General features: G+C 37.6%; 5 protein-coding genes and 2 pseudogenes across 6 annotated transcripts; 5 read left to right on the top strand and 2 right to left on the bottom strand.

Moving 5' to 3' along the window:
- The first annotated feature begins 28,379 nt into the window (after window positions 1–28,379).
- On the top strand, window positions 28,380–30,101 carry LOC143566898 (large ribosomal subunit protein eL38z/eL38y-like). The gene is made up of 3 exons (XM_077053460.1): window positions 28,380–28,443; window positions 28,983–29,166; window positions 30,038–30,101. The coding sequence occupies exons 1-3, from the start codon at window positions 28,441–28,443 to the stop codon at window positions 30,058–30,060; spliced, it is 210 nt and encodes a 69-aa protein (XP_076909575.1). The 5' UTR covers window positions 28,380–28,440; the 3' UTR covers window positions 30,061–30,101.
- An 817-nt stretch (window positions 30,102–30,918) lies between these two features.
- On the top strand, window positions 30,919–34,021 carry LOC143566904 (protein TIC 55, chloroplastic-like; annotated as a pseudogene). The gene is made up of 4 exons (XR_013141310.1): window positions 30,919–30,987; window positions 31,322–31,431; window positions 32,639–32,741; window positions 32,821–34,021. The product of XR_013141310.1 is annotated as a protein TIC 55, chloroplastic-like (transcript).
- A 1,718-nt stretch (window positions 34,022–35,739) lies between these two features.
- On the top strand, window positions 35,740–37,650 carry LOC143566897 (uncharacterized). Its single transcript, XM_077053458.1, has 5 exons — window positions 35,740–35,894; window positions 35,978–36,073; window positions 36,784–36,909; window positions 37,365–37,404; window positions 37,485–37,650. The coding sequence occupies exons 1-5, from the start codon at window positions 35,751–35,753 to the stop codon at window positions 37,559–37,561; spliced, it is 483 nt and encodes a 160-aa protein (XP_076909573.1). The 5' UTR covers window positions 35,740–35,750; the 3' UTR covers window positions 37,562–37,650.
- A 3,234-nt stretch (window positions 37,651–40,884) lies between these two features.
- LOC143566901 (ubiquitin C-terminal hydrolase 22-like) lies at window positions 40,885–43,391 on the top strand. The gene is made up of 3 exons (XM_077053463.1): window positions 40,885–41,782; window positions 42,214–42,332; window positions 42,413–43,391. Exons 1-3 carry the CDS (start codon window positions 40,998–41,000, stop codon window positions 43,177–43,179), a joined length of 1,671 nt encoding a protein of 556 aa, XP_076909578.1. The 5' UTR covers window positions 40,885–40,997; the 3' UTR covers window positions 43,180–43,391.
- A 745-nt stretch (window positions 43,392–44,136) lies between these two features.
- On the bottom strand, window positions 44,137–46,367 carry LOC143566900 (uncharacterized). Its single transcript, XM_077053462.1, has one exon. It carries the CDS (start codon window positions 46,347–46,349, stop codon window positions 44,472–44,474), a length of 1,878 nt encoding a protein of 625 aa, XP_076909577.1. The 5' UTR covers window positions 46,350–46,367; the 3' UTR covers window positions 44,137–44,471.
- A 2,966-nt stretch (window positions 46,368–49,333) lies between these two features.
- On the bottom strand, window positions 49,334–57,623 carry LOC143566899 (putative folate-biopterin transporter 2). Its single transcript, XM_077053461.1, has 5 exons — window positions 56,976–57,623; window positions 55,996–56,255; window positions 55,812–55,907; window positions 55,525–55,695; window positions 49,334–50,170 (listed from the first exon to the last, which is right to left on the bottom strand). Exons 1-5 carry the CDS (start codon window positions 57,376–57,378, stop codon window positions 49,544–49,546), a joined length of 1,557 nt encoding a protein of 518 aa, XP_076909576.1. The 5' UTR covers window positions 57,379–57,623; the 3' UTR covers window positions 49,334–49,543.
- Window positions 57,624–67,883: 10,260 nt separating this feature from the next.
- On the top strand, window positions 67,884–68,194 carry LOC143566905 (18S ribosomal RNA; annotated as a pseudogene).
- The last annotated feature ends 3,895 nt before the right edge of the window (window positions 68,195–72,089 follow it).

The raw sequence follows: 72,089 nt of genomic DNA, 5'->3' as shown, positions 1-72,089 counted from the left end.
GTTTTCGCCGAAAAATCAAAGTTCATAACAAGTATTGCCACAACACTCTTTCCTGTTAATGCTAAAATACCTACATCGGTGGGTAAATATAACGGTATGACTGATCCGAGTGATCATCTAAAACTTTATTGCGGTCGGAGGTGTTAGTGGTTGGACGCTTCCCTATTGGTATCACATGTTCACATTGACACTAACAGGGGCAACGAGAGAGTGGTTTGAAAAGTTACCTAACGGTGAAATTTTCAGTTGGGACGATCTGGTGAAAAATTTTTCCCAACACTTCAGCCAGTAGAAAAAACATACGCGAGACCAATCAGAAATTTTGGATGTTGTCCGCCGCGACAACGAGTCCATAGAAGATTTTATCACCAGGTTCAATGACGAGAGCTTGAACATCGGTGGAATCAGTAAAGACATGCTTCGTGGTTCCTTTCGCAAAAACGTCAAATGTGACGATTTAGTCTACACGCTTACGGGCAGAGATGGAACGCCAAAAGAGTGGGACGACCTTATGACTGTGGCAAAAGTGTATGCTAACATTGAGAAGACATTGAGGAATGGTAACCTGAAGCAAAAATTTAAAGTTGAATTTCAGAACCCAAGACCTAATAGACAGGCGAAAGGCCCTATCTGGTCAAGGCTTCAGCCAAGTGCGGAAGTATCCAAACCATTTGATGCAAGATCCCTTATAGGCAACAAGAACAAAGCGAGGACCAGCAAGAAGAGGTCCCAACAATTGGACTCCTCTTTCAAAAACTCCCGCTGAAATCTCACTACAGAGAATATAAAATTCAGAAAACCACAACCACTAACAAGAAGATCGTTCTTGGATGCTACCAAACACTGTTCGTATCATGACGACATTGGTCATAATACGAATGAATGTAGATCATTAAAAACGAAATAGAGACGGCTGTGAAATCCGAAAAGCTCAGGCACTTGGTAAAAAATGGAAAACCGGACGATGGAAAAGCACCCGTTCGAGACATCCACGGCCCGAGTAAGAAGCAAATTAAAGATTTGAACGTTCATATGATACAAGGCGAGTCCCATACAGGGAATAAGAGAAAAGAATCTGATGATGAGCCAATGATCTTCCCTCGAATTAAAGGGGGTCCGAATAGTAAGAATCCCCTAATCATCACGGCCCTCTTCGGGCACTATCGTTCTCAGTACGTCTTCTTCGACACGGCAGCACATCAGATATCATGTATGAACAATGCTTTGATCAGCTTGACGAAGAGGATAAGGAAAGATTGAAACCCATTCACGCTCCAGTATCGGGATTTGGAGGGGAAATAATGCATCCGCGAGGGGTAATTTCATTCCCTGTTACCTTGAGCGACAGAATTCATTCGAGGACCGAGGAGGTTGAATTTTTGGTTTTGCCAGCAATATCGAAATATGACATCATTCTCGGATGAGAAGCAATTGGTGACTTCAATGCTCATCCGTCCACAGCACACGGTGCAGTAGGAGTTCCGACCTGCACTGGTATAGCAATAATTCACGTCAATCGACATTGCTTGCAACCGAGAGCTCAAAACCCAGCAAGATCCCAAAACTGTCACACCCTCAAAATCCACTAACGGAGTTTTACCGTTAGAGGGTGTGAACTAACAGGATCGGAATCATTAGTTATAATCAAACCATAAAAACGTTTAAATGAAATTAAGTGCGGAAGCGTAAAAACCAAAAGACAAAAGTTGCGTCACGCAGGACGACTTAAAAACCCAAGTAATAATAGTTAAAAACATGTTTGCATATCAGAATGTTCAAAAACCATGCATGATCCTATACCGCGCGCCCGCCTCGGCTACCTGAGAATAACATACTAAAAGTGTCAACACGAGGTTGGTGAGTTCACAAGTTTATATAAAATAAAGCGTTTAGCGTTTTGCGTTCAGCGTTTTGCGTTACCAGATAGTGTTAAATCAATTATATATCTATAGGTAGCTAGCCTATAAAACAAGTATTACTAAGTGTTCGACACCGAAGCTGACTGTTTATCATTTGCCTTGCCACCAGGTCTATCCCGACCATGGTATGTGTTTAGCCAAGATTACACCCACTCAACCTCCAGTCGAGTTTAGCGTTGGGTGGGGTTTGTCAAACCCAGTAGTACTACTCAACAATGACTCGCTATTATCCAATATTAAACGGTTCGATGTGAATGAAGGACTTTAGTTATTGCGTTTGACACTTAGTCTTTTCAAGTGATATATAATTTATGCTAACAAAATCTTAAATGAGTTTTCGGAGTATGTTATCTCCCCAAGTGAAAAGCGTTTGAAAACAGTTTAGAGGGGTAAGTGAACTCACTGTTTGCGAAGAATTCCCAAAATAATCACCAAAGGATGCGCGTCACAGAAAAACTCTCTCTAGCGTTCTAAAACAACAAAGAAATTTTTTTCTAAGTGTCGGAACTATTATCGAGTCTCTAGACTCGGCACATAATACCTATGCACACAATGTGTTTCGTGTTTAGTTTGTGAATCGTGTGTGACTTTAACAAGTACATTCATGATACATTACATGTGTGAGCAATTATTTACGTGTCATGTATTAATAACGTACATCACTAGCAATTACTCCCCGTAAGGGCAATTTGGTCACACATAACAATTAACTAGCAATTATTCCCCGCAAGGGCAATTTGGTCAAAACACGACAATCAATTAGCAATTACCATGTTTCATGCAACTTTTACAAAATTCAGCAACTAATTTTCTTATTGACAGAATTTTACTTGAAAAACTAGTCTATTCCACCGATCATATCATCTCAATTAATTTACCAAAAATCATCACAAAAGCATGTATGTCTTAGGTTTCCAGAACATATTTTATTATATTTTTATTCCACATAGGTTTCTCACAATAATCAAATCGTTACAGCAAACTCATAACAGTCAAATTTATGCACAACAGAATATTATTTGAAATTCCCGTTAAATGAAAAATACAATAAATGCAAGACCACTTGGATTAGGTTCCTAACTCAACAAGTCAACTTCCAGAAGTGGAACCAACCCAATTGGTCTCGTAGTTCATGAGATATAACATTTACAAAACAACCTAACAGCAGGTCTAACAACTCAGCTTTGCACAACGTTTTTGTAAAATCATAAAGGTTAACTTTTACACGTCCAAAAATTGCAAATTTATATTATTTAGAAACTAGACTCAACCTAGTTTACTGTAGTATCTATAATCTCAACCAATTTTCACATTTACACCCAGATACAGTCAATTGAATATCAACAACACAATCTGTCCAGAAACTGTTTGCAACAAAATTCAACATATTAATCATCTATAGACCATAATCCTTTCATATGACATTCTAGACACCATAACCACTATCCATGCACATCAATTACACCATACATACATGGTTAGGGTTTTATTTGATCTCAAAATCAAAGACACAACAATTAACATGTAACAATATCAATTCTAGTTATCAATCATCATCAATACATCATCAAATCAAACAAAAATCATATGAACACAATATATGAAATTTTCGGAATCTAGGATTTGTAATTAACCCATTAAAAATCGAAATTAAGTATAAAGGCTGCATAGGATAATCGTTTATACCTTCCTAGCACCTTAATCTTCAATCAAACTTGAACAATCTTGATTGTATGTGTGTGTATGAGGGCCGATCGCAAGGAGGGGGGCAAGGGGGCTGCCGATCGGGTTTTGGGAATGGGGTAGAGGTTAGGGTTTTGTGATTATTATTAATAATAATAATATAATACACTTTGGTCCCTTAACTTTCAAATGTTACTTTTCTAGCTTAATTAACTAGTTCTAGCACATTAAGTTAATGTTTATAAGAATGTTATCACATAACATATAAGTCTAACACATAATTATCACATAATTATTATTTTGATGTTTTTCGTTTATTCACCAATTGTTTGCGTCAACTCATTTGCGTTTCGGTGCAATTCCCGAAAGACTACACATGTAGTAAGTGTCAAGCGTCATTTAAACCCTAGTTTAAATGTAATGAGGTGTGCGTTATAGATTCAGAAATCTTTAAGTTTGAATTGACGGAGTTGAGTTAACGGAGTTAACCTGAAATTGACGATTGTCACAAAAACAAACTTTGAGAACCGAACCAGAAAAGTGGGTCTTGAACAAAGATTTCCCCGATCAAACTGTAACAATTGGACCTGCTATTTCCGAGATAGTACGGACTTTTTTGAAACAGTTATTATCAAAATATGTTGACGTATTCGCATGGCAGCTCGCGGACATGACTGGTGTCCCGCGGAATATTGCGGAACATAAATTAAGGGTAAATCCGTTGTTTACGCCGATTGTTCAGAAACAACGTAAGATGGGTCCGGAACAGACAAAAGCAATGAACGAGCAAGTCCAGGACCTCTTATAGGCTGGGATCATCCGTCCAATCCGCTATCAGACATGGGTTGCTAACCCAGTCATAGTCCCCAAGAGCAACGGGGCGTGGCGGATGTGCATTGATTTCAAAGATCTAAATAAAGCATGTCCGAAGGATTGTTACCCTTTACCCGAAATAGATCTCAAGGTTGATGCTGTAGCACCATTCAAATTTAAGTGCTTCCTGGATGCCTACAAAGGTTATCACCAGATCCGTATGGCAGCGGGCGATGAGGACAAAACAACATTTTGTACCGATCAGGGCACCTTTTGTTACAAAATGATGCCTTTCGGACTGAAAAATGCGGGGGGGGGGGGGGGGGCACATATCAACGATTGATAGACATAGCGTTTAAAAGTTAAATCGGTCGAAATCTAGAGGTGTATATGGATGATCTCGTAATCAAAAGTGTTGAGGAAGATCAAATGTTGAGAGATATCGAAGAGACATTCGACACTTTGAAGAGTATCAACATGAAGTTGAATCCAGCCAAGTGTTCATTTGGAATGGAAGAAGGAAAGTTTCTGGGTGTGATTGTCACGGATGCGGGCTTCAAAGCTAATACAGATAAAGTTCAAGCTATAGCCCGCATGCCTTCCCCGTCCTCCTCAAAGAAGTACAGACACTCAATGGGCGTTTGGTTGCTTTGAATCGATTCTTGGCAAACCATACAGCCAAATCTCACCCATTTATTTCAACACTAAGAAATTGCCTTAAAAAAGCACATTTCAATTGGACTGCGGAAGCAGAAGAAGCTTTTTTAGAGGTTAAAAAATGTTTGATGAAGCTGCCCACGTTAACAGCACCCTGCGCGGGGGAACCTTTAATGTTATACCTATCAGCCTCAGACATTTCCATCGGGGCCGTCCTTCTGACAGATCGAAAGAATGTTCAAACACCAATCTACTACGTTAGCAGAACACTATCGGACCCGGAAACAAGGTACTCCATGCTTGAAAAACTTGTTTTGGCACTGGTCTATGCTGCCTGACGCCTCCACAGGTACTTTGAAGGGCACCCCATCAATGTTTTACTGGATACAAGCTCAAAAACGTTCTCAGTAAGCCTGAATTGTCTGGGCGACTGGCCAAATGGGCCATCGAGCTAGGTGAACACGCAATAGAATACAAACCTAGGCCAGCAATCAAAGGGCAGGTGTTGGCGGACTTCGTGACAGAGGTCCCGCATCACAAAGAACAAGAATGTTTGATTGAGCAACAACCCCAAGCACCTCCGGAAGCAGGACAAATTTGGTCTTTATTTACGGACGGAGCTTCCAGTAACGAGGGATTTGGTGCAGGCCTCAGGATAGTCAATCCCGAAGGCCATGAGTTCACATATGCCATAAAGCTGGACTTCAAAAGTACCAACAATGAGGCAGAGTATGAAGCTTTCTTGGCGGGTTTGCGGATAGCCAAAAAGCTTGGGGTTAAATATTTGGAAGCCCGGGTAGATTTCATGTTGATTGCGGGACAGATCAATGGCACATACGAAGCAAAAAACGATATCATGGCTTCGTATGTGTCACAGGCAAAGGATTTGATGCTCCAGTTCTCTTCTTGCAAAGTCATTCATATAAAGAGAAGTGAAAACAAATCGGCAGATGCTCTCAGTAAATTGGCTTCAACAAACGTCAAACATTTTGCCAAAGACATCCGCATCGAAGTATTAGATCGCCCGTCTGTTCCGCAACATCAGGTTTTAGTGATCCAAACGGGAGTAGAATCCTGGATGACACCCATTGTAGCATACTTGTCATCCGTAGCACTTCCGGAAGGAAAAGAAGCGGCCCGGAAGATAAAGCACAAAGCCTTGAACTACCAGATACTTGACGGTATTTTATACCGGCGTTCCTTCCTTGGCCCACTACTTCGATGTGTAGATGCCGAGGACACTATTTAATCAGAGAGGTTCATGAAGGCATTTGTGGTCTTCACGCGGGTCCGCGGATGGTCGTAGCCAAGGTAATGAATACTGGATATTACTGGCCTGTAGGTTCCCAGCCGGATCTACACGGAATATCTCGTTCTACGTAGGTGCGGAATCCCTACGTAAGACGTTACGAGCGTAGAAGACGATACGAGCTAACACGATTAAACACACGTTACAATAAACAAAGACACGTTGTATTGCAACTTTAAACACGTGATATCAATCACCGATTACAGAACTCGTAAACTCGATACAATGAATAACTCTTCTAAACAAGCCGTAACCTAATGTTTATATAACACGACAACTTCGCCTGGCATGTTCAGGCGAAGTTGTCCCTAACTTCGCTTATTCTACAAGTTCGCCTATATCAGCGAACTTGTGAGCTAACTTCGCTTATTACAAAATACTAAACCAACTAACTCGATTATAGACACTATATACTGAACTACTGACATCATGTACCAACAGACTCCCCCTTGGCAGTAGCTTCATATCTCTATCTTCAAGCACGTGTCTTGTAATCTTCAACAATCTTGTATCTTCATCTTTAAGCATGAACTCCTTCTCGTACACATACCGAAACAACTCTTTGATATTTCTTCGCTTCGTCTTTCCAAGCAGGAATATAAAATATCTTCTTCTCATTCAGCACCTGTAGATCAGCTTGAGACAAGTTCACTAGATGCATCGGATCATATACTCTCAGCAGCTCTTGTTCATCTTCGTCCTCCATTACTGCTTCAGCTGTTTCACAATCTACATACCACCACTTCAGATCTTTCAGCACATCCTTGGGCATTTGTTTCATCGGCACTTCTTTTAAACACCGGATCGGCTTATACTTCATGATCATCCAAGGCTTGCCATCTGCTCTCAATCCTCTATCTTTGTCTTCGATAAGTTTTCCCTTTTGTGGTTTCAACAGCTCGAACTTCTTTTCTTTTATACTTTCCTTCCAAACAATCTTCCCAATGACTCTAGCCATATTATCATCACTCTTGTTTATTAACCCCAATCTGGCTAAGTCTTTCACTTCACACTCTGGCAATGTATTCAATGATCTCAACAGCCTCTTGAAGTACTGAACACCATCATATCTTTTAATCACAAAGAGCCTCAACTGCTCATCATATATCCAGCAAATAATCCCCTTTCTCGATTCAGCATAACCTCTAATGTTGTAACTCTTCTTGAACATAGTAGGGACCGCCGGTTTCTTCGTTTTTACGAACCACTGAGTATAGCCTTCTTTCCATCTTGGCTGCTCTTCCCATTCCGTCTCATCACTTCCAATCTCTTGACTCATATCTGCCTTATCAACATCCGGAATCTCATGCTCCACATTCTCCTCCACAATCTCTCCCTCTTCTATCTCATTATCAATAACAATCTCTGCACCAATCTTCTCTATCTCTTCAACTGGTAATACATCATCATCACCTATAAACTCATCATCCATCTCCTCAACATCCACGATCACCACCTCATCACCTGTACCGCCCGCTGCACTTGTTGACTCCCCCTGAGATGTGGAAGTCCCAAGAGCTTGTTCAGTTCTTGGCAACTCTCCACCTGCACCTTTCGATGCATTGGGATCATCGTCTCGATCATTTCGCTTCTTAGTCCTCAGCTCATCGCCTTTACAGCTCGTCTCCCCCTGAGATGCCAAGAACTCCTTCAAAGCATCAATGATTTTGCCATGTTCTATCAGCAGGGACGACTGTATCTGATTCTCTGCAACAAGGCGCTGAATAGCATGGGTCTGGATAAGATTTACCCTTGATTGTTCTGCCACGACCCTTTCAAGCGCTGCTATTCGTTCCGAGTCGGATAAGGTTGCATCGAAATCAAACCTCAGATGTGATATATCTTGAGTGTACTGAGGAGGGATTTCCAATGTAACCGGGACCTCAGAAGTAGGCGTAAACGTAACCGCAGGTGGTATCGTAGCTGACAACCCTGCAGTAGCTACAACTGTCGACTCAATAAATCTTGCCACAACCTCCGTTGGAGTAAGAGTTGGAGGTGGCAAGGAAACAATCTCCGGAGTCGATAGCTGGAATGTAGTGGGTGGGAGGCCGAATACAGATGAGGTAGCCACCACGGGAACATCCGTGGCGCTTGGCCTTGTAACTTGTAATGATGAAGGGACCATTGTCATACCGGACAGTGCGGGTGGAGTGAGACGTACCACCCTTGAGCTCTCACCAGCTCCCGAACCTGCACCTGCCCGTTCCCTTCTTGATCTACGAATCAGCTGATGTACTTCTTCCTCAAAATCTGACTCACTGTCATCATCAGCTCTCTTTCTTTTCCCATGAATTCGTTCTTGAGTTACCAAACTTCGTCTTGCTTCAGCCACATCATCATCAGAATCAGAATCAGCCACCGTTGTAGCTGCCCGAGTCACATTCACACTCGAAACCCTTTCAACTGAGACCTGTACATTTTCTTCAGGATCAACCCGATCCATATCAAAGAAGCCTTGACCACCAAATGCTGCATCAAGGTCTACATTCTCCTCCGGTGACACAACAGGAGCAGCAGGTATAGCTTGAGGTGCTCCAGCCTATTGTGGTTGAGGATCCCGAAACTCGTCCCCACGAGCTGGCACATACTCTGGGTTGATCAAGTACCCGAATAATGGAGTATGTCGAGGACAGAGCTCAGGTTTACTCCTCGCACTGGAAGATCTGCACTGGGCGAAGATTCTTTTGCTGACACTTTCTACATATCTGATCGGGCGGCGCTGAGGTAACGTTGGAGCAACGTGATTCAAGATCATCTGAATGAATCTTGGATACATAAGAAATTTCTCACGCGCTACCGCTCTTCTCTGACGATCTATCTCGTAGAAGACCATCTGACTAAAGCTGTAACGCTTATTGTAAGTCAGAGCAGTCATCGCCGACTGCATGGTCGCGCCCATCCCATCAGTACCAGCCTTTCTCCCTGACATGCACACTATCATCACATGCATGAGAAAGCGCCACTGGTCTAGCAAGAACCCCTTGCGTCTCTGAGTATCCCCCAAGGGACCAGAATATCCCATCCTCAGAAACGCACCATCTCGGAATGGAGCCACGAAATCTGTCGGATCGTCTCTCGTCTTATCTCCAAACCGCAAAGCCGCCCGGATCTGTTCAGATGAGAACTGAACAATCTGATTGTTGACCGTTGCTCGCATAACCGGGGGCTCGACACGACAGTCATATTCCACGGTCTGCCAGAAATCTTCGATGTTTGGCAAAGATATCGGCAGTGTTGTGGTAATCGCGTGGAATATACGCGAGCGGAGTAAGAACGTGATGATCTCGCGGAAATCATCAACACCGCTCGCATCCAGGTCTAATGTCATGTACATGTTATGACCCGGGAAGAACTGTCGTTGGTTGTCTCCTCCATCATCACCACCTGCGCCGCCTGCTCCAGCTACAGCAGCCATTTCTGCAACAAACAGGCTAAGTTAGATAAAAGTCAAGGCAAATCACAAGTTCGCCTGTTACCATGAGCGAAGTTGTGATTTATTCTGTATAGGCGAAGTTAGAGGTGGGGCGAAGTTGGGAACAACTTCGCCTCAACTTGAACTTCGCCAGATAACAGTTAAGTAAAAAGGGCCAGACGAAGTTAATCGTAACTTCGCCTAACCACAACATCGCCTCATATACTGTTACATAATTAATTATCAGGCGAAGTTACGGATAACTTTGCCTAAACTGTAACTTCGCCGAATATGAATCGGCAACAGTTTAGTCTGTTCAATCGACCTGTAGTTGGTGAATTTGGAGATTGCGGATCTCGTAACACATGATTTTAAGACGATTTAGACGATTAAGTCGATTACGACCACATAATAACAAGTTTAAAATCGGATGTTAAGGTTTCGAAGGTCCGAGGTCACGAAACGGGTCGATACTACCTCTGAATAACATCAATTGTTAGTGAATATACAATCTATCAACACTACACACCTTTAATCGGATTGAAATCAAGAATGAAAACACAGATGAATCGAATTGTAACTTCGCTTAGGGTTTCAGTGATTAAGTTCGCCGGTTTATGAAAATAATGAACAGTTTGACCTTAAAGCTTCTTTATATAGGGTCAGAGTTATACCGGCGAAGTTATGGATAACTTCGCCTATTGCAGGCGAAGTTATGCACAAGTTCGCAGATATTAAACTTTACAAAACAAACCCCTATAATTAGAACAATTTGCAATTAAGTTATAAAACATCCTTTAAAGAATTAAATGATACGATCAAGACCAAGTAACCAGGTATAACATCAAACAACTACATAAGTAGAAAAATAGTTTAATTATAAAGTACACGGGATCAAATTTCAGTCTCGACAGGGACTACCATGTTTTAGAAAAGATCCGGACAGGAATCATACTAATTAAGTGATTGTCACACAGATCCGTGTTCAGCTGTATTATGACATAAAGAAACAGGTTGTAAGCAGGTAAATAACTTAAAATAGTTTTCATCGTTTCTGTGATACAGGTTAGGTTCAATTAAGCTCAAAACTTAAGTGGGCAACAACTCAGAGATTATGATGCCTCCTATCTATTCTCAAAGCGTATTTGGCTTTCCCCAAGTCACCCCGAGTTGACCTCGACCTGTAGTGTCTGATTAACTAGTAAGTACACAACTCTGTAGACTCTTCTTCCCTTTCTCTTTCTTACACCTTGATTGAGAAGTATTAATTTATGAACTCTAGAATGTCTCAATAACTCACACATTTTTTTTTAAGTATTTACACAACTTCAGAGTAGTAAACAACTGCAAGTCCCGAATCTGGATCACTGCAGTTTCTTGACACGCTATCTTCACGGGAATCAGAACACTCACGGGCTCGTGTATGACTGGGTAATCGCTTTTCTGCCTATCATTCGGAAAGATATATATGGAGACATGCACAACTCTTAAGGAATTTCCACGTAAAATCGAGTAGATTTAGTTAGTATCACTTCTACTTTTACGCACCATAAAAAGCTACCATGACATACAATGACTGTTCTAAAGTCTTTTAGGCCTAATAACTTCACTAGTTAAGCACACAGAATCAGTATATCTATCACTTTCCAAGGTTGGATCAATTTTCTGTTAAACATAGTAACGGAACTTCTTACGAAGTAGTAGACTTGAAAAATAATTTCATCTCCCGAAAAAATTTTAACGTCAATCGCCCCGATCAAATTGAAGTTTTCAGGTAAACGGCTATCCTGAAGATCCAATGGATCAGCTGGACCGACCACATACAAGTATGTGTCCCTCTAACTAAGTATGAACGACTAATTTTCAGCGAAAGAATAAAAACACATCATAAACCGCCCCGGTCACTTTCAGTCATCTGGTTAATGGCTATCCTCATATTCTACAAGTAGAAATGAGGACCAAACATATCCGAAGACATGTCCTTCAAACTGAGGCAACCGACATAATTCTAAGCGATAGTAACGTTTTTTTTTTTAAACAAAAACACAAAACACGGATACTCGGGATTGATCATCCCATTCAGCTCAACAAGGTTTTGAAAACGATTTTTGTCAAACGCTTTAGTAAACAAGTCAGCGAAATTATCTAACGTATCAACCTTTTCGAGCACAATCAGTTTCTTCTCAGCACAATCCCGTATAAAATGATGACGGATGTCAATATGTTTAGTTTTGCTATGCTTTAAGGGATTGTTAGTTACTGAGATAGCAGCAGTGTTATCAATGCAAATAGGAGTATGAGTGAAATTCAGACCATAATCGCGCAATTGTTGTTGTATCCAAAGAACCTGGGAGCAGCAGTACGATGCTGCCATGTATTCTGCTTCACAGGTGGAAATGGCGACTGAGGTCTGCTTCTTGCATTGCCATGACACTAATCTGCCTCCAAGAAACTGACATCCACCTGTTGTTGACTTCCGATTCTGATTGCACCCTCCATAATCAGAATCCGTGTAGGCGACCAACTCCAAGTCTCCTCCTTTCGTGTACCACAACCCCAGCTTAGGTTTGCCTTTGAGATAGCGCAATATCCTCTTCGCACCCTTCAAGTGAGATTCCTTTGGGTTTGCCTGAAAGCGTGCACAAAGACAAACTGCAAACATAATATCAGGTCTAGAAGCAGTTAAGTACATTAAAGAACCTATTATTGCCCGATATTGGGTTGGGTCCACGTCTGCATCGTTGTCTGAATTAGCACCCAATTTATGGTTGACGCAGAATGGAGTATCAAATGGAGCGCTGTCCTCCATCTTGAAGCGTTTGAGAACATCATGGACATACTTAGTCTGATGAATGAACATCCCATCTTTCTTCTGATCAACCTGCAGTCCTAAAAAGAAAGTTAGTTCACCCATAGCACTCATTTCAAACCTCTTTTTCATGACGGCCTCAAACTCCTGACACATGGCGACTTTTGATGCAGCAAAGATGATGTCGTCCACGTAGACTTGCACCAGAAGAAAGTCGCTTCCTTTTCTCTTAAAGAACAGTGTGCTATCAATCTTTCCCCTTTCAAACTCATTCTCAAGCAAGTAATCGGATAAAGTTGAGTACCAGGCACGAGGGGCCTGATGTAGCCCATACAGTGCTTTACTTAGCTTGTACACGTGATCAGGAAAGTCTGGGTCAGGAAAACCCAGAGGTTGCTCAACGTACACAACCTCATCGACTTTACCATTAAGAAACGCACTCTTCACGTCTAACTGGAACACTTTCATCTCCTTGTGTGTAGCAAATGCCAAAAACAATCGAATGGCTTCCAATCTCGCCACAGGAGCAAACACCTCATTATAATCGATCCCCTCTTATTGATTAAAACCTTTTACAACCAGCCTTGCCTTGTTCCTGATAATTATCCCTTTCTCATCTCTCTTGCATTTGAAAACCCATTTGGTGCCAATCGCATGCACATTCTTCGGTTTTGCAACCAAGTTCCATACCTCCATCTTCTTAAACTGGGCTAATTCTTCTTGCATGGCTTCGACCCACGAGCTGTCCTTGAGAGCCATTTGATAGTTCTTTGGTTCAATCTGGCTGATGAAGCAGGAGTACAAGCATTCGTTAATTATGCCCGTATCTTTAATGCTTGTGTAAACACAGGTGTGCTCATTCAAGCTTTCTCCAAAGGGTGATTTTTGTGAACTCTCGTAGTCGGAACCGAACTGACTTGCAGATTGTCTTCCAGGTTCGAAGGTAGCTCATCAATGGGTGATTGTTGTTGAGAGTGAAACGGATTGAAGAATTCCTCTTCTGTAGAGGCAGCAGGGGTATCGACAGCATTTGACGAGGAAGGCTAACATTCATCGTACAGCGGTCTTTGCACAACATTGTCTTCCTCATCGTAAAGCATCTTCGTAGCTATTCTTTCATCAACTTCTACACAATCCAAGTAAGGTATGTTAAAAGATTTAAAAAGCCTATCATAGTCGAAAACCCCAGCGGGTCCCGTGCTTGGTTTTGGTGACTTGTAACTTGTGATATCAGTGTTACACACCACCTCAACCTTGCTGGTCGATGTATTAAAGACTCGTCTGTTGGGAGTCCCAACAACATATCTGACTAAAATACCTTCGTCGGCTATTTCACCAAATTTAGAATTTGTCTTTAATATCGAACACGGGGATCCGAATGGTTCGAGACCACTCAAGTTGGGCTTTCTCCCATGCATAAGTTCATAACATGTTTTATTCAATCTTTTAACAGTTAACACTCTATTAAGGATATAACAGGCTGTTGCAACAACTTCAGCCCAGAACACCACAGGAAGTTTCGAATCAGCCAGCATGGTTCTGGCTCCTTCAATTAACGTTCTGTTCTTCCTCTCAGCCACCCCATTTTGTTGCGGAGTATACGGAGCGCTGTACTGGTGTTCTATCCCTTTCTGTAAGCAGAAGATCTCCATCTGATAGTTTTTGAACTCTGTCCCATTGTCACTCCTGATGTATTTAACTCTTTTCTCCATAATATTCTCAACTTTGGTAATCAAATTTATTACCATCTGAACCATTTCATCCTTTGACTTCAGGAAATATACCCAAGAGTATCGAGAGAAATCATCAGTGATCACCAAGCAGTATGATGTTCCACCTAGGCTTTTTACATTCACGGAACCGAAGAGATCCATGTGAAGTAGGTCTAGGGTACTGACGATTGAATTAACCTTCTTGGTGTGATGGGATTTCTTGTGTTGCTTTCCCTTTTTGCACGATAAGCATTGGTCTTCAAAGTTGAAATTCTTCAAGGGAACACCCAGCACCAGCCCATTGTTGACAATGTAGTTCATTTTCCGAAGATGAATATGCCCCATTCTTCTATGCCATAATTCGGACTCCGATTCAGTTGCTTTTGACAGAAGACACGATTCTTCTGTTGCCATCTCAGTCGACCTCATGTCCACAATATACGTATTCTTTTCTCTTGGAGCCTTCATTACTATCCAATCCTCTGGTATCTTGAAACCAGGATACAGCACGATCGCTTCATTCTTGGTAAAGTGTATGGCGTAATCTTTGTCACAGATCTGCGAAACACTCAGCAGATTATGCTTCAGTTCTTCAACGAAATTCACTTTCTCTAACGTCATTTTTCCATTTGTCACCGTCCCAATTCCTGTGATCCTTCCACCACTCTCTCCAGCAAAACTCACTCTTCCTCCCTGAACAGGTTTCCATTCGTTTAACAAACTCTTGTTACCCGTCATGTGCCGGGAACAGCCGCTATCCACAACCCATAGATTGTTTGCAGCCCTGTTCAACTGTTCCTGCACGATTAAAGCAGAGGATTAAAATCTGGGGACCCAAGACCTATTGGTCTTGGGTCGATACATCCCGTACTTTGGCTGTCCAAAGTTAGTATCAGAATAATTTCTGTAAGTCCTAAAAGGATACCTTCTTGTAGATTGACTATGAGGCCATCCAAACCTTCGTGAATTAAATGAATTATTACTTATGGTTTGGTTGTTAGCAGTGAAAAACTGAGATCGTTTTCTTTGAAAACCTGGATTAGTCCAATGTCTGAACTTTGATGAGTTTTCATTTTTACCATTATAGTGATTACCGTTAGTTCTATTCTCAGTTTTTGAAGACCTCATACCTCTGAATCTCTGCTTCAGAGGGCAATCAGCAATCAGGTGTCCTAATTGATTGCATCTGAAACAACTCCTGTGTTCAACTTTCTTTTCAATAGTTGTTTTAGATGTTGAGGCTGCATTACTGGCCGTTTGTCTCACATATGGTGGGACATACGGGTTTAGTGGAGAATTCTTTTCATATGATTTATGTTTCTCTCCACTTTTTGGTAACACTGCCTCTTCTTTTGTCTCACTAGACTCGGATGTCTTGTCCGAATTTGATGAGACAGGACTAGGAGTAGAAATCTTAACATTAGAAACAGGCTTACATGTTTCGCCTTTACTAACTTCTGGTTCTTTAATAGTAACCTTAACCGGAACTGTCTGACCAAAATCAACATCAACAGATTTCTGATTACTAGGATCATAAGTATAGTTATGATTGTAAGGTGGTGGAACTTCATGATATCCAATTCCTCCCCTTTTAACTGGGGAACCTTGATCACTAACGAGGTGATCAAGTATAGCGGAGGAATTTCTAAATTGCTCAAGTTTCCTGTTTAGTTCCACCACTTTCACCTGGTGATCAGCTATCTGTTTATCCCTTTCAGCTATTAGTTTGGTTTTCTCTTCTAACACTTCATAGCTAAGATCAATTACTTGTATTTTCTCAGATAGACTGGCTTTAAGACTTCTAATATCTTTCTCACTAGCTTTTATTTTTACCTTATAACTGTTTTCTCTAGCTTTAGTGAAATGATGATCTTCTTTTAATGTTTTAAATTGAGCATCCAAACAAACAAACTGATCAGTTATAGTTGTCAATTGTTCAGACAGATTTTCACATGTACAAGGGAGTTTGGTACTTACCTCGGAGAGCTGGTCTGTCACTTCTGCCATGTAAGCTTCATTTTCTCCAGTTACTTTCTCACTTCCTGCAGTTTCGATGTTCGCTAAATTGGCCTGTTCGAACACTTCCTCAACATGCAGATTCCAGTTGTACTCCCCGTCTTGTCTGGATATCATAGCCCTATTCTCACTACCACCCCCACTCTGTTGTGTAGACTTGTTCTGACTGCGTTCTACACGTTCATTTGTGCACTCCTTCGCAAAGTGGTCATTCTGTTGACAGTTATAACATCGCACCTTTGACTTGTCAAAACCTGGTCTTTCACCAACAAACTTTCTACCTGTCTTCTTCATAAACCTCTTAACCCTTCTCACAATCATCGCCATCTGCCACTGCAGATCCATCTCTTCCAGATCATCAGCATCGATCTGATCATAGTCTTCGTCCAAAGTTGCAGGATCAACAATCTTACCCTTAATATAATTTTCATACGAGGCAATGAAAGATGCATAGAGAGCAAACTGTTGTTCAGCAGATTTAACACTCATGGGCATCTTTGAGTAGTTGTTGTTAGGAACACTTGAAGCGAAACTACCCTTGGTTGCTTGAGGTTTAGAAGCATTTGATCCACCAGCTACAAAACACACATCACCATTCATGTTGAGAGATACATGACCTTCATATGTTGAGTTAGCGCCCGAGTCTCCCTTTGAGTAGTAAGCAGATGATTCAGACTTCGAACTTGAACTTGAGTTAACTTTTGCACCATACATTCCTGGATCTTGAACCTGATCAGTTGGTGTCTCTTTTCCAACCATGTTAAGTTCAAACGTTCGTAGTTTGTTGACTGCTGTTTCCAAGTCATAGTCGGCAAACTCTTTGTCTTCTCTCATCAAGACAGTGTACATCTCCCATTTCGGTGAGAGAGCATCAAGAAGCTTTTCAACGATCTCATCTTCTTTGTAAGCAATGGAATAATTGCTGAGTTCGGTCATCAGATGATAATATCTCGTGATGATATCATCAAGTGATTCATTCTTCAAGTACTTGAACACCGAGAATTGGGTTTTAAGTAGTTTAATCTTTGATGCACGAATCCCCACATTACCCTCAAATCGGTTTTCAAGCGCTTCCCAAAGTTCTCTAGCAGTTTTATACTTCCTGAAGGTGTGAAGAATCTCTTGTGGAAGAGCCATTGTTATCGCTGCATGAGCTTTGCTTTCAGCCTCATACATTTTCTTTTCTTCTTCTTCCATCTTATTGTATTTCTTAATCTGATCACGACCCTCATACTCAGCAGTTGGTGGAATGTATCCATCTTGAATGCATACCCACATCTTAGCATCTTGGTATTTGACATATTGTTAAAACCGATCCTTCCACGCCACGAAATCGGTTCCCTTAAGCATCTTCGGTGCCTTAGTAGCTGAACCCGCTTCCACTTCCATCTTCACCAGTTCCGTAATGTTTATAGAAGTCATCTTTCACGAAACACAAAGAAACCCGAAAAATAAAAATTTTATTCTTAACAGTACTGTAGGCGAAGTTGAAGTTAACTTCGCTTAAGTCTGAACTTCGCTTGAATTCGTAACTTCGCTCTCTTTTCTAAATTCGCCTGATTTGGCGAAGTTGTGGATAACTTCGCTTAAGTTAAGCGAACTTGTGAGGTAGGCGAAGTTGTGGGTAACTTCGCTTGAGATAAGCGAACTTGTGAGGAAGGCGAAGTTGTGGATAACTTCGCTTAACCTTATATCTTCGCCTAAACCCTACAAACAGTAGCGGCAACTTCGCCTGATGAACACGATGATTTTGCAGGTTTGATTTCTGGATTTTGCGAGGTATGCGAAGGTGTTATGGGTTGTTTTTGATGGTGGGAGGTGAGTAGGACACAAAAACTCGGTAAACTCGTCCCGCGAATAGTCTAACGGAACGATTTCTGCACCCGCGTGATAATCCCGAACCACACAATCACGAGCAAAAGCTCTGATACCAATTGTAGGTTCCCAGCCGGATCTACACGGAATATCTCGTTCTACGTAGGTGCGGAATCCCTACGTAAGACGTTACGAGCGTAGAAGACGATACGAGCTAACACGATTAAACACACGTTACAATAAACAAAGACACGTTGTATTGCAACTGGAAACACGTGATATCAATCACCGATTACAGAACTCGTAAACTCGATACAATGAATAACTCTTCTAAACAAGCCGTAACCTAATGTTTATATAACACGACAACTTCGCCTGGCATATTCAGGCGAAGTTGTCCCTAACTTCGCTTACTCTACAAGTTCGCCTATATCAGCGAACTTGTGAGCTAACTTCGCTTATTACAAAATACTAAACCAACTAACTCGATTACAGACACTATATACTGAACTACTGACATCATGTACCAACATGGCCGGGGATGCATATGGATGCTGTACGTGAAATCAGGAAGTGTGATTCATGTCAACGCCATGCTCCTAACACGCTTCGACCAAAGAACGAGTTAGTCCCAGTCACTTCAGCTTGGCCGTTCCAGAAATGGGCAGTGGACATAATGGGACCTTTCCCTGAAGCCCCCGGACGCGTCAAATTCCTGATAGTAGCCATTGACTACTTTACAAAATGGGTGGAGGCCAAACAGTTGCTTCTATAACAGCAGCAAGCGTTAAGAAATTCTTATGGGAGTTCATAATATGCCAGTTTGGTCTTCCTTAGGAACTCGTTAGTGATAACAGAACTCAGTTCGCGGACAGTGGGCTACAAGAATGGTTAAAAGAATTACACATTTCTCAAGTCTTCACCTCAGTAGCTCACCCGCAGGCGAATGGCCAGGTCGAACGAACCAATCGAACCATCAAAGAAGGAATTAAGGCCAGGTTAGGAATTAAAAGGACGGGTTGAGTCGATGAATTGCCCCATGTGTTATGGGCTTTCCGCACTCAAAAGAATTCCAGTAATTCCGAAACCCCCTTTAGTTTAATTTATGGCACAAAGGCCATGATTCCGGTCTAAATCGGAATACCATCCGCAAGAGTCCTCTTGATCGACGATAATGATCATGAACTCTGGATGAACCTTAACCTCCTCGAGGAAAGAAGAGAAATGGCATCGATCCGCGAACATAATTACAAACGACAGTTGCAAAAATATTATGACTCGCGGGTCCAAAGATGTGAATTCGACGCGGGAGACTTTGTCTTCCGCAATAATGAAGCCTCCGGGCAAGTTGGCCCCTACATGGGAAGGACCTTATAGAATCCAGAAAGTTCTATCTAAAGGTGCCTACAAACTAGAAAGGTTGGACGGGACAGAGGTCCTTAGAACTTGGAATGGGGCCCAACTGAGGAAATGCTACATTTAGTAGGTTTGTCTTTAGGCCTGCGTCCCTAACTAGATGTTAAAAACCTTTGTAATTTTGTTTCGGCTTATGCCTCAGTTATGAAAAATTTCTTTTTAGCCATTTGAGACTTGTATTATTATATAATCCTTTATTTGTACACAAAGAAGATCCTTTAAAAACACTTATATTATATAAATATATATATATATATATATAAACAAAGTGTGCCGGATGCAATAAAAAACCTTCTTTATTCATACAAAAGGGGATTACAAAATATGGAGGAGCCTAGTTAAAAAGAAAAAAGAAAAATCTATCTATGGCGCGGCATCTTCATGTTCCACATTATTGCCTCCCGCATCTTCTTCTTCCTTGTCTTCTTCATCAAGTTCATGAAGAGTCTTTAATTGCTGGATACTGTATTCCTTACCAGCGAGCTCGGATATCTAATCCGTCAAAGAGAATTTCAACGAATCGAAATCCTTTGATTTCTGCTTAAGGATGGCAACAGTATCCTGACTAGTTAAGACATACTCCTCTGGAAGCCTGGAAGTTGAGCAAAATTGGTAACCTTCCTGAAAACCCAGTTGGCGACCAGCTTGTTTGGAAGCTTTCAGAAGGATAGCAACACAATTCCCAAGCTCATTACTTGCTCGAACATCAGCAATGACCTGTTGAAATAACCATGTATAAATAACTCTAAAACACATAGATTATTTGTAGCAAGTAAAAGGTACTTACCTTGGGAATAGCTTCCGCCAATAGCCATTTTTGGTCCGCATTGGTCCGGACAAGTTCCATCTTGTGTTTGGCACATTCCAAGGCTTGATCACGGCTCTGGGCGTTAAGACCGGATAAACTCTTGTCCTTGGCCGCTGATTCAGCTTGAAGGGCTTCCACCAATTTGACTTGTTCCTCCAATTGTTTCTGGAGAACAGCCTTGGCTTCATCAGCAGTGGACCGAGCAACATTCTCCGCCTCCAAGGCCTGGCTAGCTTCCCTAGTTTCATTAATAGCCTTAAGGGCTTCATCTTTGGCGTTGGAAGCAAAGGCTGGCAGTTCATCCCATTGTTCATTCATCGCCAACCAGTCCCTGGTTATTTCATGGGTAGTGGACATAGTATTCGCCAAGTAATAAGAATGGGAGTTCAGCAATTCTTGGCGGATACTAAGGCGGCGTCTCTCCTTTTCACCATGAGGAAGACATTCCCCCAGGAACTCAAAACATGTGTTCACGTCACGGAATGTCGAGTCCCGACGTAAAGACCAATTAGGTTGATGCGGGGTAGGGTCTTCCTCCTCAGGAGTGGGAGAGGTTTGGGAAGCATAAGGGAACGTGCTTATGCCCCCTTGATCCCTGAAGTGGTAAACATTATGAGCAGGCGACACCTTGGTATGAACAGTAGTGTCGGCCTCTTTCTTCTTTAATGGGGAGTCGTCCGCCACAATAACCGGATCCGTAGCGGTGTTAGGTGGTGGTGGCGGACGAACAGGTGAATCCTTTAAACCGGAAATACCCTCAAAAAGGTTATCCAGGTCCACTGTAAAAACATTTATGAAAGGTTAGGAATATTCCAATACAAATAAGATAACAAAATAAAGTAAACTTTACATACCCAGCGAAGGGTCATCTGCATCAAGATGTTCCAAACGAGCCTCCAAGGCGGAAGAAGTTGTTTTCTTGGGTTTTTTCTTCTTTAAGGTAATCTTCACAGGATTAACCTTACGCTTACCCACCACCTTGGAAACACCCGCGTCAATGACCGGACGTTGGCCTTCAGCAGTAACATCATCGGGTCCTGGACCCTCAACTTCCACAGTGGAGGCAGCGTCATCTTGGCTCGTTGATTGAATAATCGCGGCTCGTTGACGGGTGAGACCTGCAGTTGAGCCCATAATTTTGTTAACATCAATCGAACATATTTCTCCAGACAGTGACGACTCCTTGCTAGACGAGAAGAGCACAATCACTCCGCTGGAACTAATAGCAGTCACAGGTTTGGGTTTCAAAGCGCCCTCACCTTTCTGGATGCATTCTTTAACATACGCCTCACCTTTGGCATACATCGCCTCGGAAACTTTGGGTTCCGGGCGGAGAGCAGCGGGAAACACGAAATTAGAACGGGTGCGCTCAAGTAAGGACGCATCCCTTTTATCGATTCGGCGGCGCACCATCATTCCCCCTTGCGATCCAACAAAGTGCTAAAGGCGGAGCCTTCACCTACAAAAAGCAAGAAAACAAATTAGAAAATTCTTAATGACAAAACAGAGATAACAACAAACTTACTCTTGTTGGTCTCCTCGTAGTACAGTTCCAGGTTGGGAAACAGCCACATGCGGCTCATCTTTGCACACACCATCGCTCCTTCGTGAATTGGGCGCAGAAGAGTTGGCGTGGAGATAAGCGTTTTATACCACGCCTGACCCTCATGAGCGTTGGCAAGAACCACGGGCATGGGAGCGTCCGCCTTACATTTTGTCATCTTGAAAGGAATGACGTCTTCTCGGATCCAGAAGAATTTTGGCTTCCAGCCATGAAGGCTACGGAGCCACTCCGTGCCGATAATCCTCTTTTCGATGGATGCAAAACTGTACCATCCATCACGAAAGGTCATCTTATAAAAGACGGCGAACATACCAACAGTCGGATCAAGGTTGCGAGATTGGCAACATAATTCGAAATGTCGAATCCTCAACATTCCAAAAGAGTGGATCTGGGAGAGATGAATCCCATAAGTGGTCAAGATCGATTCGACAAACTTGGTCACCGGAATCCGGAAGTTCCCTGTTGTAAAGTGGTCTATGTGTACAGCCATTTTCTTCGGAGGCGGACTAGTAGCAATAGAACCACTAGCAGGAATTTCCGGTTCCCACTCTGTCGTCAATCCATAAACATTAACAACATCATTATAGCCTTCTTCTTTAAGGCAGACGATAACTTCGTGGATAGTGGGGGAACGCTTCTTTTCTTTAGCCATCGGAATTTCAGAAAAGATTAAGAACTCTTAGAACGGTGAAGCAACCACAGAGAAGATTCAGAAGTCTCAAGTGTTTGAATGAAATTTGAAAGCGATAAAAGTTGAATAAAATCCACAAGTGGTTATATTTATACTCATCGCAATTAATGTGATCCATAAAGGGCCAGATGAGAGAGAAACCGCGGACCACCAGATGGTTGACACGTCAGGCGGGAAATTCAAGATAATGAAAACAGGCTGTCAAAAGTGTCACACACGTCTTATCGGTTGTCCTCAACGAACTTATCTCTCCGCCACGTCACCATAGTTATCCAAACTTTCAAACATCTCAGAAAGTCGAAGATTTCAGAAAAATCTTCTCAGAAGATATTAAAAACAGTAAAAAGATCACAAGAGTCAAAGAAAGATTCTTCATTAATTATCAAAAAAGTAATTACAAGAAGGAAAAGAAAAAATTTACAAGTGATAGAAGTGGTAAACCTATCCTAAGGGTTTGAGGTGGATGGGCCTTCCAGACCCTTTAACGACGTGTCCTCCGAAGAGTCATCCTCAGAGTCTTCCCCAAGATAAGTCTTCAAAAGTTGTAAGCCGTCATATGCGGAAGCAAATTCTGGAAGCACATCTTGTAGAGGGAAGACTAAAGCGTCATGTTCCTTAACCCGGTTGACACGATCTTGTTTGACGTTTATGCCATAGAGCGGATGATCTTTAAATATGCGGTTACCTCGCGCGTAGTTCACTCCCTCATGGAAACCCGTAACACGCCCGAGGGATGAAGAAGCAGCCATCACATTGGCGAGGCTGTCATTCAGCTCTTTACTTCCTTTGATATGGCGGACGACCTGTTAAGACAAAAACCTAAGTCCCCAATACCAAAGGTAAGAATAAAACAACAAATGATAAAGTTTAACTTACAGCATCAACTCCCCGAGCAAGGAACCACTGACGATCCTGCTCCGCACGCTCTGCCCGCGCTCGGAACTCATTGGCTTCCGCAGTAGTTTCCTCATGAGCTTGAAGGAGAGAGTCATAGGCAGCCTGAATTTCAGTAGCACTTTGATCCTTAAGTTCGGCCCGCTCCTTCTGCAGCTTTAGCTCCGCTTCAAGATCGTGAATCCGTGCACCTTGAAAAGTTACTTGAGTCTCTAATGAAGAGCTAGCCTCTTGAGCACGAGTTAACTCGTCTCTTTCCCACTGAGCCTTAGCTCGAGCAGCTTCAAGAACGGAATTTTGCTTTTCACAGGCTTCCTTCCATCGGCGAGCAGCCTCTGCATTGCGATCCTGCTCGTTTTTAAGGGAGATCTCCGCATCAGATTGTTTCCATTTAGCGGTTTGGGCAGAAATACGATGCTCCTCAGCCTCCTTCTTGGCAACCTCAGTCGCCCGACGAGCCTCTCCCACCTTCCCGCTCAAAGTACGCCATTCGCTTAACACTTCCTGGCTACCAGCCAAAGCATTAGCTAAATGATAAGCCACATTCGTGTGAAGATCATGGCGGGAAAGGTCGCGTTGATATGCCATCTCAGCAGGTGGTGTACAATGCTCAACGAAATCCATACAAGTTCTAGCTTGGGAGAACCGGGATCCGTTAGTAATACCCCATGGAGGAACAAACAACTCATGTTTGTCTCCCAAGCCTGTATCACCGTAATAACGGGAACCCGAAGGTTTAAGGCGAGATGGGGTAGAAAAAGGTTGTTGCGTAGGAGAAGACTCCACATTTCTAACATCTTCTTCGTTTACAACAGGATTGTCCTGCTGATCACCAGTGCCACCCCCACCCTGAAACAAGTAATCAAAACGGGTATCACGACCAGACTGGTTGTCTGGACCTTCTGTTGAAACACCAGTTGGAGGGGTTGGCCGGTCCTCCATACCAGTAACATTAGGCGGAGTAGAAAGTCTATCCTCCGCCTCTCCCCTTGAATAAGGGGATGATGGCTTGTCAATATGTGGAGTTGGCGTGGATAGATTCTCTGATATTTCCTCACTGAAGATTAACAGATCTACATAACAAAGTTACACTTAGCCAAACACTTATAAAAAAGAACACAATAAAAGATGACACACACCTTCAACAGTGTCAAGACGGTCAGCAAGGCTATACTGTGGCTTCTTGGGACGGTGAATTTTTCGTTTTTTCTTTGATGGTCCCGCCTCAGTATCCGTAGCTTTTACGTTTGTATGACTCGTCTGAGAAGCTACAAAAGCTCTTTTTCTCTCCAATTCTGCTAACAAAGACGAGACAGAGGAAAATTCAGAAGTACCCTCATCAGAGTCTTCTTCTTCTTCCGAAGTTGAAAGCTGAGAAACATCTCCATCATCATCGCTTGATGATAAGATGGCAATCGCTCCATCGGAAGTAACGACAGTAAGGGGAGGAGGGACCAGAACATACGCACCTGTTTCGAAGGTGGCATTTGAAATTTTAGGTTCAGCCCGAACCTTCTTCGGGAACAGAAAATGGGACTTAGTTTTGTCAAGTATGGGTTGGTGTCCCGCTTCGCGGATACATTTTCGGACACATCCTCTGTCCTCAAAAAGAGCATTAATCATAGAACTCCGACCTGAAAAAGATAGGAGCTTAATCATAAAAATATTCAAGCAAGCAAAGAGATAGTAAAAGGAAACTTATGCTTATTCAAGTCGATGAAAATGGCTCCATAAAATTCTGTTGGCCACAAACGGCTCATGCCCACCCATACTAGAGCTTCTTCCGGCAAGGCTCGCATGGGTGTTGATTCCATTGTGAGTACACGATACCATTCTTGGCCCTCATGAGCAGCGGTAACAACGTCAGGAAGGGCGTAATTTACTGGGCGGCGAACCATATATAACGGTACCACGTCCTCAGAAATCCAAAAAAACTTGTTCTGCCAGTCCTTGGACCCTTTTTCAACTTCATATCCGATACTCCGATCGGAAAACCCTTGACACGTGTACCAACCATTACGGTTAGCAAGACGATAAAACACTGGAAATCGGTCAATGTGTGGCACCATGTCACGTGCTATGCATACAAATTCATAGTGACGAATCCGCATCATAGCACGAGGATGCAATTGGGATAAGTGGATCCCATACGCAGTTATCAATCTCTGCAAAAATTTTGTTATAGGAAGACGAAAATTTCCATAAACAAAGTAATCGGCATACAAAGCCATTTTCCCAGGCGGTGGGAAACTGGCTATAGAACCAATAGAAGGGAACTCTGGTTCCCACTCGGGTGGAATACCATAAGTTATCAACATTTTTTCATACTCTGCATAGTCCCAGGCGACTTCTGTCTCATCAACCTCAGTTTGAACATTCGACATTATAGAAAGATCTGATGAGAGAATATAAGAAAGTTCAATGCTTTATCGGAGAGAAAATTAAGAAGATAATCAGAAGAAAAGAGCGATAAAACCTCAAAAAGGAGTTTCTCCTTATTTATACCCATCGCAATCAATGCGATGGGATACGAACAGTGGAGAGGGAAGTTCATCACCTAATCAGTGATTGCCACGTCACGCGGGAAATTCGAAAAAGAGAAAAAGTTGTACAGTTGGGTACAGTGACAGCCGTCAAAAACGTTCCATCACCTGTTCACACGCCTGCGAGTGGTCAACTTGTCCTTTTTCATGATTATCTATACCAACAGAAGATATTTTCTACCTAACTTCCAAACAACAAAAATCCCCAGCACACATTAAGTCCAGAATTTCACCCGCATAAAGACTTCACACGGAAGAAACACTGGACTGGGGAGACTTATAGAGGTAGGGTACAAAAAAGACCCAAATACCCTTAAGTTACCAACCGCGGGTCACAAATAATCTTCTTATAAGCCACCCGCGGAACACATGGATCACCCGCATGTCACGAGTGAGGAGGAACGTCCTCACAACACACGCGGAAGCATCTTGGCATCCTCAAAAGTCATCCGCAGGACAAGACATCCGTCCGCCTAAACAACCGGAAGGCAATGCCAGCAGGACAGCTGTCATCACTCAAGTACTCTCTAGAAGAAGGTTGATTCTAACTTGGGGAATACGTGACATACTAACCAATGAATAAAGGACACCTGGCCAGGTTGTTATAACTGTGCACATGGCCAGAATGCGATCCGTCCTATCATTTGGTGACACGTGTCCAGGCTGTTATACTCATGCACATGAGACGTATAGCTCAACCTATCACAAGAGGACACGTGTCCAGACGGTTATCAGAAATCTTCTAGAAGAGGACAGCTGCCCCAATCATCTTCCATCATCCTTCGGCTATAAATACCCTGTCAAATGGTATGAGGTATTCATTCACTCAACTATATTCTGACTACACTTAGTCTTTATACTTCAGTACTTTCTTCATTACGAACGTTACTGATTCTCATGCCGGAGGGTGGTTACAGGAAGACCCCCCCCCCCCTCTTGCCCTTCCTGTAACGAGACTCACGGTGTCTGTTTTACAGTTTTCGGTTACTGGACTTTAGGAAGCCTTACTCATATCGTGATAGTAGTTATCGTATTGTACCCTGTGGACTCATTGGATCCAGGACCCATACCCGGGGAGTGGATCCGTGTTTCTTCACAATGTAACTTTGTTCTGCTGGTAAAGTAACTTGATTATAACGTGAAAGACTGTGGTTCCAACCCTATTTCCTTAGGTATGTTGGTTTTATTTTTCCCTTAAGTATATTAGTTTTTGGATCTTACTCCAGGTGGGAAACAACTCCCATATTGGTATTGCCCATTCCCAATGGTGTTTCATTCAATAATTTTTTCTCGTACTTTAGATACTTTTTATTTTTTAAAAATAAATTCAATAACTATTGTAGTTCAACCAAAATTGATTCGAGATAAAAAGATTGAAATTCAACATAACATTATATTAGATATGGCATTCATATTTCTCTAAATTAAGATTAAATTAAGATGATATATGTGTAAATGTTCATGCTAAAATTGTCAAATGTGTGTAGTGTCATCCACAATTGTTTTTAATTACCTTCCAGTCAAGTTATTTCATGTCGTATTTCTACACATTTACATTTTGGTTGGTTTATTTCAAAAAACAAATATATCATTCTAATGCACTAGCTTATGTTACAAAATAGATTGTATAAAGAAAAACTAAACTAATTTGATTTTACAGTTAACTTATTTATTTAACTAAATGTGAAGTTGAATAATAATATGATAAGTACGAGCCAATTTTTGTTGAAAAAGACCTAAACTATTTTTAAAAGGGCCTAAAATATTTTATTCGCTTTAGGCCATCAAAATTGTTGGGCCGCCACTGCTTAGTTATTGTAATTGGATATCCTAAATCAGGTATTCTATAATCGGGTACGTGGATATCCTATTTTCAGGTTTTAAAAAAAAAACAACCTATTTTCAGGTTTTTCGGGCGTGTTTCCGGGTATTTTTCGGGTATAAATGGGGTATTTTTAACGATTGCACTTTTTGGGGATACTTTTTTGGTACAAATCGGGTATTGAAAAACCTGATTTCGGGTATTGGAAAACTAGTTCCGGGTTTGAAACCGGTTCCGCGGCTATTGGAAAAACCTGGTTTCGGGTACGGGTTTTGGTACTGAAACACATATCCTATTTCTACTCTACAGGTAGGTTCGGGTATAAAAAAAAAACCGGTCCGGTTCCAAGTTTAGGTGTTTTTAACACCTAGTCTCCACAGTCCACTCTCCTGAATGAAAGGTTGGGCCCAAGAGCAAAGAAGTAGTCCAGTAAGCCCATCTATGGACCTTATCCTCCATTAGGTTAGGTTTAAAATAAAGCCCTTCTCGTGTATTTCTTTCAGCATTAGGGTTTCCAGTTCCTCCTTCATCAGCCGCCGTCCACAGTCTCCAAAATGGTAAGCTTTCAACCATTGAACTAGCTCACCATCTGCTGATATATGTATAGATTAAGATTATCGATAGTTTTAAGTTTTAACGATTTTTCTAAACGCGTATGCATATCGAACAATAGGCTCTGCATTAGCTTATTGTCAACGAATTGTTACTGTTTTGCGATGGCTCGTATTGTTTGGTAGGTTAGATTTGATGTCAATTGAACATTTCATTTGCAAAGTAAACCTAATATTTAGCTTAATTGATTTTATAAGCTCCTGATTACTGATTCTATTAAGATTTCTGACAGTTTTTAACTTTTATTATTTGTCGAATTACCTTTGTATATCGAATAATTCATTTCTCATTATGCACTTATCGTCCACGGTTTGTTCTAGCATTTGAACATGTTAACTGCAAATTAAACCCAATTTATGATAGTTTTTATGATTTTTTTAATCACATATTTATTTTGGTTAATTTACTTCTTATGAAGTTATTAACAACTATTTGTTATTGTTTTTGACCATTTTATCTGAAAATTAAATCTGATTTTGATCAGCCGAAGCAAATTCACGAGATTAAGGACTTTCTTCTGACCGCACGAAGGAAGGATGCTCGATCGGTGAAGATCAAGAGGAGTAAGGATGTTGTCAAGTTCAAGGTTAGGTGCTCCAAGTACCTCTACACTTTGTGTGTGTTTGATGCTGAGAAGGCCAACAAGTTGAAGCAATCTCTTCCACCAGGTTTGATTGGAAAAATTTTTAGAAATAGGAATTATTAAAGAGGTGTAATGGTTTATAGGAGAGAGAAATTTTTTTGGTTTTCTAGGTGTTCCGCCATTTCAAATGGCGGAACCGACCATGATAGCATAACCTGTCAGAAACTGTCAGGTGACCTGGCTCTTATTTTGGTGTTCCGCCATTTCAAATGGCGGAAGTGAAATATAAACCACATGTTCCGCCATTTCAAATGGCGGAACACAATTTTCACACATTATAGGCTGCCCCTATCATTTTTCTCGCTTCCGCCATTTGAAATGGCGGAAGTGAATAGTGAGGGTAAGTTAAATGTGTGGTCAAAAAACATGCAGAAAAAGTGTGTCAGTCACTGTTCACATACGCCATTTGAAATGGCGGAAGTGAATAGTGAGGGTAAGTTAAATGTGTGGTCAAAAAACTGTTCACTTCCGCCATTTCAAATGGCGGAAGTGAATAGTGTGGTCAAAAAGGTGCCAGAAATGTCATGTCATGTGTCATAGGTTGTGGGTACTGTTCACATCCGCCATTTCAAATGGCGGAACACAATTTTCACCCATTATATAAACCCTAAACCCTAAACCCCTAAACCCTAACATTTCCGCCATTTCAAATGGCGGAACACCAAAATAAGAGCCAGTTCACCAGACAGTTTCTGACAGGTTATGCTATCATGGTCGGTTCCGCCATTTGAAATGACGGAACACCTGGAAACCCAAAAAAATTCTCTCTCCTATAAACCATTACACCTCTTTAATATTTCCTATTTCTAAAAATTTTTCGGTTTGATTGTGTTGCTTTAATTGTATTTTGATTACTTGTTGAGTGAGTTTTAATTGGTTGGTTGTTTACGATGCAGGTTTGAGCGTACAAGACCTTTGAACGTGATCTGTTTCTGGACCGGGGTTGAGTTTTGTTTTATTTAAAGGATATTTGGTTGGAATTGTTATTTCTGGATTTTATTGTTATTGATATTTCTCTTTTAGTTGAGAATCTGTATGAACTTGTTGAAGTTTTGGTCTAGTGACTGTTTTTGAAATTAGCTGTTTGAAAATTAACAAAAGAAACTTAAGTATAACAGGTAATAGAGTTAATTACATAAAACGTTTTGGGTATTTGGCTTGAGTCACACATCTTTGAGATGTAAATTAAAATCCTTGATCAACGTAGTTTGTTTCATTGATTTTTCCATTCTGAATATCCTCATGACTCTTAAAACGAATAATTTTTAACAGCAACATTGAGCTAGTTCTTTAGCAGGAAGCATCATTAATTTTGTCATTCTATTTTTGTGGTTATATTGTTTGTAATAATGTAAGAAAACAGTAAAGTCTCTGATTCGTGGTCGTTTTGAGTAATCTTAGTCATTGACGCTGGTAACCATATAGAAATGTTGGTCTTTAAAGGCAACAAGTTTTTTTACACCAAATTAGTAGTGAACCGACTTTAAGTCAGGACGGTTTCAGAGTTATTACTTGAGATCTTAAACGTGCTATGGTTTCTTACTTTCTTTACTGGATCACATGCAACCAAAAACACGTAATTCGGTATATAAATATAAAAACACATGACTTTGGTAATTTCATTTTCAATATTATAAAATTTGTTACACACAAACAACTATGTTATTACAACATCAACAAAGAACAAAAGCATGCTAGTTTTTAAAAACCTCAATTACCCTAGCAACCGAATCGAATGATGTTAGGTGGTGTAATTTAAGAACCATACCTAGTATTAATGCCGGAAGAACAGAGGCCTAATGCTCAACAAAGCCAGCGAGGGTCACGAAATACAATCGCCATTGAGGTTCGAATTTAAACCCGACGACGGCACAACCGATTTAGGATGAATTATACACCATCGTTGTTTGGTGTCACCAAGGGTTCCGAATCAAAACTCAATAACGCGATAGCAGACGATAATTGGAACCCGACATCACCATCACCGTCTAGCGCCACCAATGATGAAGTAGAGAGACATAGTGTTCGCCTAACTGCTACCAGAGAAACAAAACAAATTAAGTGGCGAGGAGAGAGAGAGAACAATATATTGGAATAACATGAGTAGTATGAGTTAGAGGTGTGCATGGGTCAGTTTGGGACGATTTTTAGCCAAACCCATAACCATAAATGATACGTAGGATGTACCCGACGATGCGCCTTTGGGTTTAACCGTTTTTCATAAACAAGTCGTCTTGTATCGCGATGGTAATGGTGAACTTCGATGCTACGAGGACCGGTGTCCTCACAGGTAGGTAATCTTGAAACGAAAGTTGAAGAAATAGTTAGTATTTTGTATGTTAGTTGTCTAGTTTAATTTAGTAATAATATCAGGATGAGTGTGGATCGCTGCCCTCACAGAGTCACAGGTAATTTGATAAATTGAACTTGAATTCAATCTGATGATATATATTTAGTCTCCGGGTATGCAAGTTTTCAATGGCCACAACATAAGGGATGATCATATCTTTAACACAATAACTATATGGGTCATGTTTAGGTTCATTGGTTCAACACAAAACCGGTAGATACGCTAACCTTCTTAACACATTCTTTGCAACCCGTTACAATTTGATTAAAACTTATTTACAACCTGCCAGCCCGTTTGGCTTGTTTAGATAAATGGGTTATACCGGCCTGAACATTGGGTTGCATGTAGGGGTGTGAATGAGCCAAGCCGAGTCTGAGCTCACCTAGGCTCGTTTAACTTTCGAGAGCTCAAGCTCCCTATGCACTTGTGATTAATTTTAATGTATATTTCTAGCTATCATTTTTACATAACATAATATATATTATTTAGTTATTTTATCATATTTTTGTATGTAGTTATATAAATATACTAAACGTAAATAATAGGGTCGTTTAGGCTCGAAATCAAGCTCGAGCTCAGTATGTGAAGCTTCGGCTCATACTCGTTCATTAAATAAGTTTATCTTTAGGTTTGGTTTCAGGCTCGAGCTCGATTAAGCTATGCTCAATTCGAGATTTTAGCAAGCCGATCTTGAGTAGCTCATGAGCGGCTTGGCTCATTTACACCCCTAGTTACATGATTTTAAGTGTTGTAGCTAGGGACTTAGGAATGACTAACACGAATAAATATATGTGTCATGTTTAGGTTCATTAATTCAACCAAAAACCCGTTAACCGACCAACCCAACATGATTATCACCCCTAAGAGCCACATGGTCTTACTTAGAGAAAAAGGCAGACCGTGTTACTCTACTTAGATGATTATCTTTTTGCACTTGCTACCTATACATGTCTAAATATGTAACAAAACATATAATCTACAGACTTAGAAATCATTTGTCACCTGGTAATCATCATTTTGTTATTATTATTTTTTTTAATGCTTCTTCAAGTCTTCAACACCTCTTCATCGTTGTTTATTCAAAACTGATATCTGCGAAACAAAAACCAAAATTATCATATAATGTTTTTGCATAAATTGTAATCAGCTTAGCAAAGCTCTCTGAGGGCCAGATTGTTGATGGAAGACTGGAATGCTTGTATCATGGCTGGCAGTTTGAAGGTGAGGGCAAATGTGTCAAGATTCCTCAGGTTGGTTTTCTAATACATAAAATCTGTTATGGCATTTTCATGTGTCACTAATTCACCATTACGTGATACACGCATACAGCTTCCTGCAGATGCAAAGATACCTCGTTCTGCATGCACCAAAACATATGAAATCAAAGACTCACAAGGCGTTATTTGGATATGGATGTCCCATGAAATCCCACCAAACCCAAACAAAATCCCATGGTTTGAAAACTTTGCCTGACCCGGTTTTAGGGATATTTCAACCATTCACGAGCTTCCGTATGACCACTCGATTCTTCTTGAAAACCTAATGGACCCTGCTCACGTCCCGATTTCACACGATAGAACCGATTGGAGTGCCAAACGGGAAGACGCGCAACCGCTAGTTTTCGAAGTCACAGAACGAACCGCTCGTGGGTTTGCGGGCTGGTGGGGACGGGAATCCGATAAAACCACACCAAACTTTTTAAGATTTGAGGCCCCGTGCAACCTACAAAATAACCGCGAGATTGTAGACAAAGACGGTGTGACAAATTACTTTTCCGGACTCTTTTTATGCCGACCAACTGGTCAAGGAAAGTCAATGCTGATAGTCCGATTCGGGAACACGAAAAGCTCCTCACCGTTAATAAAGTTATTCCCAAAATGGTACTTCCATCAAAACGCGGGGAAAGTATTCGAACAAGATATGGGGTTTTTATCGTCTCAAAACGAGATTTTAATGAAAGAAAAGGTGCCCACAAAAGGACTCTATATAAACTTAAAATCATCCGACACGTGGGTCGCAGAATACCGAAAATGGATGGATAAAGTCGGGCATGGGATGCCTTACCATTTTGGGCCCTCGACCATTTCGTTGCCAGACGAGCCTGCAGTTGTGGAACACGCACCAGCGGGTTTGGTTGCGAGTATTGCAGCTTCTTCGCCCGCGAAGGGCGGAATTGGAATAAAATATGCACCGAATTTTGCTAACGGGTATTTTAGGCATGTGGTTCATTGTAAAGATTGCAGGAATGTTGTGAAAACTTTTGAGTCATGGAAGAAGAGGTTGTCTGTGGTGGCGGCTTTGTCGTTGGCTTTTGCGATTTTGGTCAACGCAAGGCAGTGGAAGGCGGTGTTGTTGTTTTTGGCGGCTGCGGGTGGTGGTGGAGCTTATGTGTGCTCGACGGTTGTGGATATGAACACGACCAATTTTATAAGGACTCATAGGAGATTGTAGAAAGAGGGGAGTACTGTTGTGTTTGTAAATTCTGTTGCAGGAAAGAATGTTTGTTTATGGGTTTGTTGTATACCTTGATCCTGTTGTGTTTGTAATGTATAGTACATTTGTTGAGATAGATTTATGAAAAAAATTATAGTTGAAGTGTTTGTTGGTTGGTCAATGAGGTTGAATCCAACTGTAACTAACATAAACTGTTTCTTGTTATTAATCTTTTTTGGTTGCATTTAAAGTTGTTAATCCTTTTTGTAAACACATAAAGGAGCCAATTAAAAAAAACAATGCATACATATCTTGTCATTCTTACTTTGGTGGGATAGTAGGATAGTTAAGGTGTTAAATAGAAGGTCAAGGTTCATGACCCTCTATAATACAACATTTAGTCGTTCAAAAAAATAATGCATACATAACATATCTTATGTAACTTTCTACCAAATCATCATCCTCATGCAGTCATACCACTTTTATTTGAGCATGTTTTGTTTGAGTAGTTCCCATCTCATTCACAACTATTGCACTCAAATGATGATGGCGATATTTCAGTTCTAATTTTCTACTACAAACCCATCATTTCTATTGTCCACAATCGATGTGGATACGCTACGATGTTACAAGTTACGACATGTGTATATCGTACGACAGTTAATTATGGTTTCAATCCCTTTAATATTGTAAATATATCGTTATAGTTCCTAGACTTGTTTTTGTTTTTAACCTTAAGTGGTTTTCATTTCTTGTTGTTTATGTCATGAGACCAACGCCGTTGCATTATGCTGCTAACAAAATCAAGTTTAATATTTTAGCCTCTTGTGCATGCTCTTATTATATGTATAGATTTAAAAGTGGTGGGTTGGTGCCGCAAGTAGCCTATTGGTTCACTTGGTGGCACATCAGTGGTCCACCCTTTTTTCTTTTCTTTTTGAATCTCCAAGAGATCGCGAACCGTAAAAGCATTATAGGGGGATACTGCGCCACAAAGTTATAAAATTCCAAACTTGGGTAGTGATTTGGCATTAGATGAGCAAATGATTTGTAGTTTCCTGAACTTCACCACAAAGTTCACAACCCCCCGATTCAGTTTGAATGTTCCAGTGACGTAAATCGACCCGAGTCGACATCATGCCTTTCTCCACTTTCTACACGAACACATTAACTTTCTTTAGGATCCAAGTATTTCATTTCATAACAAACACGGCTTTTGGACCCCTAGACTCAACACCCTTTTCATTGATGCAACAATGAATATACCAGAGTCCTCCTTGATCCATATCCATTCATCCTCTTTAGTCGGCAACGTCACTATTTGAAGCATATTACCCAAATTCCTTACAACAAGTAACCACACCTTGTAAAATCTCAGTCTAAGTAAAGCTATTTATAAGCTATGAGAATGTTAACATGTAGACAACCATACACCTATCCTAAAATATAGAGATGTCGCTTCCCTTATGACCCTTAGCTCCAAATACCATCAACATGCTAAGCATAATACCAAAACCAATATGGTGCTAGTGCTGTTTCCAAATTGTCGTAAAAAGAAATAAAACTATCACTAACACACATACAACATCAAATAACAACACATAGATCCAATGGTAGACAACAATGCCAACCGTCACCCACAAAACCCGGCCGGGTTTTAAAAACGCTCAAACACCCTCACCCAGTCCGGGATAGACATTCGGTCCCGGTCAGGCCGGTCCGGGTTTCAAAACACCTATTAAAAGTGTCTTGTTTGAAAGCCCTCAAAAGATCGCAACCTCCCGCTCCCTTGTAGCTAGCACACACACGCACACACAGTGACGGAAATGAGTCACCACGGCAACGGCGACCACCATCACCACCACCAAGCGGTTGATGGTCTGGTAAACCTGTTGACCAAGGCTAACAACGATCTAGCCGTTGTCCACAACCGCTTAGACAAGGAGTTTCGCCAAGTCTATCCTGATAACGTACCTACCTACTTTACTAACTCCTTTACTTCGATTATTATTATTATTATTACTCGGTAACTTTTTGTAAACATTTTTAACAGGCAAATCCGATGAAGCTTGTGGCTCGAATCAAGAAGATCCAAGACGAATTACCCTCTCTTAAAGACCAATGCCGCGAATTACTCTCCGCCAAGCAGGTTAAATTAATACAAAAAAACCCTAATTTACTAATTACCATTGCTTACTACTTACTTATCTACCCATTACAGCAATTAGGGATTGGAACCATTAAGTTTTTGATGATGAATATCTCTTTGTGTTTACGGACACTCATTAGCACTAGTAAACGAGCCCGAGCTTGGCTCGTTTGTTGTTTTTTCTAGCTCAAGCTTAACTTGGGGCTGTTTATTATTTATTACATAATTTATATACATTTTTAATATGCTGAGAAGAGCCTTAAACGAGCTTAACCTGGCTCGAGCTCAGCTGTGCAGTGTGAAATTAGTAGTACATAGAAGCCCAAAATAGTTAAAACTTCATAATACACAAGGCTCGAGCTCGGGGCTGGATAACTAAACGGGCTTTACTTGAGGCTCTGCTCGTTTCAACCTTTTTATCCATCCGATCTCGAGCGGTTCGGTTTGTTTGCATCTTTTAATAGTACATTGTTGGTTTCTGTTAGGGTTTATATATTTGAAATCTAGCCCTTTTCGTATTATTTATGGTGAACTTGAAATGTCGTGTTATCCAGTAATTGTCTTTTAAAGTGTAAACTGTAAAGGATATGCTGTATGAATGTATGATATATAGTTGATTGAACTTTTTTTTTTATAATGTGTATAATGGATTAGTCACTTTATCTCATACAATTGAAAATAGAGTATTTGTTTTGTTAATTGTGATGTAGGATTTGATTGATAAAGCAAGGACAACTATAGTTGGGAACCGATCTTCATTGCAAAGGTTGCAAGCTTCCATGGGGATCCCTGTCACCAATGATTCGGATGATCCTGCTTATACAAACTTTAACGAGGTGACGTTTAGTTTTCTTTATTTAAAGGCATAGATTTACATTTTGAAGTTTGTTGAAGTGTTTCATCGGTTGTGTTTTCCAAGTGGTGCTTATAGATTTGCACTATTTGCCAGTAAACAACCTAAATTAATAATGGCAAGATATCCCATGACTGCCTGCAATACAGTGATGGCAGGTTTTTAGGTAGATTTATTTATAAAAATTTGCTAATAAAAACATAAGATTTTAACCAAAATGTGTAAATTAAACCTGGAAAAACGATTTTCTTTTATATATTTATGGATGGGGTCTACTTAAAATCTTCCCAACTGTTATGCTTATGTGTGGTTGGTATTTTGGGAGTTATTAGTTATATTCTTGCTACATTTATTGTTTTCTCAGTGTTTCATGTTTGTAAAATTAATTTTAAAAAAAAGGTTTTGATTGATGGTGTCATATTCGAATGTTATAAACAGGTCATCAATGAATGGGCCCAACAAGTCAGATCTAAAACAGGTAATGCGTCGTTATTGACCAATTTTTCATCACAAATAATGAAACGTTTTGTAATGCCAAGATGAATATATATACTGCAGGAAATGAGGGTCATGAAGATTCAGATTCAGAGGATATTAACAAGATGCTGTTCTCAGCAATTGTTCAAAGTACTTAATGACACATCCTGGAATCGCATCATTAGTTTATCTCAAATATATGATGTTGCAAGTCACTAGGTTCGTTTTCTTGTTAAAATGTCTCAACAATGAACTATGCTTAGTTTTTTAATTATGGTTCTACATGGTTTGATTGAAACTGGTAAAATACAGTCAAACCGGAGCAATTTGAATGGTTTGACCAGGCTAACCATCCGTGTCAATTTGATTGATTTTCAAGACATTGTATATGGTTTTTAGTCTGCAGTTTTAACGTCTGAACTGGCCGTTTAAGTTGAATCAAACTGTGTATTTATATTTTGTTTTACAATGATATATTAATGTTTATGCTATGTCGAATTGCTTGAAAGGCACACCTGCCAACGCAATCTTATCAACTTATTAAGAGGTGAGTGAACGATTGGTGTCATGTGGTAATTGCATACGCTCATGACACCAGGCAAGGGTGAGATGCACGACCAATTGAATAGGGTTAGAATAAAGAGCTACGTACATATAACGGCTTGGCACCCACGCCTCTTATTCTTCACTATCTACGTATTGGTATGTTTATAACTTAAAACTAGAAAAATATGTTTGTCATACCTTTGTAAATGATTTTGTGTGTTTATAGCCTTTGTTGCATTACATAGAGAGCTTAGATGATGGTGATTGGTTGTCAAATGTTGTCCTCAAATTGTACTATATTAACATCTTGATAAGACCCAATTAAAGTATCATAGATTTAGGACAGTTTTTACCTTTCTAACAATACATTGAATATGTTGTCGGTTTCATATGCTTCCGTCTTTTGGTAAGTTTAGAATGTTTAGCATCTGTTCTCACTTCAGTAAGATTTAATTCGACATTGTAGTCTCCGGTTCTTGTTTGCGGTTTTTGGTTAGAGACAGACATCATGAGTTTATATGCCGTCAAAATAAACTGATATAAACACTCATGCTTGTTTTAGGTCTTCTCCGTCATAACACATTTTATTTGTAAAACATGCAATACATTCAAGCACTAATATGCTACTAGTGTTGTATTATTATGTTAAACTAGTCCTAAAATCAACTTGCAAACATTTTTAACTTAACAAAACGCGATGATGTTTAAGTGTTAACTATTAATAATGCAATTAAGTAAATTGTCATTACTGTTTTCTTGAACATGGAAGTGTTTTAACAAAATTAGTTTTATGTTTCTTGGGTAGCAAGGATACCTTATTTTGTAAACAAATGGTAGCGTTTTGTTGGGCAATCCATTGCTTGATACTTGATAGCCTTTATGTTTATCTTGTGTTGTAAGTTTTAACAAATTAAATTACAGAAATTAAAATTTGTGATGCTAGAAGCCTTTGTGTTGCTTTTATGCTACTTTCTTCTCTTTTATAAATTAACAAGCCTGTTACTTTTTTTTCTTCTAAAACTAGATTGAATTTATTAATTAAAATAAGATTATGTTTAAGTGGAATAATTATGTTACAAGAAAGGTTGGTATACTTGCTTGGAGGGCAGAAATGGAAAAAAAATCCACCTTAGTTGCATTGGCTAGGCGTAATATACTGGTCGAATTGGTTTGGTGTCGGTGCGTGTGGTGATGGAGAGGAAACGGCGGAACATTTAATTGTCTAGTGTGGTTTTGCTCAAGCGGTGTGGAACTGTATAGCAACATGGTGTAAAGTATCTGAAATTTTTGCCTTTTCTACCCAAGATGTTTTGGATCTTCATAAACACCGATTAAGAAAGAGAAAGTGTTCTATGCGGTTTGTCTAACGACGATTTGGTGCCTTTGGAAGACGAGGAACATAGTGGTATTCGATGAGACACCGGCAAATGTTCAAATGCTTTAGGCGAAATAAAGGCATTAAGTTTTTTGCGGGTTAGAAATAGATCGAAGAACTTGGGTTTAATATGGGAAAGATGGAGGGTGCTTGACATTGATATTTTGTAACGAGGTATGGGTGGGTTGGGTGGTCATATATGTATTAAGGCGTGTTGTGGTGTTGTTTTTTGTGCGTGCTAGCAACTTGCTAGGTCGTTTTTCTTTATTATTAAATTTCTTTAATTGGTTATTAAAAAAAGATTAAAACAACATTAAATTAACCAAATCACTCTTTTTCAATACATAATTCTTTCGTACAAATCATTTCATCTATCACTCTTTATGAATCAACATGATAACCAATATGGGACCATTGGTCATACTTAAATCATAATCAACATTATTAAAATAGGCTATAGAATCTCTAGAGAACTTTTGTGAAGGCCCCTTAATTATTCAACCATTATCTCGTAAGTATGAACCACCAAACTAAACGCTTTTCATAGAAACATGCGATTAAACATAAATACAGAAACTTTAAACCATGTGTCACATGATAACTGTATCATGTTTAACAACCATTTCATAACTACAATCCTTGATGGTTGCCATGAGACTCAACTATAATTGTGTCGATTAAGTTGCAATTTTTTTATATTTTTTTTAACAACGCTTGGAATTATCTTTAATGTCTAAGTGAGTAAAATTGTCCATCCTGATTTTGACGTTTTGGGTCTGACTCATCCAGGAACAATATTAAGGAAGAATCCCACCATTATGAGAAAATCCCATTAAGTTAGGTTTCAAATCTTTAAAGGCTAAGACCATAAGATCCGGAACCTTAACCAGTTGCTTTGTTTTATATCCTTATGGGTTGTTTGACAATCTTGTGCTGAATCATTAAGAGATCTGACTAATTAATAGGTAGTCTCTTATTCATTCAACATGTTTATCAACTTACTCATTAAGAGACTTCATAAAACATTAAGAGATATCTTTTAAGTGAACTAAACACACCATATCTCCAACCGATTCAAATATAACCTTTTAACATATGATTAATAAGTAGCCTCACATGTTTCTGAACTTACTTATTAAGATGCTCCATAAATCATTATAAGTCATCTTTTTAGTAAACTAAACACACTCTATCATTAACGGATTCATATACAACCTCTTAACGGAATCATTAAGATGCCGATTTCTTAATTTTCTTTCTCTTAATTAACTAAAGATTAAGAATGAGTGGGATGACCCCCAATACAAAACTCCCACGCAACTTGTAGATGATATCCACATAAACCATAGCACAATAATTTCCCATCAACGGCCAGGATCAAATCCTGAGTCGCATGATCAAAATCCAACGGCCCATGTTAATGCGCGTAATTAACGAGAAGAAGAAGAAAGTAGAGCAAAACATACACAACAATAACATTCAGTCGGTCTTCTTCTCCACTCTCACTTTCTATTATTCTATCTTTGATTCATTCAAATCAAATCAAATCCCCAATTTACCCCTAAATTCAATCTGATCTATTTTCTTGATTCTTGAAACCCTAATTCCAATCAATCAAGTTTTGATTTTTATTATTATTATTATTTATTATTATTTACCCATTAATAATAATAATGTCTGGGCTTAATCCCTGCAACCATCTTTCTGATTACAAAATCAGGTACGGATCAAACGGGTTCAATTCGATCCAAAAATGGGTCAAATCAAGCCCGTACGGAAAAACCCTAAAATCTGAGATACCCAGATGCAGTTTGTGTTGTGGGTATGAGGGTAGGTTATATATATGTCTGATCTGTTCATCAATGGCTTGTTGTGTGTCGTCTGAATCAAACCATGCACTTTTGCATACCCAATCTCATATGGGTCATGAGATTGCTGTAGATGTTCAAAGATCTGAGCTTTATTGCTTTGGGTGTGATGATCAGGTCTATGATCCTGATTTTGATAAAGCTGTCATGGGTGAACAATATGTTTTAGGTTTAGGGATTCGGAATAATAATAAGAATAATCTTGAAGGGGTTGTTATTAGATCTAATAATAATAATAAGAGGAAAAGGTTGAGTTTTGAGATGGGATTGAGTTCCGATTTCAAGAATCTGAAACGGGTCGGTGGCGGTGGGGATTGGGATCACGGGAGGAGGATGTCGAAATCATGTTTCCCGGTCGGGTTGAGGGGTTTGAACAATTTGGGGAATACTTGTTTTATGAACTCTGTGTTGCAGGCATTGCTTCATGCTCCACCTATTAGGAATTATTTTCTTAGTGGTAGGCATGATCGGGATTCGTGCCGGAAAACGTCGTCTGAACGGTTCTGTTTGTCGTGTGACATTGATGTTATCTTTTCTGCCGTGTTTTCGGGTGATCGGGTGCCGTACAGTCCGGCTCAGTTTCTATACAGGTGTTTACCATTTTGTTAATCATTTTGTTGAAAGTTGGTGTTTAATTGTTGTTCTTGATTACATTTTAGTACTTACATGATGTCATAATATTAATAGTAATGTCTGCAAGTGATAGATCTGATTATGTAATTCTTGCATGATGTGCATCAGTTTTGAAAAGTCAACAAGATGTGATTTGACTTTTGAGATCTAAGAGATTAGATTCATATGGGCTATATTGTTTTGACTTAACTTTTTGTTGATTAATATTAAATTACATATTAAAGTTTTAACTGATATTTGATTTGCGTAATCACTTCTGAATCTGTAAATTTTTCTTATTTGACTAAAAAGTCAATTTTTTTTGTTGGAGTATACATGTTTGGATCAATGTTTATACCGATTATATCTGTTTGTATATTAAGGGTTGGTTTTTTGTTTATTGTTGCAGTTGGTGGAAGCTTTCAGAGAATCTTGCGTGTTATGAACAACAAGATGCTCATGAATTCTTTATGTCGGTTCTTGATCGGATCCACGAAAAAGAAGGGAAAACAAAAAACACAAATAAAGGTATTTTTAATGCAGTCATTGAACACAACTAAGAAAATGACAATTTTTTCGGGTTTTTAGAGCGTTTTGTTCTTAAACAGATAACGGAGACTGCCATTGTGTAGTCCATAGAGCGTTTTCGGGCTTATTAAGATCAGACGTTACTTGCACAACATGCGGTTTCACATCCACAACATACGATCCGTGTGTTGATATATCTCTTGATTTCAACACAAACTTTGACCATAAACCCCAAAAGTCAACCGAACCCCCGATATCCACTCTCACTAGCTGCTTAGACCTCTTCACACGACCCGAAAAGCTAGGGTCTGACCAGAAGTTATACTGCCAAAACTGTAAAGAACGACAAGAATCCGTGAAACAAATGTCAATTAAACAACTCCCGTTGGTGTTATGCTTACACGTGAAACGATTCGAACACTCGCTAGTGCGAAAAGCGTCACGAAAAATCGACCGACATTTGCAGTTCCCGTTTAATTTGGACATGACCCCTTACGTTTCGTCATCGATTGTTAGAAAAAGATTCGGGAACCGAATCTTTGCGTTTGAAGGTGATGAATCCGAGTTTTCAACAAATTTTGAGGTTTTTGCGGTGATTACTCATTCGGGTATGCTTGAATCGGGGCATTATATGACTTATTTGAGGTTAAATGAGCAATGGTACAAGTGTGATGATGCATGGATCACTGAGGTGGATGATGAAGTGGTGAGAGCATCACAGATTTATTTGGTGTTTTATGTTCAGAAGGTGAGTTCGGGACATAAATCCGGTGAGGATGGTGGTGGTTGTCATCTACGGTCGTCTGCAACCGGTGACTCTTATGTGTCAGTTGCTGGTTGCTGTTGAAACTGTGGGATGTTGGTTTTTGTTTGAATGAATAAGGTGGTCCATGAGAATGAAAGAGGTGGTTTATTGTTTGGGGTTTGGACGTTGACTGTTCTGATGTATGTACAGTGAAATTCTTTTATTCAGAAACTGAGGACTTGCTGGTTTTTTTGCATTTCTTCTAAATTGATGATCTATTAAATTCTTATCAGATTATTATTATATTTGCTTGGGTCTTTATATTTACTTTTACTTATCAAAAGATTTAAGTAAGATCCTTTGGTTTAGAAGAAATAACTCAGCACCATTTAATCAAAAACCATGCTTTACTAAATGGTAAAAAACCAGCTGTTATGTGAGTTGTTTTTGAATCGGTATATACCATTTAAATTGCTAACATACAAACCAGCCAACCATCAAAAACCATGCTTTACTGAAAAGTAGAAGCCAATTGTTGTTGTTTGAGTTGTTTTTGAGTCAATATATATACCATTTAAAATGCTAACATACAAACCAGTCCTCCAGGCTTGTAGCCCAATGCTGTTCATTTTGTTTTTTTTTAATATGCAATTATGCATATTGCAAACTCTTTATCATTTAAAAAAGTTCAATACAAAAAACCAAACCGTCAAAAAAAACCTCAATTGGCAGAACTTACCGACTCACACAACCCGACTAATTTATTAGCCGTTTTTCAGAACCGAGGTTAGTAGTTTGACTTAAAATTTTCATCAAACCTGAACAATGTAAACTCAGGTTGCTCACCATTTTACAGATTAATATTAAAAATTGTGTTAATGAGCGAATTTTACTAATTGAAATTGCACAACTGAGTCAATGAAAGTCATGCATGGTAAAAATACAGTTAAATATTTTTCTCTATTTTCAATTCATAAATCATAACCAAACTACCATGATCTGTGTAAGAAAAATGTTTATTTTGCATTTACAAACATCTTAGCAATGACAAAACGAAGATAAAATATATATGAAACGGCAATGTGTTCTTTTAATCAACCAACCAACAAAAGTAAATCCAAACTTCAACTAGTGCATACAACATTAGCAACAAAAAACATGGTCACATACGTTAAATAACCGTCTGAATTTCCAATCATATATCATAATATAGCCAACTTGTGAGCCTCACCACTTCAAAAATACTCATTTGCATCTTAAATCTTAAAATAATAATAATAATAATATTAAAAATGAATAGATGTCTCTAGTTGATACTTGATACCTCATCTGCATTGTAATAGTAATAAATCCCTTCAACAAGTCAAAATTGTATAGCCTGAAAATCCAAAGATTTACTTTTTCTTGTTTTTGAATTTGTCCTTGAGCAAAGTAAACTGCTTTTTGCACTGGTTAACCGTTTTCCCTGGAACCGCAGCCGCCACCCGCTCCCACCTCTGATTAGCTTCCTTCGGGAACGTCTTCAAAGCTTGAATCAATGCAGTCACTTGACCAACAGACCATTCATCTTCATCCAACTTCACACCATTTTCCACAACTTCATCTGTATTTTGAACTTTGACTGCCTCAGTTTGACTTTCTACGGTTTGACTTTCTTGCTGAGTTGGAGGAGATGAAATCGGCTGGCTGGGTTTCTTTTTTTCAAGAAAAGTATCAAACGCTTTTGTGGAGTCAGGTTTTTGCAGAAGAACGGTTTTTGTTGCTTTGAGAATCTCGTCCACCTGGCGGTTGGTTCCGATGTACTCTGATATCACTTCCCACCTTCTAGAAGTTCCTTTAGGGTACTTCAAAATACCTTTTCTTAATAGCTCGATCTCTTCTTTCCCCCAAGGTTTCTCCTTTTTCGGTTTCGGAACATTATTGACTTTTACAGACCCGTTTTGTTGACTTATGTTTAAAACAGTATCTTTTACAGAAGGGTCCAAGTCATTAACCGCCTTTTTCAGAAGCTCTGCTTGCACACATTCATCTTGTGTTTCCATGTCATCACATAAGCTTTTCAACTTCAACATGTCGAGTGACATGCAAAGATTTTCCACGTCATCAAGGCTTAGATTAAGCAGACGCTGAGTCACCACGTTTGTTGATACGGTACGAAGACGGGTTCGTTCTTTACGTAACAATTTCTTTTCTTTTTCTTTTATTTTCTTCTGTTGTGCAGCGGTTTCTGCAGCTTGTTTTTCAGCTTCTTCTTTCTTAACTCTCTCTTCTTCTGCAACTCTAGCAGCCTCTTGTTCTTGAAGCTTTTTAGCCATGAACTTGGCTTCTTTTTTCTTCTGTTTTTCAGCTTTTAACAATTCTTTTCTTTTTGCAACTCTCGGGTCTCGTTTATAAGCATTGTCAACAAGAGATCTTATTCTTGCCGATTCTTCTTTTCTAGCATTTTCAGAAAGCTTTGCGTTTTGTCTTTCCATCCATCTTTTATGCTCACGTGACTCAGCATCTTCAAGATCAAACTCATCTTCATGTGGAAACTCCCTCCAACTTTTAAAACCATACCAAAAATCATAAAACGAGTCGACATCATCAAGCGGTGTGTTTTCGTCTCCTAACATAGGTGCCGGTTGAGCAACCGACCACCGTCCGTTTCTCAAAAACGCAGGCCCAAACACTTTGAAGAAATCTTGCGGGCCACAATCAGTTGGGATCTCATCATCAAACTCGTCTGTAGAGTCAAAAACCCGTCTTTTCACAGGATCGATTAAAACCTCATACGCTTCTTGAATCGCCTTAAAATGGTTCTCGATCTCGTCTTTTTTCGACTGTTTAGCAGCTTCGGTTTGTTCTAACAGAAGCAGAGCCGCCTGCTTGTCGGGATGGTGTTTTAAAGCGGTTTCACGGTAACTTTTTCTAATCTGATCTTCAGTTGCCAAATACCTTAAATTACCCAACCCCAACAACGCATAATGATCTTGTTGGTTGGCTCCATCACCAGACTTCTTTTTACCCTTGCTGCTGCTGCTATACGAATCATTCGACTGCATAAACTCATGCTCTTTACTTTTGGGAGAGCTTTCACTACCGTCTTCCACCTCTTTGTCTTCATCCTTGAAACAACCAGAGAGTTTCAGTGCCACCTCATGGAACGAATGGCCAGCAGGTTCAAAGCGTGAAGCTTTTACAGGAAGACAGTTTGAAGAAAACTGGATCTCTTCTCCATTTAAAAGCTCGGTCGAGTAAGTAATTCGAAGAATGCTTGTTTTGGCTGTCATTGTTACAGCAAATCAAGCATCCACCGCTGCAAACAACGCTGAATTATGACAAAAAAAAAACTATATAATAATCTTAACATAAAATCTATATATGTTTACAAACAACATAACATATTCCATAAAGTAAAATCTTATCAATTAACACTGATTATCTAAACAAGCATCCACAGCTTCAAACAACACTGAATTATAACAAAAAAAGCTATATAAGAATCTTAACATAAAGTATATATATTTTACAAGAGACATAACATATTCCATAAATCAAAGATTTATCAATTAACACTGAAAAGACAAAAATATAAGAATCCAAACATAAAACATACACGTGCTTACAAAAAAAAAACATAGCATATACCAAAATCAAAAGGACTTTATGAATGAATACTGTTTAATCAGAACTTGAAATCTAAAGGCTGGTAAATTTGTGTGATTGATTAGTAGAGAAGCAGCTCAACTTGAACGGAATCTAAAGCAAAACTTGGATGATTGATTAAAAACAGATAAAGCATTATTATTATTATAATTATATGTAGGTGTAAACAAGTATGAAGAAGCAGCATCAGCAGGTCTAAGATTGATTGAAACAATTAGATACATAATGAATGAATGGTTGTATAAGAAATTGTGTTGATTACCTGATGGATGATAATGAAGCTGCGCAGAGGAGAAGATGGAAGGAATTAGGGTTTGAGATGAATATAATAAATAGAAAAGAATGAATTGGGGTTTTAGTTTTAGGGTTGGTTAACCCTTGACTTTAAATCACAAAGAAAAGCTTAGCTTTTTCAGACTTAACGGCTGCTTCTTTCTTTGGCTTGTTATTTCTGGAACTAAATCGCTTACGATATTTATATAAATAAATTAATTAGATTTTTTTGTTTTACTTTTTATTTTATGAACAGAATAAAACATGACTACGCAGGGTAAACCGGTGATGAAAAGATACGTCATCAATTGTCAATACTATTGGGTAGTCCAGGCTTATCATTTTTTGTTTTGAGAAAAACATATTGCCCGACAATTTACTACAGAAAAATTCAAACTTAAGACCTTGTGGTCGGTCTCCAACCCAATCTTTAATTCCCTCCCCATGCCAAGTTATTAAGCCTTTCTTAAATATCATGATATTAATTTTGAAATATTGGTTTTTAATACTCCCAACTCACTCATTGGATGATTTCACTCTCAATTTTCGATTTGTTACTCACCACTTCTAACTTTCAACTTATTTTATTCCAACACTTCCGAACTTAACGGATACTAACCCGTTAGTTTTTTTTCCTTATGTTGCATTTTTTGATGACATGGCATGCATTAGTGACATTTTTATATAAAAATCTGGTCCACACTACCACTTTATTATTAAAAATATGAAAAAACTAAAATCAAAACAAAACATAATATCTTTAACTCTCCCCCAACTTAAATCCACCAGCCCTCTACCACCACCACCATCATCATCACCCATCTCCACCACCACCACTACCCACCCTCCCTTCATGAATTTTGAGTCACAAACTTTACAACACGTTAGGTTAACCACCACCAACATTATCACCTCTCGCATCTCTTCTTTCTATCATTTTCTACCACAAATGCCTCCACAATATCTACGTTTTCAACAAAAGAAAAATGAGATATACTTCATACGAAGACCTACAACCAAATGAAAGAATAGACCGAGAGATAAAATGAATGAAGTCAACTTCTCTATTTTCGAAAAAACTAGATCTATGCATATCTTCTCTGTTTATAGTTGCTAATTGAAGTCTAGCAATTGTTTGAAACTATAATCGGAAAGTGACGCAAAGTTATTTTTGGTGCCCATATTTGGGGGTAATGAGATTATTATTCTAGTTTAGGATAGAGTCCCTGTGATATACGGGTGGTTAAAAAATACAATGAAAAAGTTAAATATAATAATGTAGATAATATATAACATACCTTATGGATTAATAAGATATAAATAGTGATAGACAAAATTTTATAATTCATAGATCTCTAAAAAACTCTTTAAATACAATATTAGATAGTGACCCGTGTGATTATGAGAAATGTAAAGATTATTATATTTAAACATATTCAAAGTTTAACTTATAATATACTGATAGGATATTAACAAAATTGTATATATATTCGTTCATCTAAAATATTTCTATTACATAATTATTGAGATTTCCAAATATAACATAATTGATTCGCTTGATAAAATAGGAAACTACTCACATATAATCTATGTGTCATCCTATGTGAAGGTCCTAGATTGATGTTGTGTGAAAAAATCATCTTGCTTTAATACTATAGTTAGATTAGATTAGACGCAGGGCTTTGGTGTATAAGAATGAGATAGTTAGCATAAAAGAGAGTAATAATTACATTTGTGATAGACCTAGAATACTTTATTAAAAAAAGTTAATAATAAATATATTGGTATTTTTTATTTAAGTTTTTATTAATTAAAGAAATACATATTTTTTATTTACTGTAATAATTTGAACCAAAGTGTAAATATTTTAAAAGGTAAGAAATACAAATTTTTGTTGAGAAACTACAATAACACATGTATCATTTCCCAATTTCACGTAGATGTGCTGATTAATTTGTTTTTGTATCAAAACAAGCATATTTTATAAGCGCCCCCAACAAACACATAAAAAGCCAAAAACATACAACTGGCTTTTATGTAAGGAATCCTACACAAAGATACTTAAAGAGAAGCAAGATTTTAGGTTTAAACACCTATAATCAATAAAGAGAATACATATCAAATTTGGGTTTATCATCTACTAGTTATTTTATGTGCATCATTATCAAAAGACCTAAGACATCAATCGTATTTCATTATATAAAAATCGTAAAAATCGGTTTATCCCTTTCGGACATTGGCGGTTCGCCTTATGAGTAATTCCAATACGTTAAAAAAATCTACTAAAAATGTTTGTGAAGCAACTAAACCATGATACATCCTATTTCAACTCGCACTTAAAGTGTCCGATTTTGACTCATTATCCAACTCACCATCCACTCATAACTCGAGTCATTTTTACAAAAAAGAAAAATGTAAAGAATAGAAGCGTATTTTACGTATAAACTGAAATTTCAACAAATGTTTTGTCACATACACTTGAATAACGTATACCAGAAACAAATGCAGTTTCTTTTAACCCATAAATAGTTTTACCTCAATTCTTCTAACTACTAACAAGTGGTGCAAGTTCCACCTCATGTTTTAACAATTCACTATCTTCATACACACTCAACACCTCTATATCATCATCACCATCTTCTACAACTTTCAACACTTCCAAACGAGAAAAACCCGACGAATCCGAGCCACCTTTAGGCACCAAAAACAGGAAACAAAGAGGAACGATTCTCAACACGTTGCGTATCAAAACCACTAGCCACAAGTTGTCAAATTGTGTCCTTGTGACACTAAGAACATGAAGAAGTAAGCCGCCTAACCAAGTGGACGACATAAGGCCAAAATTGTCAATTGACATTAGCAAAGCGAAAAACGTGCCTTCGATGCCAGGTGGACAAAGCTGTGAAGATAAGACGAGAAGTGGCATCCATTTCAAACGGCCCACCATTTGTAACACGCTTTCATCAATAACCGCAAAGACATAATCGGGCATTCCTAGTTTAAGGTTGAGTCTTAGGATGAAGACAAGATCCAACATCCCTGACAGGCCGAAAAATAATTGTCCCCAAAATAGTAGAGTTCGAAAAGGGTATGTTTTTAAATTATATTGATATAGTATCGCGCCTAAAAGAGATCCAACCGAGCCAATTGATAGTACAAAACCAATAGTCTCCTGCATAAATGACATGGGCATTAGATACCAAAGTGTATTTTTATTAGAGAAAATTACAATTTTCGTCCTTTAGATATATAGCAAAAATTTGAAAATTGTCCTTAAACTAAGAAAATTACAGAAATCAACCTTTATATTCATATGCTGTAACAGTTTACATCCTTTCCTCTCTCCAGTGTTAATGTTATCTGTTAACTCCAGCCATATGCCTCGCAGATGAGGGATGACCAGACTTAACAGACAAAACCAACGTTCGTTAGAGGAAAGAACATAAAAATGATTCTTGTAATTTCCTTATTATAAGAACGATTCTTGAAATTTGTCATATACCTAAAGGACGAAAACTATAACTTACTATTTTTAATACATAAAACCTCTTAACTCAATTAAGGGGGTGTTTGGGATTGCTTATTTTCACCAACTTATAACTTATAAACTTTTTGAGAAGCAATAAGGTGTTTGGAATTGCTTATATTGTGAAAGAAAAAGTTCCATAAGTTACACTTTTGTAACTTATTAACTTAATGAAAAGTTATTAGGAATCCCAAACACCCACTAAATAAGGTTATTATTATTTAAGTTTAACATAATAGCTTAAAAAAATTAAATCCATAATATTTAAAACCCGACCCATTTCAACCAATACTAAAAGGAGACAACTTTTGTTTTGGTCCTTGTGGTTTGTTGATTTAAACTATTTTCGTTCAATCAACAAACCTTTAACAATTTAAGTCACTAAAGTTTTATATTGTGACAATTTTAGTCCAATTGATTAACGGAGTCATACTTCTTCGTCAATTCGAGCTTGAAAACCCCATCCAGGTGAGGGATATTTTCGTCAGTTCATAATTCTTTTAAACCCCTTTTTAATCCCCTTTCCGTTTCAATTTGATAAAAACTATAGAAATTGTTATTTGTTAATTAAAATTACAATGTTATATATTATGTTAACAAATAGTAAACGAATAATAGCACTTGTTATATATTATGTTAATCTTATAATAACTCTGAACCTAGCCCAAGTCAAGCTCGAGCTTGAAAAACTACTCACAAGCCGAGCTCGAGCTTTAGAAATAGATATCGAAACGGGCCGAGCTCGAGCTCAAACCCTGCATAAGTTAAACGAGCCGAGCCCGAGACTATTTGTTAACAATTATTGTAATATATCAAAAAACAGGTCGGATTGAGCTAGCCTAAAACACTTTTCATTCCCTTTTTCTTTCTTCTCCGATTGAAGATCTCGGAACTGTCTCCGAGTGTATATAATTGTATACACTTCATTCTCCGAGTCGTCTTCGTCAAGACATTGAGGATTCCGCCGTTAGTTTCCAGATCTGCCGCTAACCATCGGTTATCAAGCTCTCGGATCTGCCATTAGCTTCTTCATCATCAAGCTGCTCCTTCGAACAACAACCCATCGTCGTTAGCTTTTGGTAACCTTCCAGATCTGCAGTCATCTTGCAGCTCACAGTTACGGGGACGTAGCGTACTTGCCGGAGGAGTAGTACGGAACACATCGGAACACGGAGGTTCCGTGTGTTGGGTCTTGAAAGCCGTTTCCTTTACCCATCACTGTTACTATTATATTATTATTATTATTAATACTAATACTCATATTATTACTATCATTATTATATATAGAAGTATTATTATTGTTATTATTATTATTATTACTATTAGTATATTATTATTAGTATTATTATTATTATTATTATCTTGATCGGGTGTTCTATTGCTTGTGTTTGTGCGATTAGTTGCAATCATAGAGAGTAGGAACCATGACTATTACTTGAGACCATGTCCTGAAACGAGGGGTGTAGGAAAGGGTAAAGATAGGGAGTATATATTGCGTTTGGCTTCTTGGAATGTAGGAACACTAAATAGTAAGTTGCTAGAATTGGTAGATGTGCTTAGAAGACGTAGGGTCCAAATAGCATGCCTCCAGGAGACTAAGTGGAAAGGGCATAGAGGGACTGAGTGTAATGGGTATAAGTTGTGGTACTCGGGGTCTGATGGAGCTAGGAATGGTGTGGGGATCCTAGTAGCTAAGGAACTACACACTAGTGTGGTGGAGGTGATAAGACATAATGACAGGATTATGGTGTTGAGATTAGTACTAGGAGAGGAAGTAGTGGCAGTAGTCTGCGCCTACGCGCCTCATGTAGGCTTAGGGGACCAGGAAAAGAGAGAATTTTGGGATTGTCTAGACGCAGTGGTAGGGGGCATATCTAGGGATGAGAGGATTTGTATAGGAGGTGATTTTAATGGACACATTGGTAAGGCTAACGATGGTTTACAACCCTTACATGGGGGTTTCAGTTTTGGTGATAGGAATGAGACCGGAACAGAACTCCTAGAGTTTGCGGTGGCCCATGACCTAGGAATTATAAATTCTTATTTTAGGAAACAAGACCCTTAGTTGATCACTTTTAGCAGTGGCGGACGCGACACGCAAATTGACTACCTTTTGATGAGGCAAGGAGACCGACGTTGGTGGAAGGACTGCAAAGCCACATCTGGGGAGACAGTGGTGGCTCAACATAGACTGCTGGTGACAGATATAGGCTTCAGAAATAAGATAACTGTTCGTGAGAAGAAAGGACCACCTAGAATTCGATGGGGAAATCTGAGGGACGAAAATCTCCTACTGTTTAAGGATAAACTCAGACTGCAGACGCAGGCTCGACTAAATGGGGACTCAATTCATATATGGGAAGCTATGGCTACAAAGATCATTCAAATAGCAAAGGAGACTCTCGGGGTCACAACAGGAAAGACATGTGGGCATAAGGAGTCTTGGTGGTGGAACGAGGCTGTACAAGATAAGATAAGGGACAAACAAGGATGTTTTAGGGAGCTTATGAGGTGCACGAATGAGGAGCACGTGGAATTGAGGGAGACCTACAAAACGGCCAAGAGAGAGGCGAAGAAGGCAGTGGCGGAAGCAAAGAACGCGGCTTATAAACGGATGTATAAACGTTTAGAAACAAAAGATGGGGAACATGCTATGTTTAAGATTGCCAAAGCCAGGGAGCGTAGAAGGCAAGATCTAGAGCCGGTGACGTTCATAAAGGATACAGATGGGCATGTACTAGTCAAGGAGCAGGACATCAAGCTAAGATGGCAAACCTATTTCCACAATCTTTTTAACAATGGGAGAGCTTACCAAGAAGAACATGACAACACAACCTCCCAACGACAACAACTAAATAACTGCTACTGCCGACGGATCACACGAGAAGAGGTGCAGACTGCACTTAGGAGGATGGGAAGGGCTAAGGCGCAGACAACATACCCATCGAGGTGTGAAAGTGTATGGGAGAGGAAGGAGTCATGTGGTTAACTACTCTGTTCAATAGTATCCTTAAATCTGGTAAGATGCCAGACCAATGGAGGAGCAGCGTTGTAGTTCCTATCTATAATAACAAAGGAGACGCCCAATGTTGTGGTAACTATCGAGGAATCAAACTACTAAGTCATACTATGAAGCTATGGGAAAGAGTGATTGAGGTTAGACTTAGACGAGAAACTCAGGTTACGGTGAACCAGTTTGGATTCATGCCGGGGCGCTCCACCACAAAGGCAATACACCTTATAAGAAGATTGATGGAAAAGTATAGGAAGAAGAAGCGTGACCTTCATATGGTGTTTATTGACCTAGAAAAGGCATACGACAGTGTGCCACGACAGGTGCTTTGGGAGTGCTTGGAGGGTAGAGGAGTACCCAGGAAATACATAGAGATAATTATGGATATGTATACCAGGAGTGCAACAAGTGTCCGTACGCCAGTGGGTGATACTGATTTCTTCCCTGTAGAGGTAGGCCTTCACCAGGGGTCAGCGATGAGCCCGTTTCTTTTTGCAGTAGTCTTGGATGAGTTGTCAAAGTCGATTCAGGGGACGCTCCCATGGTGCATGATGTTCGCAGACGATATTGTGTTACTTGCTGAGAGAAAACAAGATCTAAACATGAGACTTGAGGAGTGGCGAACAACCTTAGAGACAAAAGGTTTAAGGATTAGTCGATCTAAGACGGAGTACCTCCACTGTGCTTTTGGAGGGGTAAATGACAATGAGGACGCACATATTACCATTGAAGGCCAGGTGGTCCCGCAGGTAACGAAGTTCAAGTATCTAGGATCATTTGTTCAGAGCGATGGGGAATTAGACAGTGATGTGACCCATCGAGTTCAGGTTGGATGGGGTAGATGGAAAGCAACCACAGGTATATTGTGCGACAAGAGTTTCCCAACTAAACTAAAGGGAAAATTTTATAGGGTTGCAGTTAGACCTGCAATGCTATATGGAACAGATTGTTGGGCCATCAAGAAGGCACAAGTGCGGAAGATGGAGGTAGCAGAAATGAGAATGTTACGTTGGATGTGTGGGCACACAAGGTTAGACCGAATAAGAAACGTTGTCTTTCGGGAGAGATTAGGGGTAGCGAACATAGCAGACAAGATAAGAGAGTGGAGATTGAGATGGTTTGGACATGTGAAGAGAAGACAAACGACGAATCCTGTTAGATCTGTAGAAAACATTACTATAGAGGGGAGAAGGGGTAGAGGACGACCTAAATTGACTTGGGATGAGAGGATTAAGCATGATTTGATAGACCTAAACCTCTCCGAGGACATGGTTGAGGATAGGAATTCTTGGAGAAGTAGAATTAAAGTTAAAGATTTTTAGGGAGAAAGGAATACCTTAGGGCTTCTATTTACCTTATTTTAGTCACACACCATAATAATATTTTCTCTACATAAATATTATTATTATTATTATTATTATTACTGTCGAACTCTGATTTCCTCTGTATTGTTTCATACACATGTACTTTAGAGCTGAGGGTCTCTCTGGAAGCCACCTCTTTATCCATGTGGATAGAGGTACGGTGTGCCTACATCTCACCCTCCCCAGACCCTACTTATAGCTATGCTGCTATTGGTGGGACTTCACTGAGTATGATTGATTGATTGATTGATATATTGTAATATATAACAATTATTATTCGTTTAATATTAATGTTAACATAATATGTAATATTACAATATTAATTAACAATTATTAGATTTTTATCAAATTGAAAGGGGATAAAAAAGGAGATTTAAAAGAATTATGAATTGACAAAAATACCCCTTCACCTTTATGGGGTTTAACGGAGAAGTATGACTCCGTTAATCAATTGGAGTGAAACAATAACAATATGAAACTTTAATGCCCCAAATTTGTTAAAATGTTTATCAACAAACCACGGGGGCCAAAACAGGAGTTCTAATTTGACCCATTACTCAGCCCGCCCATTTGGTCACATCTATCCATGTGTGATGGTTGAACTGAAGAGGAAGGAAAGCTACCTGGGAGAAAGACGGGCCCGCTTTAGAATCGGTTTCCCAATAGAACAACCCATCATATATATTCAAGCTTAACGCGAATGATAGATACATATACAGACAAGGTCTCCAAACGTCTTCAGATTTCAAAGTAGTCCACATAGCGCTAGCAGCATCAACAAATTTCTCACTTACCTTATATCAAACAAATATTTTTCCATAAATGTTACACACACAAATGATAAAAGCTTTCCAAATACTAAAAACACATTGCAGAAATAATAGCTCATTAAAAGACTAGCCATATGTACCTGTCCATAAGCAAAGCTCGGTGTGTACGGTTCCTTAAGCACAAGGCCAATTAGTAACACAAGCGCATATGGTATACTTAGCAAGCCATAAACTCCCTTATACACAAAAAAAATAACTATAATGATTATGGGAAAGTAGGTAATTTAAACACCAATAAAAAAAATTAATAATGATAATAAGCACCTTGGGGCCGATTAAGTGTACAAAAATACCACTTAAAGAGAATCCAATAAGAGCTCCAATTGAAGAACTGAGGGAACATAAGCTTTGCATATCTGGAGCAAGTGAAGGATGAACACCACTGTGTTGTGCTACACATGCATCAACCGTTACATCTGCTATTGCAACACCAGCACTCCCGGAAGTTAAAGACAAAACTGCTAACGCAACATGCAGTTTTTCGTGGAATGATAAGAAAAACATTGACAGAATTCCTATGATACCTGACAAAAATTGCAAACATTTTACATGAGTACTTATGTGACTCATATTTTAAAACAAATATAGCTAAAGGTAACCGTTATAGATGACTATTATAGTAGTTATAACTGCCTTTCCCGCCAAAAGGAAAAGGGGGGCGTATGTTTGGTTAAAAGAATGTAATTAACTATAACCTTTTATGAACAATAGTACCGTATCACAAAAAGTTATATCGGTCTGAAGTATTATTAACATTGTTTCTTGGTCATTGAAACATTATATAAAAGATTTCATTTTCCGTCTTTGAAACAATATATAAAAGATTTCTAATACGATCTCTACACGATATAGGAAATATATCTAAAAGCCATGAGGCAATAATACTCATAAATCGAGTCCATCTAAATCCCCTTCTCATTCATTCATTCCTTCCTCCTACTTACGGAAATTTTACTGTCAAAATGCCCAAAACACCCTTCACGAAAACCGTAGAAGTCTATCTTGTCAAACAAATTTAGTAATTTCTAGTTGCAAGAGAACAATAGGCAAGTAGTTAAGTCTAACCTGAATATTATTCACCAAATAATAAAGCTAATGCAGCATTCATTTCAAGAAATGAGTAACATTAGTAAATCAAATTGACTTCTAGCTTTACATGCAGGATTAAAAATGAGGCATTTTTATTCACCAATCCAAATCTTTACACTGCAAAAGCAATCAAAATCAATTTTTTATAAAATTACCGGCAAGAACGAAGTAAGGCCGTCTTTGATATCCCAAAATGGGAACAACATCTGTAAGCAGACCCCAAACAGGTTTAATAATCCATGGAATGTTAGTGATTCCAGAATAAGCCTGTGCTTCAGATGGTTGTACTTTCTGCACATCTTTCATATAATACTCTGTGCCCACTCTACCAAGAGCTCCACCAAACCCTTGATTTATACCATAAATCACCACAACTCCCATCACAAAACTCCAGTGTGTTTTTCTTGATAACTTACTGAACCAATCAATTGGGGCCATAATATTAACATACCCCACAAACCCACCTCTGTTTGAGCCTCTATTTTCATCTTCTATTTGTTCTTCAACAAGCTCTACCTTGTTGTAGGTTGCATGGTTGTCTGTACCTTCTTCCACCATGAATACTATGATTTGGAAAGCTTAAAAGGTGTTTTTGCCAAATGGGTGTTTCAAGATTTATTGGGTAGGTGTTAACATCTCAAAAAGCTTTCAGATTTGAGGGCTTTTCAAGAAACAATAAAAGTCAAAGTCAACGGTTGCTAAAAATTGGATCTTGGGATCTGATGGAAGTCTGTTCTGGTTTTCTTGATAAATCTTGAAATGGGTTTTGAGTATTTGATTAAAGATTGCAGTGTATCATCATAAGCTCAATTATCTTGAAAAGACAATTGAAACTGAAGCTTGTGAGAGATGATGGAATCACAATGTGAGAATCTTTTACTCTTTGGCAAAATGTGATGTTTTGGAAGGTAGGTGGAAGAATTGTTGACTTGAATCCTGGTTGATTTGAACATGGGATGCTTATTGCTTAGACATGATAGGTTGAAGGGGGTGGGGTGTCAATTAAAACGGATTGGTAATAACAAATAAGTTTTGGCCATCAGAAACCTAACCAAACGGTATGCAAGGAGTCACACCTTCCTAGGTGTTGTTAGTTTATTCAGAAATAAAATCTTTGGACCATATCAAACATACGTAGAATAAGAGATAGACCAAACCTCCGTTGTCTGCACGATGAAGACTTTTTATTTTTTTAACGTATGTAGACTTCTAAAATAAATTGGTGGTGGTGTACGAATTGTGGTAGTGGGTGGTTGTGGTGGCGGACGGTAAGTGGTGATGGACAGCGGGTGTTGGTAAGTGGTGGTGTTTAGCCCTTTGCAAACCTTAGAAGATCTTAAAATTGGATGGACCAAGTTTGCACCAAGAAGATTCCACGCGGATATTTTTTAGTGAAACGTATTTAAAAAAAGAAACAAATAGTCTGTAGATGGCAATGTCTGTGGGTTTGCACGACGCAAACAAAAGAGCCTGCGCAAACCTGTTTTAGAAAAACAAACACTACCTTAGTGTGTTTGTGTCACACCCCAACTTGAGGCAGAAATATCAGGACGTGAACCGTTGATTCACAGCTCACAAGACACTAACATAGCAATATTAGTGACAATATCTAAATTTTTTTTATTAAGTTCAAATCAAGTACACATCGTATCAAACAAATTCAATTTAATCCAAAACAAATAATCAAAAAAATCTAAACAAATTGTCTTTTAATTTAGTAACCAAAATCCAAACTAAATTCTTCATATCTTCACTTCAATTATATGTATATAACCTCCAATATGCGTACAAAATGCAACAATTTTGTTAACATAGAGTTGAGTAAGTAATTAATAACTAGTTTTTTTTGTAATAATATAATATGAAATTAATAATCAAACCAATATTTATCAATAATTAAACAATGAGCAAGTAATTGATGTTGTTTGGCCATTGCCTAGTGAATCGGGTTTTGGCTACTAAAATGGCGTATGTTCATACTTTAATGATAGACTTTTGATGGACCTCTCCGAATGCGATAAAATAAACAAGTAAGCAAGTAAACATGTAGCATATAAACATTCAGTTGATCAATCACACAATAATCATGATTCGCTAGTTTTGGATAATATGTAATATGAAAATATGAATAAGTACACATAAAATCCCTAAAAAGGTTTTCAAAACAGTGAAATAGGGGAATTATTACTCACCTTATTAATTAGGTGAGATAGAGATAATAATAAAGAATTAAACGAAGCTCGAGTCTTTAACGTACTGACTACAAAATGAACTTGAAACTTTGTTACAGTAAATTAGAATTAAAAACGAGAACATAGCCTCTAGAATCTAGTCAAACGGATGAATAAAACTCAAGATATAAAAAATTTTAAGTTTAAACGAGTTAGTACTGTTCAGAATCCGAACTTCAAATCCGGAGTCGGGTTCTAACCAGTATACTCAAAGTATCAAAACAAACATAAAAGTCTTCGGGCCTGAAAGCTAGTCTTGACCATAAGGTATATTAATTGAAGAAGTACCAAAATTGACGTTTATAACCTTAAACGGGCCAGAGAGCAATTGACCAACATTATCGCATCAATCTATAGAATTGATTGATGGCTTTTGTTATTTGGATGACAACAAAAGTTTTATCATAAGGCAATACAAGTCAAGGGTCTTGAAGCTTGAAAATCAAATCACATAATTAAGATTCTTGAAAAAAAACACCATAAACACCATATGAACAAAAATTAAAGATGGAGGCTGAGTTTACAGAAGTGTTTTAGGGTTTTATGTAGCTTAAATAATAAAGTCCATAAATTGATTTATTTGGTTAGCGGGCCCATTTATGACGTATATTAAACAATAAACCCGAATCATTCAACCTTATTGAACAAGAAAACGAGTTGGAGAGTTAAAATAGGTCTAGGTACATTTACTTGGAGCTTACATGTCGTTCGAATCGGTTAGGAAGAGATCGGGAGGATCGAAAACGAATAAACAGACCAAAATCAATATTTTGTTGATTTGCACGTTGGTCGCGCTACGCGACCAACTGAGGGGAATCCCGTCGCGCTACGCGACTGATAGGATTCTATCAGATTTCCAAAAATGCCATTTTTAGTCATTGTACTTCTATAAAGGGATTTTAGCCATCTTAAACGATTATAAGGGTTTCTAAGAGTTATTTGACGAGTTTGAAAATTATGAAAATATAAAATAAGTTAAACCAAGTTAAATACTAATAAATGCAAGTTTATTATTAATACAAAAAATCCGAATTGTTACAGTTTGGTAATCTTTTGATCTCAATCATCTCATAAATAGGTTATCTTAAAATATGTTAGAAACGGAGTGTGCGTGTGTTTTACTTAAAAAGCATTGAAGATTCTTATTAGATAAGTTTTAAGAATATGTTGGCCTATTTATGCTACCTCTTAATTGGTTATGTATTTTAATGGCTCATCATAAAATTGTCAAATAGGGAGGGATAAATTGAGAGCTCACTTTGAGAATCATTCTCCATCACTCATTTCTTAAATGTTTGTGATTAAGATTAAACTGGATTAAAAAACTAAAATTCAACTAATTTAGATATATAGATATTATTTAAAAGTGATTTAAAGTGCAGAAGGGTAGTTGGGTAAGTTAACCCACACTAACTTCTCCAAATTCAAGAAATGCATACATTATCCAACTGAGGGGAATCCCGTCGCGCTACGCGACTGATAGGATTCTATCAGATTTTCAAAAATGCCATTTTTAGTCATTGTACTTCTATAAAGGGATTTTAGCCATCTTAAACAATTATAAGGGTTTCTAAGAGTTATTTGACGAGTTTGAAAGTTATGAAAATATAAAATAAGTTAAACCAAGTTAAATACTAATAAATGCAAGTTTATTATTAATACAAAAAATCCGAATTGTTACAGTTTGGTAATCTTTTGATCTCAATCATCTCATAAATAGTTTATCTTAAAATATGTTAGAAACGGAGTGTGCGTGTGTTTAACTTAAAAAGCATTGAAGATTCTTATTAGATAAGTTTTAAGAATATGTTGGCCTATTTATGCTACCTCTTAATTGGTTATGTATTTTAATGGCTCATCATAAAATTGTCAAATAGGGAGGGATAAATTGAGAGCTCACTTTGAGAATCATTCTCCATCACTCATTTCTTAAATGTTTGTGATTAAGATTAAACTGGATTAAAAAACTAAAATTCAACTAATTTAGATATATAGATATTATTTAAAAGTGATTTAAAGCGCAGAAGGGTAGTTGGGTAAGTTAACCCACACTAACTTCTCCAAATTCAAGAAATGCATACATAATGTCGTATCTTTGATTAAATTCCTTTCAAATTTATCACACACACACACATATATATATATATATATATTACATTATAATACATATAGACACATTTTCATCTTCTACTTTCTCTCTCCATAAGACACCGTAAAATTAAATACACTCTTAACTCTCCGACCACTCTTCGGCAAGTCTATAATCTCCGGCGAATTTAAAGGATGCCCATTACATGTATTTGTTGAATTTAATAAATCGATTAAATACCCCGTGCGTTTCAGTTCCTACCTCTGCACTTCCTTCACCTTTAACACCCCCCCCCCTCTAATTAAAGTCAATTTATTAGGAGGCCAGTCATGCCCTAAAACAAACCTGAGCATTGCTCGTAAAACATCCACGATGATCCACTGATGATTGTTTATTGATATGATGGTCAGGTATTTTGAAAAACTCGATGAATTGAAGAGCGACCTAATCTTCATTACCAGGTCTATTTTACTTTCATTATAACCTACTAGACTCATTGATAAATAAATAAAATGTAAATTGTAATCGTTTAACTTACAAAAATTGATTTACCTTATTCATTCATCATCATGGATTGTGAAGAGAAGGATTATTATATTGAATTTGTTTTATAGTTATTTTGGAATTGAATGTGAAATTGATATGAAATTGGGTGTTTTTGTGTTTTAGAATTTAGACCTTAAAATTGTTTTCATGATTGGTGTGTAAAAATAATAATCCGTTGCCTAAAGAGAGCCGGTAGTTGTTGACTCCAATAGGTCTCTATCCAAAGTGCAAACAAACATGAATGGACACGAACATGCCTATTTTCTTAATGAACAGACACGAGCAAAAAAATCGTTTGATGATATGTTCGTGTGCATGTTCGTTTGGTTCATTTACAGACCTACGTTTAAGAGCAAGTTGAACAAATAAATAAAGAGAAACTCTTCAAAAAAATCCATTTCTTATCTGTCACGCGAATAATATATGTTTTGTAGGTTTGAATTCTTTTTACCAATACGTGATATGTGGAAAGATAACATCGCCCAACTTTTAGTGTATGGTAACTGTTTTTGGCTTTATTTAATTCTTAGTGTTTTTTTAAAGCTTGAATGTTTTTGCATTTATGATGAGTCTTTAACACATTTTTCGTGCAAATCTTCATGATGCATATATTCTTTGATAGATTCATACTGCTTTATGTTGTTTGCTTTTAGATTGTGAGCGAGATCATAGCCCGTGAAACCGTTGACTCACTTATAATAATATATATATATATATATATTTTCAGGTGGTGATGTTGTTTGTTGAGATAAATAGCAATTAGCAATAATGCTTTTCATAGTCCAATCACTATTGGAACACTCATTTTTCAGGTAGACAAAAATAACCACACTTTTGTTAATAAGTCATGTTGTTTTTATTTGCTAATTTTGTTATTAAATTTGGTGGGTTGTAAAACAATTGGGTTAAACGGCTCCTAAACGGGGTAATGGGTCGACCGTTTAACGGAACACTGCTAAATGGGTAGACTCGTAATAACTAAACGAATTAAACAGTCAGCCTAGCCTGCTTAAGTAGATAGGTCGACCGAATAATTTGTTTTGGGCCCATTAATACATTTTTTACAACCCAACATGGATGTAACATGTTTACAACTTGGTTATCACCCGCTAACCCTTATGTCCTGTTTTCATATTATAAGTAGCATGATGGTATTTGCAATTTAAAATATTTTCATAGTTATGGATTCAATTTTTCTTTTCTGCATATTCAGTGAATTCAAAATAATGACTCTATTATACTTATAACAATAGGATAAAGTACGCTATTCTGGTCGTGTAGCAGGTCAATTTTGGTTTGGGTCGCAAAGAATTATAAGCAAAATGAGTTTGGGTTAAAAAACAGTATCAACTATGGTTCGGGTCTGAAGTGGTTAAAAGCAAAATGAGTTTGGATCAATACGTTTTTTTTATATCAATTCTGGTTAGTATATAAAACCTTTTTTTAAATTAATTTGTATGCTTTGAATTTTCATAATGTTTTACTCCACGCACGACAATTTATCTTGTCGTCAAACTGGTTTTTCTAAGTTAGGGACAATATTTATGGGCTGCATTGTTGTTGTACAATCAAACCTACTCCAGTGTTCAAGGGCTGAATTTAGATGCATATAGAAAATGTTTTAGTAACATGAGCATTAAGGTAAAGTTTAGAGTTAATTATTATAATTATTCATTATACGTGTTCGGAGGAAAAAAAAACAACTTAATTTGTTATCTGCAGTTTTAGCTGACAACTAAAATGAGCACTTATCCTCGGACGGCTTCAGAGGTAGTTATTTACACAATTATTTTTTTGTATGGTTTAAAAATGGTACAGATTATTATTGTGAGTGTAGCAGTTAATACGGGTAGACCACGGGTTGGCAGTTTGAATGTCAAATTGATTCGAAAATATTCTATCTTCCCCATTATATGGATGTGAAATTTGAAATTAAAATATACATGATAAGTTTTTGATTGTTTTGGATCAGTGGAGTTCACAAGTTTTGATTGTTTTGATGTTCGCATGACAAAGTTAAAATAATATTCTGTATCTATTCTTTAATGTGCAAAATAATTAATCATGCACAATATCAGAAGGATATGATGACTTGGAGGCAAGTTGGTTAACCAAAAAATCCTTTTATCATCATGGTTGATCTCTCTCTCTCTTTGTTTTTTTATACTTACGTTTTTTGATTTCCTCAATTTAATCAATCAACTTACTATATCGCGGATGCATTTTCATTCAAATTTTGATGTTACCAACAATGATTAAGAAATATTCACCAAGCTAGTTTGATTACTTTATGTCGTTCATGTTTTTGGCAACTATTGTATGTTTTTTTGCACGGGTATGTTAAGGTTAAAATCCAAAACGCGTAATCGTGTTTCTTCTATTTTTCCCCAATGTTATATGAATTTTATTTCATAGTATTGTAAACATAATTGTCAATAGCGAATAGAGATAAATAGCAACGAGTCACCAATATGCTACGCATCGAATAGTGGTATATAACGACTGCTATTTCAAGGAGTAGAACTTTTTAAGCAAATAATTAAGGTTTATATTCACAAAATAAACTTTTACGATGGAACTTGTGGAATGTGCAGCTATTTGGTCGATAAAGAGGCAAAAAAATTGGTTTCTACAGTTTTTTATGCTGAAAAATAAAATAATCAAAAAACCTAAATATCGCTATAATCACACTAGATGACCAATATTTAGTATATAGGGGCCTATAGCCGTATCGTTACATGGTGCACTATAGAGCCCACTATCACGCTATTGATAATTATGATTGTAAACCATACCAAATAATTTACTATAGCAAATTGCGGTACATAAACGAACTGACTTACCGGAGGTTAGATTCTCATTAAGGTACATTTTATTGAGAACTTACAATTTGTATTTTATTGTTAATAAATCCTATTGCAACTTGGTTTTTATTGGTATCTATTTTAATGCATTTAACATGTTCCGCAGCAACGCGTGGGCACAAATACTAGTATGTACTTGTATATTCATTTTAACTAATATTCTACATTTCTAATTTATATATAAAATAAAACGGATATAAATACAAAAATATTTCTATCAAATTAAAGACTATAAAGTTAATAACAAAATATTTTTAAAACCAAATAACACAATTACATGGAACCTTCTAGATTTTCTTCTATTTATATATATTTATATCTTTTAAACAAAAAAAAGTTATGTTTTTTTTTATTGTATTAAATATCATATGAATTTAAAAAATATGACATCCATTATTTAAAACAAAGAAAAAATAGTGAACAACCAACGCCCTTGAAAACAAAAAAAAAAAAAAAAAAAAATTCTAACTACATAAATTACAGAAAATACGTTAAGTAAACAAATTACCCGAATTACTACACAATACACAAATGACATAAATTAGACAAATTACATCTACACCAATTACAAAAATTACTAAAATTAATTACATTAATTATTCAACCACAAAGTACACAAAAATTACAAAAAATACTAATGACATAACTACACAAGGTATATAAATTGTACAACACAAAATACTCATATCACATAAAATACACAAGTTACTTAAATTATATAAATTATGAAAAATATACAAGTTCCATACATTACACAATAAATAACCAAAATTAAATATATTAAAAATTATACAAGTTACATACGATACATATTTGACCTCTTTGAAGCGAGATAAGAGTGACAATCACCAGCAGTGCTTATCACGTAAATGAGTTACACATATTCACGTCATATAATATACCTCTATCGAAATTAAAAAGAAAAACATATTAGAAGTTTATTAATTGTAGAGTGAAGTGTCATTTTAGTACATGTGGTTTGACCAACTACGCAATTTTAGTACCTATTCTTGATTTTGTGCAAATGGCTACCTCGGTTTCAAAAAACTTGCATTTTTAGTATTTTTTTCTAACCCCGTCTATTTTTTCCGTTAAGTCAGGGATAATTTGGTAACTTCATTATTTTCTTTGTTTTTTTCTTTTCTTTTAAACGCTTATATCTTGTAAACCCTAAATCCCCAAATCATAACATCAAAATCCAAATCCTAAATCCCCAAATATGATAAAAATTCAAACCCTTAATTAAGAAACAATTTATAGTAAAAAAAAAAAATAAGCGGGTCATGAGTCTCACCACACTCAGATAACTTTTAAACGAGTTATAACATCTTATTTATTTATGAAACTCTTACATCATTTAACCATAAGTATATTATTAACTTCCTTTCAATATATAAAATTAAAATCCAAAAAAAATATATAAATATTAGGAACGACATATATAAAACAACCACCATTATTCGAGGGATAAAAATAGTGTGTGTGTGTGTGTGTATAGGCTTAAGTTAACGCGAGAAGTGATTTTACTGCAAAAAGTGCGAGAAATTAATATGGACCACTAATTTAATTGTAGGTTTATAAATGTTTAAAAAATAAATATAAAAGATGTAGATGCAATAACAAATGCATTCTCTCTCTCCAATTAATACAACTATTATAATTATTATAAATCTCTCTCTAATTGATTAATGAATTATGAGATAGAAAAAAACATAACATCTTACTTTTAATAATAATAAATAAAAGAATTTTTTGTCTATTTAATGATGTGTTATTATTTAGTTAAGTTAAATAACAATAATTTTATCATGGGTTTGAAAAAAAGATGGATTAGGGAGTGGAAATGGGCCTAGGGTCCTTATGCTTTGGGGTATTTAAACACCCTTAAATCTCCCTAAAACCTTACAACCATCATTTCCACCATCCAAGCCTCCCTACACATTTAAAAACACACACAAACACTCTCCTTCAAACCGTATCTAAATCCGAGCTAAAGGAGAGAAGATTTTGTGTTCAAGCATCATCAAACATCAAGAAACATAACCAGATCTACGTCTAGACTCGAACTCGAACTGAAAAAGGTACGTTTTTTTATTAAAAGGTCAGGTGTTTGGGGTCGGTTTGCCATAAAACTAAGTAGGATAGTAAATTAGACTATAGGGTTTAAGAAAAATGTAAACTTTAAAGTACACGAGTTGTTTGGACTGATGCAAGGTGAACAAGTGACGTTCAGGCCATGTTAAGGCAGAAAATGAAGTTATGGCTCATAACTCATTTTATCGGAAAAACGGGAATAAGGGGATGGACGAAAACGATTAAAATGGAAAGGGCATGAAAAACCAGTTTTGAATCGAATTCATAAGAATTCGATTCGATTTGATTCGTTTAAGAAATTTGATTCGATTCGTTTAAGAAAGCCGAATCGTTTCGTTTGGAAATTCGACTCAATGTGTTTAGAAATTCGATTCGATTAACTAATTTGACTCAATTCGTTTGGAATTTCGACTCGATTCATTTGGAAAAATCGACTCGATTCGTTTGGATAACTCGATCGGATTCGTTTTTAGATGCATTTTTTAATAACCCCAGCCAAGGGCTACTCCTTGGGCCCTTCTAGGGGCTGCTGCCCCTAGGACCTCGCTACCAGGGATGCTGCCCCTAGCCCCGTTCGTGAGGTGTTTCACCAACTTAGAATATGGTCTGGTTAGGGTAATTAATTGATACTTATAATTGTTACACAGTTAACCATGCACAACTAAGAAGGGGTGTTATAGTCTACTCCAAGAGAAACAGGATCCACGTGAGTTCTAGCTTCTTTCTCTGTTTATATTTTTGAGGTTATGTGCATACTCAAGGTGGTACATTGATATTATATATTGTTTGATTAGTAATATTTGGCATGTAGAATATGTACCTGTTAAATTATTTATGTTTGTACGTTTAGGATGACAAATCCAAAAGACGAATCGGAGTTTGAAGAGGGGGAAGGAGAAGGAGCCCTCGACCGGCAACATATAGAGGAGGATTTATTTAATCACATAGTTTGGGCTCCTAGAATATGGCGCCCTTGGGGCTTTCTATTTGATTGTATCGAAAGGCCCAATGAATTGGGATTTCCCAATTGGTCCAGGTCATTTCGGGGCAAGCGTTATGATGAAGAGGATGAGCTTCAAGAGAATGATTCGGAGTTACTCCTACCAAGAAACATGTCAGGTAAGGGCATCCCGATTGGATTAAATGGGATGACAGTTTCTCATTTCGAATCTGTAAAATCAGAATTTCGATCAAATCACACACCGCAATATACTAGGTCTTCTAATTCGTTAAGAGGTTTATCTAAAAGATTTGGAATTCTTTTAGTTCTAATAAATCAGGAGGAATTTAATGACAGGACATGAATTCAAGTCCTGGATTTTAGAATTGAGAGAGATATTGAGAGAGATCAAGAATTCTCACTATTTCTTAGATTCCTGGACCCAATTCAATTCAGTGGGATCTTTCATTCACATTTTTTTCTGAGAGACGAAAGCTAGGGGAGCGAATGGGATTAGATACCCCAGTAGTCCTAGCCGTAAACGATGGATACTAGGCGCTGTGCGTATCGACCCGTGCAGTGCTGATGGATATAGACGCAACATGTGATAGTGTAGTTAAGAATTGTGGACATTATACGTGTTATAGATGTTAGACGTCAACGTATATAAGGAATGCGAACCTTATAAGTGTTGTAGATATATTCATCTGCATAGGAAAGGAATGCGAACCTTATACATGCTGTAAATGTAATGTGGTAGCATATAGGAGGATTGCGGACCTCGTACGTATTATGATATAGGTGACAACATAGGGAAGGACGAAGAACCTTGTACGTGCTGCTAATGTATGATGGTATAGGGAAGGACCGCAAACCTTATACATACCATGAATGGCGAACATAGGTAAGGACTGCGGACCTTGTACGTGTTTACGACCTTGAGTATAGGTATAGACTGCGGACTATGAACATACTCTTGGTTAACTAAGGTAAATGTTGAATGCGAATGTGCTAAAGATATATGAATTGAATGTTAATAAAGATTGTATGAAATGTGAAACACGTTAAATATGGTATGTGTATCTTCGATTACGAATGAGTACAAATGTGTAAGCATGAATTGTTGACTGTTAAAGCTAGAACTCACTCATCGTAGCTGACTTTTAGTATGCACGCAGGTGAATAGAATGTGGCTTAAGGTGAGACACATGGAATCGAAGAATAAAGACTGGCATCGGAAGAAGAAGTAGTTATGATATGTTTTTATGTGTAAACTGAAAAACTAATTGTTAATGTATTTGAAAGAGCTTTTGAGAATTGAAACAGATCGTTGAAGTTTTTATTATTCCGCACAAGTTTTAATTCACTATGATATGAAGAACTATGTTTATGAGTAATCCAACGTCCAATGTAGGGCACCGGGATCAGGCCTTACAAAAAACAATTTACTATTGTACCATTTTATTTTTATAATGAGTTAAATATGTGGTCTAATTTTATCCACATAATTAGTTTTTAAGCTCTTAAACTAAGATGAGTTCTCAAAAGAAACAACCCTATATATAGTAGCTTTTATCCCACGTAAAACGATGTTTGTCTTACATTATTCGTTTATAATATATATATATATATTAGATTTTAATTTTATTTATTGTAAGGAATTTAATAATATACTTACACTGTATTCTTGAGTTTTTTTATAAAGGAAATGATAGGAAAACTTGGGTGTTTTAAGTCCCAAAGTTTTCTTGCCAATTTGGCATGATTTGGAAAGAAAGGAAAGGATAAATATTTAAAATTACCACTTTACCCTTTAATCTACATCTAATAATTGTTTTAAAAATGTTATATTTGTAAAACTACACATTTTTTTCTTTTTCTTTCCTTTCATTTAAACTAAAGAATGTAATTAATCATTTCTTTTCTTCCCATTTCTTTCATTTTTCATTAAACTTGAGAATGCATTATATGCATGTACTTTCTTTTCTTCTCCCATCCTATCCAATCTTATACTTTCCTTTCTTTTAATTAAAAACTCGAGAACGCAGTGTTAGGGGTTGATGATGAAAGGGTTTCATAAATAAATGTGATGTTATAACCCGATTTAAAAGCTATCTGGGTTTGGTGAGACTCATGACCCGCTTATTTTTTACTATAAATATGTTTCTTAATTATATATAATATCTTTTTTTTTAAATCAGATATTAATTTTTTAGTATAACCCTATTCTGTAGGATTTTCATATCAAATATTAGATGAAATTACCTTTTAATTTAATGAGATGTTAAACACGTTTAAGGGCTATCTCGGTTTGATGAGACTTATACCTGTGAATTCGGGTCAAATGCATGAGAAACCTCTATTTATAATAAAACAACCAGAGAGCTTTTAATGGTTTCTTTTATTTAAAACTCTATATTACCTCTTTTCAAGCCACTAGATTGCTTTATTTGTAAATGGTTACTTCTCAAACATTTGACCCGAATTCACGGTTATGGGTGTCACCAAACCCTGATAACCTTTAAATGGTTATAACATCTTATTAAATTAAGAATTAATCTTGCCAAATATTTGATATGAAAATCCTATAAAGTAGGGATATACTAAAAATTAATATCCTGTTAAATAAAAAAGATATTTTTTTAATTAAGAAACAAATTATAGTAAAAAAAATAAGCGGGTCAAGAATCTCACCAAACCCAAAAGAATTTTAAATGGGTTATAACATCTTATTTATTTATGGAACCCTTACAACATTTAACCCTAAGTATATTATTAATTCCTTACGTACAATAAATAAAATTAAAATCCAAAAAAATATATAAATATTAGAAACGAAATACATAAAACCACCATTATACGAGGGATAAAACATAGTGTGTGTGTGTATATAGGCTTAAGTTAACGCGAGAAGTGATTTTATTGCGAAAAGTACGAGAAATTAATATAGACTACTAATTTAATTATAGGTTTATAAATGTTTAAAAATTAAATATAAAAGATGTAGATGCAACAACAAATGCATTCTCTCTCTCCAATTAATACAACTATTATAACCATTATAAATCTCTCTCTAATTAATATAACTAACCAATTAAACTATAATAACTATAAAGATAATAACAATAATTTAGTTTTATAATTTATTTACTCATCTTCATTTTATCTAACAAAAATACAATTTATTCATATAATACTATTTCATTAAATTAAAAATTAATTTCTTTTCACTCAATTTATTAGCATATATCAATGCGTAATTTTTAACAATAAACATCAAAACATAATATTTTTTTTCAATTGATATACCTAGAAAAAATACCGTGATAAATAATAATAAAAAAATATCATACAAATATGTCCATTAAATATAAAAAATAAATATACAACCTATACAAATATATATAACCTACAACTGTTTGAGCAATAAAAAACGCATAACATACAAATAAGCATACAACTTGCATATACAATTCGACATCAACGATTATATAAACTATACAAAGGTTATATGTTTTTCATGTGAAGGTTATATGTTTTCATCGCATTGTAACTACGTGTTGATGGATATTGATATATTGAGTTGGAAGAAATTAGTTTTGGATAGAAAGAAATTTTAATGTATAAATAAATTGTATTTGTGTAGGATAAAATTTCGTGTGTAGGTTATATGTTTTCTTGGTGTAGGTTATATGTTTTCGTGTTCGTGTGTATTTTATTCATGCTGAATTTTGTGTGTAGGTTATATGTTTTTCATGAGTATGTTATATGCTCTGCTTTCTTATTCTTAGAACAAGTGTATGTTATATGTAATTGTGTAGGTTGTATATTTTTTGTTAATATTTAATGCAAATATGTGTAAGATAGTGACGTGTGGGTAAAAGAGCTTGTTAATAGTGCTTAATATTATGTGTTTTACTTGTTTATATGTATCAAACACGAGTATTTTGATTGGTTTTATGATTGTAGGTGATCAGAGCATAAAGAAACTAATTGGAGTATTTAGGATGAAGTGGAAATGAAAGTAATGATATATATGATTTGATAGAGAATTGAAATACGAAGACGTGGTCGCAAACGGGGAGGAAAACGGAGTTGGAATGAAAATTTTATGAAGAAAATAATACGTTGGTACTGGACCCACCTTAGCTTACGATGGAGTCTCGATTTGTGTATGACTGTGAAGCAGAGAATTGAAACCGTAGCCTATGGCCAGACCATAAGCTACGGTGGCCAGGCCGTAGCTTACGGTCTTGCTGACGATAAAAGACGGTTTTGAGTGTTTTTCTTCCATATTTAAGCCGGATAAAATCCTAGAACGATTATTCTTCATACCCTAGCCACCAAGGACGACTTTGGAGCAATTCTTCACCACCTTAACACCTCTCAATCACCAAATCATCCATGGTTTCATCCTTCCAATCCATATTCGAGTCAATCGTGATGCAGAGGCAAGGCTAAACTACTTGCGACTACTTTAGGTGTAGGGTTTGCATATTTACTGA

Source organism: Bidens hawaiensis, unplaced genomic scaffold, assembly GCF_021521415.1.
Source record: "Bidens hawaiensis isolate Kalapana, Puna unplaced genomic scaffold, B.hawaiensis_p1.1 tig00023070_1, whole genome shotgun sequence".
NCBI classification, from domain to species: Eukaryota; Viridiplantae; Streptophyta; class Magnoliopsida; order Asterales; family Asteraceae; genus Bidens; species Bidens hawaiensis.
The sequence above is the reverse complement of the archived record's forward strand: the minus strand, read 5'-3'. Positions and strand labels throughout refer to the sequence as shown.

Coding starts and splice junctions, on each gene's coding strand:
- LOC143566898 (XM_077053460.1), top strand. Junction 29,167..30,037: donor GAAGCAATCTCTTCCACCAG/GTTTGATTGGAA, acceptor TTTACGATGCAG/GTTTGAGCGTACAAGACCTT.
- LOC143566897 (XM_077053458.1), top strand. CDS start 35,751: ATGAGTCACCACGGCAACGGCGACCACCATCACCACCACCAAGCGGTT. Junction 35,895..35,977: donor GCCAAGTCTATCCTGATAAC/GTACCTACCTAC, acceptor CATTTTTAACAG/GCAAATCCGATGAAGCTTGT. Junction 36,074..36,783: donor AATTACTCTCCGCCAAGCAG/GTTAAATTAATA, acceptor ATTGTGATGTAG/GATTTGATTGATAAAGCAAG.
- LOC143566901 (XM_077053463.1), top strand. CDS start 40,998: ATGTCTGGGCTTAATCCCTGCAACCATCTTTCTGATTACAAAATCAGG. Junction 41,783..42,213: donor CCGGCTCAGTTTCTATACAG/GTGTTTACCATT, acceptor TTATTGTTGCAG/TTGGTGGAAGCTTTCAGAGA. Junction 42,333..42,412: donor AACAAAAAACACAAATAAAG/GTATTTTTAATG, acceptor GTTCTTAAACAG/ATAACGGAGACTGCCATTGT.
- LOC143566900 (XM_077053462.1), bottom strand. CDS start 46,349: ATGACAGCCAAAACAAGCATTCTTCGAATTACTTACTCGACCGAGCTT.
- LOC143566899 (XM_077053461.1), bottom strand. CDS start 57,378: ATGGTGGAAGAAGGTACAGACAACCATGCAACCTACAACAAGGTAGAG. Junction 55,908..55,995: donor TACACTTAATCGGCCCCAAG/GTGCTTATTATC, acceptor TTTGTGTATAAG/GGAGTTTATGGCTTGCTAAG. Junction 50,171..55,524: donor CGGGCCCGTCTTTCTCCCAG/GTAGCTTTCCTT, acceptor TCATTTATGCAG/GAGACTATTGGTTTTGTACT.